At 34.2% G+C, this 72,089-nt stretch overlaps 4 protein-coding genes across 9 annotated transcripts; 2 read left to right on the top strand and 2 right to left on the bottom strand.

The window, feature by feature from the left end:
• The first annotated feature begins 24,483 nt into the window (after positions 1-24,483).
• Positions 24,484-29,857, top strand: LOC107847764 (3-methyl-2-oxobutanoate hydroxymethyltransferase 1, mitochondrial). Its single transcript, XM_016692242.2, has 5 exons — positions 24,484-25,053; positions 27,960-28,166; positions 28,252-28,398; positions 29,021-29,074; positions 29,185-29,857. Exons 1-5 carry the CDS (start codon positions 24,628-24,630, stop codon positions 29,413-29,415), a joined length of 1,065 nt encoding a protein of 354 aa, XP_016547728.1. The 5' UTR covers positions 24,484-24,627; the 3' UTR covers positions 29,416-29,857.
• Positions 28,520-35,795, bottom strand: LOC107847763 (TATA box-binding protein-associated factor RNA polymerase I subunit B). Of its 6 annotated transcripts, none has more exons than XM_047399238.1 (6): positions 35,639-35,795; positions 33,828-34,424; positions 32,049-32,843; positions 31,767-31,903; positions 30,445-30,656; positions 28,520-28,931 (listed from the first exon to the last, which is right to left on the bottom strand). In XM_047399238.1, exons 2-6 carry the CDS (start codon positions 34,387-34,389, stop codon positions 28,922-28,924), a joined length of 1,716 nt encoding a protein of 571 aa, XP_047255194.1. In that variant the 5' UTR covers positions 34,390-34,424; positions 35,639-35,795; the 3' UTR covers positions 28,520-28,921. The 6 variants fall into 6 exon arrangements, with proteins under 6 accessions (XP_047255194.1, XP_047255195.1, XP_016547723.1 ...); XM_047399239.1 differs by having other exon boundaries at positions 31,767-31,900; XM_016692237.2 differs by lacking the exon at positions 28,520-28,931 and having other exon boundaries at positions 30,114-30,656.
• Positions 35,796-43,941: 8,146 nt separating this feature from the next.
• LOC107848086 (LRR receptor-like serine/threonine-protein kinase GHR1) lies at positions 43,942-48,899 on the top strand. Its single transcript, XM_016692760.2, has 4 exons — positions 43,942-45,752; positions 46,034-46,948; positions 47,022-47,540; positions 47,975-48,899. Exons 1-4 carry the CDS (start codon positions 44,846-44,848, stop codon positions 48,565-48,567), a joined length of 2,934 nt encoding a protein of 977 aa, XP_016548246.1. The 5' UTR covers positions 43,942-44,845; the 3' UTR covers positions 48,568-48,899.
• A 791-nt stretch (positions 48,900-49,690) lies between these two features.
• LOC107847702 (protein ROLLING AND ERECT LEAF 2) lies at positions 49,691-60,657 on the bottom strand. Its single transcript, XM_016692115.2, has 6 exons — positions 60,461-60,657; positions 56,929-58,223; positions 56,389-56,460; positions 53,282-53,490; positions 51,429-51,652; positions 49,691-50,903 (listed from the first exon to the last, which is right to left on the bottom strand). Exons 2-6 carry the CDS (start codon positions 58,154-58,156, stop codon positions 50,234-50,236), a joined length of 2,403 nt encoding a protein of 800 aa, XP_016547601.2. The 5' UTR covers positions 58,157-58,223; positions 60,461-60,657; the 3' UTR covers positions 49,691-50,233.
• Between the last annotated feature and the right edge of the window lie 11,432 nt (positions 60,658-72,089).

Below are 72,089 nucleotides of genomic sequence, written 5' to 3'. Positions count from 1 at the left end.
TTCACATTGTTAATTATATATGATTTTTATTATCTTGTATTCCCAACTTAATTTGCTGATTTTGTATCATTCATAATTGTTGATTCCTGTAATCTCTGATTAATTAGGGAAGATTATTTAATTTCGTATATCCTCTAATTAATTCGGGAAGTGCTTGTTTAATCCTGAGGAAACATTTCACTTTGCAGAAATAGTTTCTTAGGACAGTTCCTAGCACGACTCAAGTATTTTATATGTTACTTAAAATATTCTAGTAATTTTTATTTTTATTTTTTACTATTATTATTATTATCATCATCATCATTATCATTACTATTATTATTGTTGTTGTTGTTATTATTGTAACTTGTTGATACTATAATATAAGAAATATTATTATTTTGCGGTTTATTTATTTTCACAATTAATAGTGAAATCTATTATTGTTTCCCAACAAACTAAACTAAAAAGCATAATATTATTTATGATTTGATCAATTGACCTACATATAAAACTTAATATTAAAAAGCATAAAAACTAATGAGAGATCCTTAACAAAACTCTTAAACAACTACATTGTGGATGTTATTGTGTTATCATATGAGAAGAGAGTTCTTCTATTTATAGAGGTCCAAAACTTTTTCTCTTAAAAAGATGTTAGACAAATATGAAAGAGTTTTATATTTTTCTTTTAGAAAAAATGAAAGTAATTATAATACTATTTTTATTTTCTTCAATGGAAAACTAATACTCAAATTTGGTAAGAAAATTAGAGCAAAACCGTAACAGCTTAAAGGGCATTGGGTACATTTGACATAAATTTTATTTAAGTTCATAAAATTCAAAAATCTTCTTTATTTTCTTAAATTTTATGTCAAATCAAAATAAGTCATTTTTTTAAAATGAAAAAAATATATCAAATATGAATAAATAAAAGTAAAGGGAGGAATTATATATAAATCTCGAGATTCTCACAATCTTTTGAAAAGGAAAGTAGAAGCCAAACTCACGTGAGTATGCTCAATCTCCATAAATAGATATGAAAACAACATTATCACTAGGAAATAGCAATTTAAGCTTTAAAAATCCCAACTTGTCCAAAATTTTGGGTCATCTTTGGTTAGCCCAAACAAAAAGGTTTCGATTATTTTCTCCGTTTTAAAATAGATAATTTTTGTTTAAAATATTTTATCAAACTAAATTTATTAGTTATATTTTAAAAATATAAGTGTGAGTATATTAATTTTATATAGTCATTTAATGATAGAGGTAATATTGAAAAAATATGATAAAGTTCTCTTGATTTTATAAATGGGACAAAAAATTAAAACAAATATTTTTAACAAGATTACTAACTAAAACGAAACGAGGGAGTAATTTTTTTTCCATATATTCTGATCCTTTCATCTATTTTTACTTATCTATTATTTTCTTCATCTCATTTTTGTTGTTTACTTTTCCTTTTATGCACATATTAAGAAATTATAAATAAGAATATAGTTTTACTAATTAATCCTTTAAAAAACTTTTTAAAACTTTACAAATAAGTGTTCATACTTTAAAAAAGAATTAATTGTAATGATAAGATGAGAAAAAATAATTAATTTTGTCTTATTTATTAAGGTGAACAACTCATATGAGATAATTATTTTTAGTGAAGTGGACAATTAAAATGGAATGGAGTGAGTATTGACTTGACACTCACCTGAAAAATAATAAATAATACGAATACTTTTACCGTATCACCTTTTTGAATATAATAAATTCAATGCTTTGAAAAATACATTGGATACTGAATTGTATTTAAACATACTAAGAGCAATATAAATATAAATGGATAAATTATTTATTTATTTTTTAAAATTAAATAAGTATTGTTAGACATGTATTTTTAATAACATTGAATAAATAAAGATAGTGTGAGAAAATAGTAGTACTCAAAATGACCTCATTTTCTCTAAATTATGAAAAGTGGACCTTTTTGGTTAAAGTAGTGATGGAAGGGTCATTTGTTTGGTCTCTACTCTTACTTTTCTTTCTTCTATTTTTAAATTTTGAAACTTTTTTGTATTTTTTTTGGTAAGTATATTATACTACTAAATTAATATAAGAACTAGTGACAATTTTATTTGTCTTAATTTGATTGTTGTGTAAAATAATGTCGATAGATTGTTTATACATATGATCTGTTTCGGAGGTTTAATGAGCATTATGTCGAATTCTTTTACTATTTTCTTCTCTTTAACAATATGAGTTCACCTAGTACTAGCAGTTTTATCGACAAACTTCTCATCTTAGTAGGAGATTTCCAAATAAATAGTTTAATAGCCACATTAGCATGCAGCGCTTGGGATGTTTTTAGGACGGCCTATTCCCTTATGCTATAATCATAATAAACTATTAATACAATATAGAATACATTACATGCCAATGTATAAATATCGTATAATGATACATATGAATGAATATATATCTCTCATACATAGTTATACATCATATGCATAATTATTATATACTATTTATATAGTATACATACATTACATATACATGCGACTATTTAGCTGATTTTTTTGGTTGTGCGATACATTTATGTAAGAAACCCTGTTTATACTCTCTCTTTCGTTTTTAGATAAATGGCATTTTTAGTTTTAACACACTCCTTAAAACACTATCAACTTCTAAGAAATATATATATTTACAAATTTACCCTTCATAAATAACTTAATAAAATAAAACTTTTTAGTAGTACCTGTTACATAAAACTTTTTTCCATTTAACTTAATAAAATAAAACTTTTTAGTAGTACCTTTTTACATTAAAATTTTTCTATTTAAATGAATGATGAAATCAGACGCTCATTGCTTATTATGCTAATCCAAAACCTACACTCATTATACAAAATGGTTTTTTTTCCTTCAATTTCAAGATCCATTTCATCTTCATTGAAAAAAACTACACATTCCCATAATACAAAACGTAGGTTCTTGAGCAATTTACCAGAGAACACAGTATATGGTGGACCAAAAGTCCAAAACTCAAATCAAAGAGTGACACTGACAATGCTACAAAAAAAGTACAAGAAAGGTGAAGCTATAACAATGGTGGCAGGTTATGATTATGCATCAGGTGTACATATTGATATGGCTGGAATTGATATATGTCTTGTGGGTGATTCAGCATCTATGGTTGTTCATGGACATGATACCACTTTGCCTATTACTATTGATGAAATGCTTGTTCATTGTAGAGCTGCTGCTAGAGGTGCTAAAAGGCCTCTTCTTGTTGGTGATTTGCCTTTTGGTACTTATGAGTCTAGTACTACACAGGTATTAGCTAAACACTTAGTCTGTTTCAATTTGTTTGTCTGGTTTTAACTTGCGTGATAGTTGTGAAGGACGTATATTACGTAGAAGGTTAGTACGTGTAGCTTCTAGTAGTTCTAGTATTGCTCCGATAATTTCTTGTTCTTTGTTTTTCGCTAGTATTTGTTGTTGCTTGATGAACGGGACTCTTAGTGTAACTGGTAAAAACGCAAAGTTGTTGTCATGTGATCAAGAGGTCACGCATTCAAGCATTGAAAATAGCCTCTGGCTGAAATACAAGGCAAGGTTGCATATAATAGACCCTTAGGTCGGGCCCTTCCCCAAACCTGCACATAGCGGGCAGGGATGGAGCCAACTTTAGCTTAGGACCCAGGGGTTCATCCGAACCCCTTTTGATGAAAAATTATACTCCCTCCGTTTAAAAAAGAATGACCTATTTTCTTTTTTAGTTTGTTTAAAAAAGAATGACCTCTTTTTATTTTTAATAACTTTTAAATTTTAACTTTCTATATGACATGTTTAAGACCACAAAATTAAAGGGTATTTTGGTACATTTGACATATCTTTAATTTAGCACCACAAGATTCAAAAGACTTCTTTATTTTCTTAAACTTCGTGCCAAGTCAAACTAGGTCATTCTTTTTTAAACGGAGGAAATACTATTTATGCATGGTTAAAATTATCTTTTATGTATATATATAGTTGATGTTGAACCCCCTTCGGCTAGTTCGTATGTTTAATTCTGAACTCCCTTAGTGGAAACCCTGACTCCACCACCGATAGCAGAAGTTTTAGTGCACCAAATTGCCCTTTTATTTATTGTTGCTTGATGAGATGCTTGTTCATTGTAGTAGAGTTGCTGCTAGAGGTGCTAAAAGACCACTTCTTGTTGGTGATCTGCCTTTTGGTACTTATGAGTCTAGTACTACACAGGTAATAGTTAAACATTTAGTCTGTTTCAATTTGTTTGTCTGGTTCTAATTTGCATAATAGTTGTGAAGGCCGTATATTAGGTAGAAGGTTAGTACGTGTAGCTTCTAGTAGTTCTAGTATTGCTCCGATAATTTTTTGTTCATTGTTTTCCGTTATTATTTGTTGTTGCTTGATGAAGGGGAGTCTTAGTGTAACAGATAAAGTTGTTGTCATATGATCAGGAGGTCACAGATTCAAGCATTGAAAATAGCCTCTGGCAGAAATGCAAGGTAAGGTTGCATACCTTTGTGTCTGGTCCTTCCTCGAATTTGCACATAGCAAAAACTTTAGTGCACCGAATGATCCTTTTGTTTGTTGTTGCTTGTTCATTTTAGTAGAGTTGTTGCTAAGATGCTAAAAGGCCTCTTCTTGTTGGTGATCTACCTTTTGGTACTTATTAGTCTAGTACTATACTGGTAATAGTTAAACACTTCGTCCGTTTTGATTTCTTTGTCTAATTTATTTAAACTTGACATGATAGTTGTAAAGGAGTATATTAGGTAGAAGGTTAGTACGTGTAGTTTCTAGTAGTTCTAGTATTGCTTCGATAATTTCTTGTTCTTTGTTTTGCGCTATTATTTCTTGTTGCTTGATAAAGGGGCTGGATGATACCAAACGGTATCTAAATGAGCACAAAACAGCCCACAATCTTCGCAATACAGTCCACTCGACAAGGCACCAAAGGTAAATAACAAACACAAACTTTAAACGAAAAAGAAGATAGGTAACTTGACACAAAGAGAACACATAATGTAGCAACTAAAGAGTATATTAAACTCTAAAACCTCTACAAAATACGTTAACAAGCACCAAGTTTTTACGATGACCGCCAAGGGAATCAACTCACCTCAAGATTCATCATTTTCAAGCAAAGAACAATATTGGTTTTTCCAAGCCCTAAGCTACAATGGCTAGTCCAAGCCCTAACTTAGAACTACACTAAGGTGATCTACTCTCAAGAGAGAGGATTTTCAATATCTCATAATTTTATCTTTTAATAACTAAAGAGAAAAAACCTAATAAGAGATTATATATAGCCTAACTTATTGCATAGTATAATGGACCAAAATACCCTTAATGAAAGGGGAGGTCATGGGTTGTTTCTTTAACATGTGCAAACCCCAAAATACCCTTAATGAAGTGTGCTTCTTCAATGATCCACAACCATGGTGTCACACTTCAAAACTTGTAGTCTCGAATTGGCATCAAATGTAATCCCCCATGTAATCTTCCACACAAGGGTTTGTTTAATGGCATGCTCAAAACGGGTCCTCCATGTATGTTCTCGTATCCTTGAGGTGACCAAGTCTTGAGCCTCTATGTGTTGGCCTCTAAAGATGTCATCAAAAGATAAGATGACCATTTGTCCCGTATCATCGGAGCCTTCTTGAAAAGGATTCGACCTCTAATTCAAACCTTGCAAAATCGAAGAGAGGACAAACAAATACAAACTCCTCATGGCATGAGGGTTAGGGTTAGCACAACAAATCATCTCAACATGCCAAGGTTGAACATATTTTTAATATAACCAAGGATCCTTTGAATGAAATATTAAAAATTCAATGAAAGATGTACGAAGGATTTGGTTATGGGATTCACCAAGAGTGACACTTTGCTTTTTATGTAGACCAAGCAACAAGTTGGGTGCACCAACATCACCATTTCCATATTTAGCACCGAGGTCAAACGGGAAGAGTGGCCATAGACACGGGTCTAGACAACACTCTCCTTTCCCGTGGTCTCCACCCAAACTAAATGACATACTCTCTACAATAGCATACATATCATCGATAGAAAATAGAGAGTATAGAAAAGTATCACTCAAGTCGACTTCTACTAAGGTGCCCTTATGTGTGTACTCACTACTAGTTTCCCGATCATCACCATGAGTAGTCTCAATAATAAAGTCATACAAAGTAGAAGGAGTAACTTCCAAGATTACACATTCCTTACCCTTAAGAGTACTCTCATTTTTCAGGATGAGATTTTCATCTTTAGGAGGAATGTTGTCACACCATAGTGGGTTAACATATGCTATAGCCTCCAAGGTAAGCTATACCATCTTTTTCACCACTGGGCTCATTAGGAGTGTTTATATCATTTTCAAACAAAACATTATACCTAAAGAGTGCATGATCCAACCCACGGGCAGATTTGAAACAAGCAAGTTCCTTACTCTCTAAGAGTCAATATCAAGTTTCAAAGCGGTTTCAAGCACAAGATTGTCCCAAGAATAGCTCTCGGGTTCACTCCTCTTTTGTTGACCAACTTTTTCAAATACTTCACTCACTTGAGTTTGATTAATCACATCACACACATACTCAAGTGGTGGATAATTTTCACAAATAGGTTAATCAACACCAATTACACAAGACGATGTACTTTCGTTCAACATATAGGCTTCAATACTAGGTAGACATAAATTGATCTTACAAGAAGAATCAATTTGGTCATCAATAGGATCAACTAGTGTATTCACACTCACAACATGTATATCATCAACAAAAGTCAAAGAATCATTAGACTCACAAGTAAGTAAGCTACTACTCACACTCAATGGACTACTAGCCACATAATTATTATTCACATGCACAAAAGTGTAAGAATTAGCTATTTTACCTTAAAGTTCTTGAGTCGACTCTCTTGTGATGTATTGTGAAGGTCCTTCACAATCTTGGGCAGAAACTTCACTTCGGCATTGCTCTCCTTCACTTTCCATGTCGGTACCTACACAAATGTCCTTATAAATAGAAGGACAAATAATGTTAGCTCGGTTTGGTGGCAATCCCCTCACTTCGCTCCACACAACCTCTCTTTTTTCCACTCTCGGATTACCATCTTTCACACCCTTACTCTTATCAATCTTTTATATCTCATAAGCATTTGGATTGGAGTAAGTACTCACTTTTCTTTGCGGCTTGGGCAGCATGTATGTCACAAGGTGATTTCCTCATCGTTCTCTTACAACATTAGGCTAATTTTGCGCATTTGGAACTCTATGTTGTGCAAACCAACCGGCACCTAAGCAAACATGACTGTATGTCAATGGAAGAATATCGCACCACACCTCCTCATGGTATTTAAATTGGTAAAAGACAACTTTGACCCTTTCAGTAACCTTAAACCCATCCAACAAATATAGAACAAGTAAAGGCTTGCGAAACAACCCCAAGTAGTCAACATGGATGGAAGGATGTAGTTTCTATAGTACCTATTATTTAACACAACGAGGCAACCCGGTATCCCACAAATGGTCACCTTTCCAGAGTGTACACTTCTTCTCGGATCAACATTATAAGGCACACGAGTACCTCCTGATTTTGGAGATGCATACCCTTTTCTTCATGTTGGACAGCCTCCACTAGAGCTAGCATAACCATTCACACTATATCGACCTTGATAAGAAGTACTACAAGGTGGAGGATCTGAATCTTCACACTCCTCACGTGTACTTTCATCATAGCTCTCATAAGCTTTGCGAATGAAAGGGTTATACCTAGCACCAAATCTAGGTTCAGAGTGAGAAGTGTAAGACTCCTCACATTCCTCAATGTCATCATAATATCCATCACGAGGTCCTACAGCATATCCAAGTTCACCATAAGCACTAGGCACTTCATTCACCTCATTTTCTCCCTCAAAATCGTAACTCTCAAATCTGCCCAAATTTTAATCATGGCTATTTTCATAGCCTCCACAATCTCCCTCAACTTCATAGCCATAAAACCCCTCAATACAATCATAGTCTCTTATGTTGTAGTCACAATAATCCCCGTCTATCGAAGACATGTTCCCCTTATATCACCTTTGTACCTACACAATGAACAAATAAGATTAGAAGTAAAAGCTCCTCACCAACAATCATATACACCCACTTTTATGATTCTCACAATTGGAGCGGCAAATATTGAAAGTTGCTTATACTCCGGACTCAATAGGATGTCAATAAATAAATTATTGTTTGATCGACTCAAGACACAAAAACAAAATTTACTTATGAACTTGAAATAAAGAAGTTACTACGAGTTAAAAATAAGAAAAACACACAAATAACGAAGACACAAAAGAAACAGATTCAACAATTAATCTACAACTAAGTAGGTGATTACTAGTTGTGAATTAATTCTAGAATCAAGATATGAAACTAATGAATCAATAAAATGAAACTAAGAATCTAAAATTTTTTAGCTTAAGCACTTTCGGTGATGATGTGGCAGCCTCTCATTGGTTGTTGAAAATTGTCGAAAGTTTTGAGAAATTTTTTTTCTTGTTTTTAATTTGTATTGATCAATGTTCAATTGGAAGAGTGTATTTTCGATTTTGGGAGGGAAACAACAAAACTTAGAGGCTTTCAATGTTAAAAAAAAAAGGCTTGAATTTTCTTTCACCCTTTTGGAAAAACACCTTTTGAAGCCTTTATCCCCCTTTCCTCTTTTGTAGGTCTTGGGAAGACCACTTTATCTCTTTTGGTAATAAGACCTTTTGAAAGTCTTTTAGCCCCCTTTCTTCTTTTATAATAGTCTTGGAATGTGTTTCAAGACTAACAAGACCACACCTTCTTTCTTCTTTGATTTTAGATCAAACAAACCACTTCTCTTCAACAAGATATGAAGATGTTGAAGAACACCAAGAACACAACTTTGAATCTTGGAGTTCTAAGGTTAACGTTAGACCTCCCAAACATTAACAACACATATTCAAGCTCTAATCTTCAACAACAACATCAAAAAAACATTTTTTCAGCCACCAATCTTCAATAACAACATCAACAAAATATTTTTCCAGCCACCAATCTTCAACAACAATATCAACAACCTTCCAACATTCAAGAACCACTTGGATTTAGCTCAAAATTTAGATGTAGACTCTATTAGTGCTAGTGAAGAAGGGACTAACACTAGAAACAACAAAACACACAAAAACACACAAGAAAACCAAGACTCAAATCTCTGCCCAAACACAAAAACGGGACAGATTACTTTTTTTTTGCGTTTTTCCAACACTATTTTTGTGATTTTTCAAGATTGCAAGCCCAAGATTGATCTTGTAGGAACGAAATCAACCTGACTCTGATACCAAATGATACCAAACGGTATCTAAATGAGCAAAAAATACCCCACAATCTTTGCAATACAATCCACATGACAAGACACCAAACGGAAAAAACAAACACAAACTTTAACGAAAAAAGAAGATAGGTAACTTGACACAAAGAGAACACATAATGGAGCAACTAAAGAGTATATTAAACTCTAAAACCTCTACAAAATATGTTAACAAGCACCAAGTTCTTACGGTGACCTCCAAGGGAATCAACTCACCTCAATATCCACTGTTTTCAAGCAAAGAACAATATTGATTTTTCCAAGCCCTAAGCTACAATGGCTAGTCCAATCCCTAACTAAAAATTACATTAAGGTGGTCTACTCTCAAGAGAGAGGATTTTCAATGTCTCATATTTTCATCATTCAATAACTAAAGAGAAAAGATCTAATAAGAAACTATATATAGCCTAGCTTATTACATAGTATAATGGATCAAAATACCCTTAATGAAAGGGGAGGTCATGGGTTGTTTATTTAACATGTACAAACCCCAAAATACCCTTAATGAAGGGTGTTTCTTCAATGCTCCACAACCATGGGGTCACACTTCAAAACTTGTAGTCTCGAATTGGCATCAAATGTAAGCCCCCACACAATCTTCCACACACAGGTTTGTTTAATGGCATGCTCAAAACGGGTCCTCCATACATGTTCTCGTATCTTCGAGGTGACCAAGTCTTGATCCTCTATGTGTTGGCCTCTAAAGATATCATCAAAAGAAAATATGACCATTTGTCCCGTATCATCGGAGCCTTAGTGTAACTGGTAAAGCCGTAAAGTTGTTGTCATGTGACCAGGAGGTCACGCATTCAAGCCTTGGAAATAACTTCTGGCTAAAATGCAAGATAAGATTGCATACAATAGACCCTTGTGTCGGTCCCTTCCCCAAACCTGCACATAGCAGGAACTATAGTGCACTGAATTGCCCTTTTATTTGTTGTTGCTTGATGAGATGCTTGTTCATTGTAGAGGTGCTAAAAGGCCTCTCCTTGTTGGTGATTTACCTTTTGGTACTTATGAACCTAGTATTACTAATTAAATAGGTAATAGTTCAATACTATCTGTCTGTTTACAATAGTTATTTTATGCAAAGTTTTTTTTTTTTTTTTAATGTAAATTTCAATTTACTATGTGGAGAAGTTTAAATAACTATGGAGTTTAAGAAAATAATAACGTATTTTAAGTATGATTTCCTAACATTTGTGTGGCAGTTAGCCTTTTGAAATTTGAGGTATTAAATATTTCATAATATTTGGCAGTTGATATGGAGGTGAGTTATGCAAAAATATTTAATTGTATATAAATAATATCATGTTTGGTTGGTGGTTAGTATGTAAATTATTCATGTATAAAATTATAATACAGTGTTTGACTTGCAGTTTAGAAATTCATATAACTAATACATATATAAATTATACGAGAAATTTATATATTATTAAGGATATAAGATGGAATAACTAATAAATAAACACCTAAATCCTATATAACTACATAATTTTTCTCATAACTACTTCAATAATAAAAATCGTATAACTCTAATCAACTATCAAACTACCCCTTAATATTAAATAAAAATTGTATAACTCTAATCAACTATCAAACTACCCCTTAATATTGAATGTAATATCCGCATAAATCTAATCAGCTTCCAAATGATCTTTTAGCATTGCCTATCTTATGCAAATTTTCTTATAAGGTCCATCAAGTAAGGGACAATAGTCGAAATTTATTTATTAGTATTATGTCCATTTTACAAAAACTTGTCATCTATTAATCATCTTTGTATAAAGTATTTTACGAGGAGAGTGATATATTTTGGGAATACAAAAAATATCTAACGTAAAATAATTAAAAGTTTGTCTTTCCCTTTTATCAAGTTCTGTAATAGTTTGGGAATTCTTCAGAAAAATATAGGATCATATTTCTGGCGGCAACATGTCTGGTCTTGTTTAGGATCGAACCAATATGCTCTAAGAAGATCCATTTCAGTTATTATTTCGCATCGTTTCATATATGAGCCTCTCCGAATCGAATATTAGGTCAATTTCATATAACTTCTCTTTCACAATTCTTTTTAAATTCAGTGAGTTTTCTTGAAAGTTCATATTCTATATCATAAAGAATGTTGTAATAATATGGTGCAAAAGAGATATGTGTAAACATAAAATACTAAAATATTTATGATATCATCATTCATATCACGCAAATAGTAAATTTCAACGATGAATATCCAAAAGAAAAAAATGTATTTTTTTAATAGTTTTCATCATGCATCAGTTATTATGGTCATAACTTCGCTAGGAAAGATTACATATGTTTGCATTTTTACCTTCATACCGTGGGGTCCATCCATAAATGCAAGCATTGAAAACTTTTCCTTTTGGTTTGCTTTCTTCAACCTTTGCAGAGAAATGATGTCAAAAGAGATTATGTAGTTGACAATTGCTACACTTTTATGTCATCAGTGACATATACACACTCCTTTTTTTTACTATAAATAGGAGAGCTTTCAGCTCATTTTAAACACACCAACTAAAGAGTGAAAGAAAAACAGAGTGAGGCATCACAGAGAGTTTAATCTGTGAGAAAAAAATAGAAAGTGTGAGCGAAATTATAGTGAGGTAGAAAAATCAAAAGAGAGATTTCTTTTGAGTGTGTAGTAGTCACTTTGAGTATTGTACTTGTGACTAATGTGTAAAATTTCTTACTATAGAGATATCAGTTGCTCCTCTTGGCCCGTGATTTTTCCCTCATTGGGTTTTCACGTAAAAAATCTTGGTGACATTATCGCTCTTCTTGTTTTTGTTGACTAACCGTATTACTGTTGTCATAATTATTGCTTTTTATTACCACAATATCATTATTGTGGCGGGATTTATTCTCAATAACTGGTATCAGAGCTCAGGTTCTACGCATTCGCGAAAATAATATTTTGCAGTTGATGGTACTATACTCGATAAAAATAAAATGTCCAGAGTAAAGTACGAGGTAGCAAAATTCAACGGTGATAGTAGTTTCTCAACATGGCAGAGGAGAATAAGGGATCTACTCATCCAATAAGAATTACACAAAGCACTAAGTGGCAAATTCAAAAAGTCCGAATCCATGAAACTAGAAGATTGGGAAGAAATGGATGAAAAGACCGCTAGTGTAATCAAGTTGCACTTAACAGATGATGTGGTCAATAATATCATCGACGAAGATAGATAGGACATGTGGTATTTGGACAAAGTTAGAAAATCTCTAAATGTTCAAAACGCTGACAAATAAATTGTAGCTGAAGAAGCAGTTGTACGCCCTACATATGGGTGAAGGTACAAATTTTTTGTCACGTTTAAATGTGCTTAATGGACTGATCACGCAGTTGGCTAACCTCAGAGTAAAGATCGAGGAGGAAGATAAAGCCATCATACTCTTGAACTCATTTAAATCTTCTTATGATACTTTGGCAACAACCATTTTACATAGTAAGGACTCTATTGAGCTAAAAGATGTCACATCAGTTCTTCTACTCAATGAGAAGATAAGAAAGAAGCTTGAAAATCATGGACAGGCTCTCATCACAGAAAGTAGAGTCAGAAATCACCAAATAAGTTCAAGTAGCTATGGTAGAACCGAAGGTCGTGGAAAGTCCAAGGTCCGATCCAAATCAAGAGCCAAAAATTGCTATAATTGTAATCAACCAGGTTACTTCAAAAGAGATTGTCCAAATCTAAAAAGGGGCAAAGGTGAAAGTAGTGGCCAAAAGAATGACGACAACACTGCTGCCACGGTACAAAACAATGATGATGTTGTTCTCTTCATAAATGAGGAAGAGGAGTGTATACACTTGGCAGGGACGGAGTAAGAATAAGTGGTTGACACAGCAGTATCTTACCATGCTACACCAGTAAGGGATCTTTTCTGCAAGTATAAAGCAGGTGATTTCGGTACTGTGAAAATGGGAGACTCAAGTTATTCAAAGATCATGGGGATCGAAGACATTAGTATTAAGACTAATGTCGGATGTACATTGGTTCTAAAAGATGTGCGTCATGTACCCGATTTGCGGTTGAACTTGATCTTTGGAATTGCTTTGGATCGAGATGGATACGAGAGCTATTTTACAAATAAAAAATAGAGACTCACCAAAGGGCATTGGTGATTGCAAAAGGAGTTGCTCGTGGCATGTTTTACAAGACAAATACAGAAATTTACCAAGGTGAATTGAATGCAGTTCGAGAAGAGATTTCTGCAGATTTGTAGCACAAAAGAATATGTCATATAAGCGAGAAAGGATTAGAGATTCTCGTTAGGAAATCACTCATCTCTTTTTCCAAAGGTACGGCGGCAAAATCATATGACTGCTTCTTATTCGATAAGCAGCATAGAGTCTCATTTCAGACATCGTTTAAAAGAAAATTGAATATACTTGATTTTATATATTCTAATGTTTGTGGTCTGATTGAGGAAGAATCGATGGGTGGTAACAAATACTTTGTTACTTTTATTGATGATGTTTCACAGAAATTGTGGGTTTATATCTTGAAAATCAAAGATCAGGTATTTCAAGTATTTCAGAAATTTCATGCTCGGTGGAAAGGGAGTCGGGTCGAAACCTAAAGCGTCTCTACACTGACAATGGAGGTGAGTACACTTAAAGAGAATTTGAAGACTATTGTTCAACTCATGGAATCAGACATGAGAAGACAGTTCCTAGAACCCAACAACACCATGGTATAGCTTAGCGAATGAATCGCATTATTATTGAGAAGGTGAGAAGCATGCTCAGAATGGCTAAACTGCCGAAGTCATTCTGGGGTGAAGCAGTTCAGACGGCCTGTTACCTGATCAATCGTAGTCCATCAGTTCCATTGGAGTTTGAAATCCCAGAGAAAGTTTGGACAAATAAAGAGGTGTCCTACTCTCATATGAAGGTGTTTGGTTGCAGAGCTTTTGCACATGTACCGAAGGAGCAGAGAACAAAACTAGATGATAAATCAGTTCCCTGCATATTCATCAGATATAGAGATGAAGAGTTTGGGTATAAATTATGGGATCCTGTAAAGTAGAAGGTCATCAGAAGCAGGGATGGAGTCTTTCGAGAAAGTGAAGTTAGAATTGTTAATGATGTATTAGAGAAGGTCAAGAAACAGAATGGTGTAGTCCCTAATGTTATTATCATTCCTTCTACTTCTAACCATCCTAGAAGTGCAGAAAATATAACCGATGATGTTGTCGAGCAGGGGAAGCAACCTAATGATTATGTTGAGCAGCTGGAGTACCATACTCAGGAAGAAGAACAACAATCTCAACCTTTGAGGAGGTCAAAAAGGCAAAGGGTAGAGTCATTCAAGTACCCTTCCTCAAAGTATGTCCTCATCAATAATGACGGAGAGCCAAAAAATCTAAAGGAGGTGTTGGTCCATACAGAAAAGAATAAGTGGATGAAAGCCATGCAAGAAGAGATGGAATCTTTGTAGAAAAATGGCACATACAAGTTGGTTAAACTTCCAAAAGGTAAAAGACTGCTTAAGTGCAAGTGGTTTTTTAAACTTAAGAAAGATGGAAATGGAAAGTAGGTTAGATATAAAGCTCAATTGGTGGTAAAAGACTTCAAACAGAAGAAAGGTATTAATTTTGATGAAATCTTCTCACCCGTTGTCAAAATGACTTCTATTCAAACCATTTTGAGGTTAGCAGCTAGCCTAAATATTGAAGTGGAGCAGTTGGATATCAAAACTGTATTTCTTCATGGAGATTTGGAAGAAGAGATCTATATGGACCAGCCAGAAGGATTTGATGTAGTTGGAAAGAAACACATCGTCTGTAAACTGAAAACCAAGGTAGTGGTACAAGAATTTTGACTCATTCATGCAAAGTCAAACCTACAAAAAGACTTATTCTGATCCATGTATATACTTCAAAATATTTTCAAATAACAAATTTATTATTCTGTTGTTGTATATGGATATATGTTAATTGTAGGACAAGATAAGGAGCTGATTGCCAAGTTGAAGAAAGATTTGTCCAAGTCATTTGACATGAAGGACTTGGGCCCAGCACAACAAATTCTGGGGATGAAGATTGTTCGAGAATGAACAAGCAAAAATTTATGGCTATCTCAGAAGAAGTACATTGAAGGTGTACTTGAATGCTTCAACATGAAGAGTAGCACACCTCTTGTTGGTTATCTGAAGTTAAGCAAGAAAATGTGTCCTACAATAATAAAAGAGAAAAGAAATATGGCTAATTTTCTTTATTCTTCAGCAGTCGGGAGTTTGATGTATGCAATGGTGTGTATCAGATCAGATATTGTTCATGCAGTTGGTATCAGTAGTAGGTTCTTTGAAAATCCTGGAAAAGAACACTGGGAAGCAGTCAAGTGGATACTCAAGTATTTGAGAGGTACCACAGGAGATTGCTTGTGTTTTGGAGGATGTGATCCAATCTTGAAGGGCTATACAGATGTTGATATGACGGGTGATCTTGATAACAAAAAATCTACTACTGATTTTTGTTTACATTTTCAGGGGGAGTTATATCATGGCAGTCGAAGTTGCATAAGTCTGTCGCACTCTCTACAATTGAAGCAGAGTACATTGCAGCTACTGAAGTTGGCAAGGAGATGATATGGCTCAAGCGGTTCCTTCATGTACCATGCAAGAACAAAACACATTGATGTGAGGTACTATCGAATTCGTGAACAATTGGAGAACGAATCATTCCATGTTAACAAGATTCACACCAGTGAAAATCCCGCGGATATACTGACAAAGATGGTATCAAAAGACAAGTTCGAATTGTGCAAAGAACTTGTCGGCATGAGCCTTCTCTAAGAAGATAGAGATACTCCTTCAGATGCATGGGACTGGAGAGGGAGATTTGTGGGGTCCGTCCCATAAATGAAAGCATTGAAAACTTTCTCTTTTGGTTTGCTTTCTTCAACCTTTGCAGAGAAAGGATATCAAAAGAGATTATGTAGTTGACAATTGCTACACTTTTATGTCATCAGTGACATATGCACGCTCCTTCTTTTTACTATAAATAAGAGAGCTTTCAGCTCATTTTAAACACACCAACAAAAGAGTGAAAGAAAAATAGAGAGAGGCATCACAGAGAGTTTAATCTGTGAGGAAAAATAGAGAGTGTGAGCGATATTGTAGTGAAGTGAAAAACTCAAAAGAGAGATTTCTTTTGAGTGTGTATTAGTCACTTTGAGTATTGTACTTATGACTACGGTGTAAAATTCCTTACTATAGAGATATCAGTTGCTCCTCTTGACCCATGATTTTTCTCTCATTGAGTTTCCACGTAAAAAAATTTTGGTGTCATTATCGCTCTTCTTGTTCTTGTTGACTAACAGTATTACTGTTGTCATAATTATTGCTTTTTATTACCTCAATATTATTTTCGTGACGGGGTTTATTGCCAACAGATACTCTTTTTATTTGGGGTTAAATTGATGAACAAATACATTTCTTTTTCTTGGTAAACAGAATCAGTAAACTTTTTTTTATTACATACTTTGATTTATAACAACTAAATGAGATTTAGATGACAAATATCAGTTTACATATATAACAATATTTTACCGTATCATGCATAAAAATTTCAAATAAATGTTTACCACTATAATGAGTTTTGATTGTGCATAAACAATTACTCTTTTTGTCCATCTTTACTTATCCATTTTTCTATTTTGGGATGTCTAACAATACTTTTATAGTTTATAAAATCAATGGATAATTACTTAGTTTTAATCATTTTATCCTTGATATTAAATACAAAACATCACTCATTATATTTTTCATAACAAAAAATTTATTATATTCAAAAAGTGATATAGTATAATCACTCATCTATTTATTCTTTCTTAAGATATGTATAAAGTTAAAAGAAGACAAATGAGTATTTACGAACTGAGGGAGTAACTTATATTCCCTTCATCTTAAATTATTCGTCATGTTTTTCAGATGCAAATTGCAATGGAAAGAATATTGTCTTAAACTTTTAAATTAATAACTACTCTCTTCATTTTAAAAAGAATAATTTTTTTTAATCTAAAAAAGGATAATTTTGTTTTGACAATATTTTAATTGCAATTTTTCACATGACATACTTAAGATCACGAGATTAAAGAACATTTTGATATATTTGATATAATTTTAATTTAGAAATTAGGATCACAAAATTAAAAATAATTTTTATTTTTAAAAATTTATGTCAAGTCAAACTTGATCATTTTTTAAAAATAAAAATAATATTTTATTTAAGATATTTATTATGAGAAAGTACAATAAATAATTTTAAACGGAAGAACTAATTGCTCTTTGAGCAATTAGTAAAGTGTACCAAAAAGGGAAGAAAACAGTCGTTATCTTAAAATAAGTCATTTTCAAAAATATCCTCCCAATTTCCAAAAGTACGTGTTTTTTCCTTTTTTGGTATGTACACCTTTGTAATCTTCTTATCCTATCCAAAATAAAAAGAAAAAACAAAAATAAATCTTGAAATTCTCAAATTTTTCGATAAATAAAATAATTTTTTTAAAATTTATAGCATATTTGGCTAAATTTTTTAAAAGGGATAATACTCACAAAAATACCTGAACTTTGATCGAATTTCCAGTTGAACATACTGAACTTTGCGGGGATTCTATTACCCCGTAGACTTCTTCTTTTTTGTATTTTAATGACATATATCTGCTCACTTGGACATGTGTAAATATGAGGTTGGCGCGTGTAATACACACGCCAACACACATGTAAAAACGTGATTTGCGCGTGTATTACATCGTCAGCCGTCGAAACTGGGTATAGAGTTTTGGGGGGAAATTAAATTCACTTTAAAAAGTCTAGGGGGTAATAGGACCCCCACAAAGTTCAGTATGCTCAACTGAAAATTCGATCAAAGTTTAGATATTTTTGTGAGTATTATCCTCTTTTAAAATTAGCTTATTTTAAAAAGTAATTTTTTCAGAAATGTTTTTCAAAAATACTTTTGGTAAGAAGCAATTTCTGTTAACAATAAATTTAAAGGCACTTTTGAGCAACAATTAATATTTGATCAATTTTTTTAAAAGTGTATTTAAAAAAAAAAATGCTTTTCAAAGAAGTGCTTCTCGGAAAAAAAAAACTACTTTTCTAGCTTATAAAAAAATATTTTTTTTACTCCCAAAAATACTTATTTTCTTTCAAAAGTTTGGCCAAAGACCCAATTTCTTAAAAACATAAGAAATTTTGCGAAAAATAAGTATTTTTGAAAAAATATAAAATTGTTCAGACGAGAAAAAATAAGTATTTTTAAAAAAATATAAATTTGATCAAACAAGCTATTATTCTCTCAGTTTAATATTCATTGGTCATCTTAATTAAATATTACCTTCCTATTGATTTTTTAAAAAAGTATTTACACTTATTTGTAAAGTTCGAAAGAAGTTTTTTAAGAGGTCAATTAGTTAGAATTACCTTTTTATTTATAATTTCTGAATATGCGTGTAAAAAAATATGACCAACTAATATAAGACAATGGAAGGATAATTTTTTTTACGTGAAATCTTAACAATTAGTCCAGTAATCGATTAATACGTATTAACAATTTTTTAATAGTTTAGCGCGTGTTTGCACTAAAACTCTCACTATACATAAAGTCTAGGAAAATATCGAATCACAAAGATCTGTTTCTATCTTTTATTTTTGTCAAAAGCTGATTTCACAATTTGAACCTATCACCTCTTACTCACACGAGGGAAACTTTACCGACTCCACTTTTAACACTTTGTCATGTGTGCGTACCAAAATATAGTGACAGACTCATAATTTAGAAGTTGTGGGTATCCGAAAATTCAAATACATATATTGACATTTAAAATTTTAAAATTTCGCATGAAAATTAAAGCATTTGGCTATCTTTTTGATTTTACAAGTGCTTTTTTCATCTTATACCACTTTTTATGTATTTCTTATATAATTATACTCTCTCCGTTTCAAAATAATTGAATTTTCGCCTAATTTTTTAGTATTCTAAATAATTGATTTGTTCATTATTTAAGATAGATGTTGCGATCTTTTTTCAATTTTATCCTTCATTAATTAAATTTCAACCAAAAGTTTCAATGATCATTACTAATGTTTTGGAGTTCAAAAAAGACAAAAATAAAAAAACATGATCATGTTTTTTTTTTGTTTCCCAAGATATCCCCACAGCCGGCAGCCGTGAGACTAATCCTCCGTTCCTCTGTCAGCGCACTAAGCGGTAGGGAACTGGCCACAAAGTTTGCTCCATTCGCCAGAGGCGGGGATCGAACCCTCGACCTCTTTCTTAAGGGACATGATGCTGAACCACCATGCCAACTTTAGTGGTTAAGCATGATCATATTATAAAACAAGAAAGAATAAAGAATAGAGAGTAATTAGTTATTTCTCTTGAGGGATCTCTTAGATTCTTGAGGATTGAGAATATAATGAACAAAACCTCTCTATTTATAGGAGAAAATACTTCTAGTTTCTGACTAAAAGACAGATACTTCAAATCCTGATAGATATCAACTAGATCTTATTAGATCTTGATAGACATTCACTATAATATAAATACATTTATAACACTCCCCCTTGAATGTCTAGATAGATAATGTGCCTCGTTAAAACCTTACTAGAAAAAAACTCAGTGGGAAAAAAATCTAGTGAAGGGGAAAAGAATACACATCTATAATAATACGCATATCGGCTGCCTCATTAAAAATCTTATAAGGAAAACCCAGTGGGATAAACCCTCATAAGAAAAAAAGAGTACAACACGTATTAACTCCCCCTAATGAGAACATCATTGAACCTCTGCATCTCGAACTTGTGCACCATCTTTTTGAAAGTTGCAATTAGAGGAGACTTGGTGAATAAAGCAGTCATATTATCACTCGAGCGAATCTGTTGCACGTTGATATCACTATTCTTTTGTAGCTCATGTATGTAGAAAAGTTTTGATGAAATGTGCTTCGTTCTATCTCCTTTTATGAATCCTCCATTAAGATGTGCTATGCATGATGCATTATCTCTGTATAAAATTATGGGTAGATTGTCATATTTCACACCATATTTTTCTCGAATGAGATGTATCATGGACCTCAACCATACATATTCTAGGCTTGCTTCATGAATAGCTATTTTCTCAGCATGATTCGATGAAGTGGCTACGATAGACTGCTTTGTATATCTCTAAGATATTACAGTACTACCACATATGAACACATAGCCTATTTGAGATCGAACTTTATGTAGGTCAGATAAGTACCCAACATCAATATGACCAATAAGATCAGGACTGCAAACTTGCTAACAAATTAACTAAAAAATGCTATATCGGGCCTTGTAGTATTTGTAAGATACATTAGTGCATCAATTACACTAAGATATGATACTTCACGACCAAGGAGCTCCTCATTCTTTTCTTGAGGTCAGAATCAGTGTTATAAAAGGCGAGCGCCTCGTCGCCAATGGCGAATAGCGAAGCGAGGTGAGCCTATGTCTTCTCTTTAGTCCATGGCGAGGCAAAAATCAAAAGGCGACGCCTTTGCGAGAAAGGCAACGTGGCGAGGCGAGGCGAGGGGGCAAGAAAGACGACGCCTTTTAATTGTGTTTTAAAAAATTAGGGTTTTAGGTATATAAGCTAATTTTATGATTTTTTTTACACAGTTTAACACTACCAACTTACAAATTGGTGAGTGCGGCTGCTACCATTCACCTCAGAAGTTTGATTTCGGCGATCGGCGATGAACTCCGGCGACTTTCGAAACTCCGATAAGCAGTGATTTCTATTTTTTTTCTTCTTTCTTCTTCTTCTTCTTAATCCAGCGACTGAATATGTCTTTTGGTACTGTTATTTTTTTTCTTCCTCTTTTTATCTTCTTTTTCTTTTATTTTTCGACGGCCGGCAACTCTGTAATAGTGAACTAGTAACAGTGAAATTTTTCTTCTATTTTGGTACTGTTATTACTAGTTTTACTGTTATAACCAGTGGGATTATTAATATACTTATTATGTAATTTTTTAATATACTTATTATATTAATATACTTAACTAGTGATAATATTAATATACTTCTTCTTTTTCTTATAACATTATGTAATTTATTTTAATAACTTACGTAGATTGTAGAATTAACATAGCATAATGGTATATTAATATACTAATTAAATTATTTGATCATTAACAGTTTTCAATTTCAATTGTTGAGTCATTTAAGTTCTACACTTTTAATATCTATATACTATATATTTTTAATTCTTGACTTGAAATATTTCCTAATATATTAATGCTATTGAAATTTTGATCATATATATGTTATTTTAATTTTTTATATTAATTTTCACCGCACATTCAAAAGGTGTTCGCCTCGCCGCTGGCCTCGCCGCATGGCGAGACAGAGCCTTATCGCCTTTCGCCGTCTAAAACACTGGTCAGAATGGATCCTTATTCAATTTTGCATGTTTCTCATTTAAGCAAATATTTTATTGCTTTTGAAAGCTCTCCAAGAGTTTCAATGATACTCAAATCATCAAATTATCTCTTATGAGAATAATAAAAAGTTTTCCAGAAACTTTATATGCTTCGGGAATTTTGAATCCTTTAGGAATTTTCATATGGATTTTTGTCAAGTAACAATATCCAACATGTTAAGTGTGACATCTTCAAGTGTCTGGAATGCAAATCAAATAAGTTGTACGCTTACCAAAATGCATCCTTTAAGGTCACTTGATAAATGTTTCTACGTCAGCATACTTAAATATACGTAGAATTCAGATCCTCGTAATCTTTTACAATATTGCACCAATATTGTATCAAAGGTATTGTCGATGGTTTCTCTTTTTTTTTGGTTCGTAATGTTACATAACATTTTGAGATCTCATCACTTCATTATTTTTAGGTACCTAAACCTCTCATAAGGTTTCATGAAGTGTTATGTCGTAGGCTCTTCAAGAGCACATTGCCTTCTTATCATGATTATTTGCTCCTTATTCTTTTCAAGGATTATTTCATTTGAAACTGATTGGTCTACCATGCTTCATGCATGCGTAGACTTTGTCCTTTATAAATACAAAATAGGAGCGTCTGTAGCTTAAATATGAGATGCGTTTGGCATTCGACTTGAATTATCTTTTGAATGAGGATCTGATGATAATTCCTAACATATTTCATAGCTGCTTATAATCTCCCCCTTATGTTAGAAAAACTATTATACATCCTCCATCTTTGTCCATCATGGTATATTTATTAATCGTATACCGTACATCAAAATTATTAAATGAAATAGTTGGTTCCTGACCTATAACTAATTAAGAGCTAAGAAATAATCAAAAATTATTGGTCTAATGCATACAAGTGTTATTGTATGCAACATATCATATTTCAGACCAACACATGAAGCTTTGTTCTCATTAGTAATGGTTTAGCTATTTATTGAAGGCATTCAATGCTAAACCATCATCATCAAGATGAATTATCTTGATTACACAATCTAAAAATTGTGCTCAATTTATATTGAACAAGTAACTTTATGAATGTCAAACGTAGGTGACCATGAATGCAGATATGATCATTTTATTGATACATCTTTTCAACATATCACATGATAGGTGAACGGGCCCTTATTCACCTTTTATTTTTTTCAAATTTTGAGGGATCCAATCCCAAAATTAGTTGGTCCAACCAACTTATCATGAGAACAAGCAACATTAAAGTTCATGAAGAATTTTCTAATCCTTCAATATATGTTCAATACTCAGTATGCACATGCTCAAAATTTCGCAATCGTTCATGTCAACTTATGAACTTTTAATCTAGTAAACTCAAAGTTTACCATGATATGTGTTTTTGCTTTAGTAAATTTCAATTTACTATTGCATGAATAAATTTCAGATTTACTACTTTAGAAGTAGATTTCAAAATAACTCTTCTTGGTTATTCTACCTCTTTCGGAGGTGAGTTGTGATACCATCACAATCACGTACACGTTTGTATTGATAAGCTTTACTAAATATCATCACATTCACCCAGGAAATGAATCTATGCTTATAATAATTAAAATTCTCATTCCCATGAATGAAATATAATCGTGTCTTAAGCCTATCAAATTGATAGCTTATAACCTTTTTTATGATATTGCTACTGCAGGAGCAAATCGAGGCATACATATGATCTAGATAATTTTTCTCTCTAACATATCTTATGATCATAATGTGCGTGTGAAAATATCACCACTTTTAATGAACATTATCATATTGTCTCTCCACGCGTATATTCATGCATTCAATCACTTGTCTTTTTTCAGACATTTTATGTACTGCTATCACATACACTTCAAGAATAAAGTAAGTTGTCATATTTCATACTTATCATATATTACTACCACATTCACTTCATGAAATGAAGCATATTCAATGGGACATATTTCATGACTTTTTATCAAAAACACATTATTTTACCTTAGTCATCATAATATCATTAATATGGTGCATTGAGATTCAAATCCAACGTCTTACCCATATAAAGGCGTCTTAGGCATAAATCAATAGGACATGAATCCAACATATTATCATGATCTCTTTTGATAATATTGTTCTTGAGAAATAAATTTAAAACATAATGGTTTCAAACCAATTATTTTTCCTCAAATCCAACAATAATTATATTATTATAGCAAAAGACAAATAACATAAGAAATTACTAACCTTGAAATTCTTTAGGTTTATAATCTCACCTATTTAGCAAAGTTTCGTGCTAATAACGTGTTATAAAATAAGAAAGAATAGAAAAAAGGTAGAATAGAGAATAGAGAGTAGTTTGTTATTTCTCGTAGGGATCTCTTGGATTTGGATATTCTTGAGGATTGAGAATACATTGAACAAAATCCCTCTATTTTTGACTAAAAGACAGATACTTCAAATCCAGATAGATATCAATTAGATCTTATTAGATTTTGATAGACATTTATTATAATGTAAATACATTTATAACAGATAAATTTATATCTCTGTCTTTTTTGTTAAGATAGGTAGCATATTTCAATAATTTAATTATTTTAAAATAAAAAAAAGTACCTATTTATATTGCATTTGTGGAGAGACCTAAGAACTTGTCTCGAAATTTCCGAAATTCTCAGTCATTTTGATTGGCGCAAAGACGGCGGCTTTAGTATTTTATTTTTATTTTTTTCATATATATTTACACACACACCATCATTCTTGATTATCTGAAACATACCCTTTATTCAAAATGGTATATTTTCCATCAATTTCAAGAATCATTTCATCTTCTTTAAGAAAAACTCCAAATACCCATTATAGCAAATTGAGGTTCTTGAGCAATGTACCAGAGAACACAGTATATGGTGGACCAAAACCCCAGAACCCAAATCAAAGAGTAACACTAACAACGCTAAGGCAAAAGTATAAGAAAGGTGAACCAATAACAATGGTGACAGGTTATGATTATCCATCTGCTGTACATATTGATATGGCTGGAATTGATATATGTCTTGTGGGTGATTCAGCATCTATGGTTGTTCATGGACATGATACTACTTTGCCTATTACTATTGATGAAATGCTTGTTCATTGTAGAGCTGTTGCTAGAGGTGCTAAGAGACCTCTTCTTGTTGGTGATTTGCCTTTTGGTACTTATGAGTCTAGTACTAAACAGGTAACAGTTTGATACCCCGTTTGTTTTAATTTGTTTGTCTGGTTTTGACTTGGCACGGAGTTTAAAAAAGTAAAAAAGATTTTGGAATCTTGTGGTTTTAAACTAAATATATGTAGCATCTATCAAAATATTGGTTAATCTTGTGGTCTTAAATATGTCTGTTTAAATTTGTTTGTATGATTTTAAATTGGCACAGTAGTTGTGGAGGACGCGGATTAGGGTAAAAGGTTAGTATGTAGCTTCTGGTAGTTGTAGTATTGCTATGGCTGTTTCTTGTCCTTCATTTTCTGGTATTTTTTGTTGTTGCTTGTACATTGACTACCATATTTTGTATGTATCTATAACATGATGAGGTGTGTGTGTCATATTTTTTATGTATCTATAACATGATATGGTGTGTGTGTCATTTTTTATGTATCTTTAACATGATGAGGTGTCTGTGTATACATATATGTATGTCGATCGATCCATTGCTCGTCTGAAACATACCCTTTATTCAAAATGGTGTCTTTTCCTTCAATTCCAAGCGCGATTTCATCTTCATTGTGAAAAACTACGCATACTCAACAACAACAACAACAACAACAAACCCAGTGTATTCCCACCAAGTGGGGTCTGGGGAGGATAAAATGTACGCAAACTATACCACTACCTCCGAAGAAGTAGAGAGGTTGTTTCCGATAGACCCTGGCTCAAGATAAAACTACGCATACCCATTATACAAAATTGTGTTTCTTGAGCAATGTTCTGTAGAACACAGTATATGGTGGACCAAAACCCCAGAACCCAAATCAAAGGGTGATATTAACAACGCTAAGGCAAAAGTATATGAAAGGTGAACCAATAACAATGGTGACAGGTTATGATTATCCATCAGCTGTACATATTGATATGGCTGGGATTGATAGATGTCTTGTGGGTGACTCAGCATCTATGGTTGTTCATGGACATGATACTACTTTGCCTATTTTTATTGATGAAATGCTTGTTCATTGTAGAGCTGTTGCTAGAGGTGCTAAAAGACCTCTTCTTGTTGGTGATTTATTTGCCTGTTGGCACTTACGTCTAGTATTAAGCAGGTAACAGTTCAGTAAGTAGTAATTTTCTGTGCAAGTCTTGATCCGTTAAGATTTTGATCCTCCGTGTATTAACTTTTGATGTAGTAATCAAATTGATGAGCGATTTGTTTTTATGGAAACTAGACTTGTAGACCTTTAATATGATAGGTAGTTTGAACGTTAATTTATCATATATTAGGGATGTACCATTTATAATCTTAAAATTGTAAGCTTTGACCCACTCTGTCCTGCCCAATTAGACCTTTGCCCTGCCCCACCCTTGCCTCAATTTCCATCCCCAGGTGGAGCTGATATGGCGGGGGTTAATCTAAATCTCCTTCATCGAAAAATGTTGCGCTGCATAAATAATGGCAAAAATGCGCATTTATCTACCCTGCATTACATAGGGGTAAGGCTAGAGTACATCCTAATCTACCCAGACCCCACTATGGAATTACACCGGATATGTTGTTGTTGTTGTATATTGTATGATGAGGATATAAAATGAGCTTAAATGAAGAGGTGAAGATTCAAATAGCCACCATTAACTTGTTTTGAACTGGGATGTAGTTTGTTGTTGTATAGTAGATGCTGAATTCTCTTGTCTTCATATATGTATTTCTTTATATTTTGATTAACCTTAGTGAAAATCCTGGCCCCGCTGTTATGGCTACAATCATAGATAGTGTGCTAGTATTCATAGCAAAACCTTATATGGCGACATGAAACAGAGTAAATAATCTGATTTCATAGATTAAACTGCAAGTATAATGTGAAATTTAGGTGGTCAATGTATATTTGAGTTAAATTCAACAAGGAATCATTTGTTGTTCAATTTTAAATGAGAATTGTTGCTAGACTGCTTTTTATGCTTTTATGGTATCATTGTGGTTTGTTTGAAGTGGTGAGGAATAGGATAAAGAACAAAGAAAATAAGGAGAAAACGAGTTCTTTCAGTTGTTAGGTGTTGAGTTCTAATTAAGTGATGATTTGTTGCTCAATGTTCCATGAATTGAAATTTTGGTTGAGCTTTACTATGCCGTTGTTATTTGTGTTGGAGTATAATGTAATTTCTCGCGTCTGTGATTTACGCTGTTACTTATTGGGAGTGGTGAGAAATTGGATAAAGAACGAAAAAATGGAGAATGAATATGATTCTTTTGGCTATAATGAATCTTGTGCTTATTAGGTGATCATTTCCAGCTAAATTGTTCCAGAATTGATGTTTTTATTGATTTTTATGCCTTTATCATCTGTGATGTAATTCAGTTGGTTTAATGTGATAATCCAGTGAATAAACGGGAACCTGAAAACAGTTCTTTTGAACTTCTGATTATAGTGTTCAAAGTATTCATTTGTAGCTCAATTCAATTATGTTCTTGTTTAGTCTTTTTGTCAGTTGCTTCTTGAGGAAGTGAAATTGCTAGTTTTTGAATCCAAAATTCTGCTAGTAGGATTATTCACTGGCTCTAATTGCATTGAAGGAACATTGATACTTCTTGAATGATTCATTCTTCGTTTAACTGCTGTTGACAAAATTTTGCTTTGTGGAACATATCACTAGAAATTAAAGCAAAGCAGATTATATGTTAAAAGATGAAACTTTAAGTACTTCTATTTAGGAGGTGAAGGATTTGTCTAAGTTGAGAAACTGCATGAAAACACAGCCGCTGAAAATGAACTTTTGAAGGTAGTGCTTTATCCGCCTTATTCAAATGTCTGAGGACATTGCTAATTGGTCTTACATCAATCAATTATATGTTGCCTCTTCATATTCGGGTAAGGGGCTCTTTTATTGACAAGTTTCAACGGAATGTGAATGAGTTGGTGATGTTGTATAATGAGCAGGCAGTTGATACAGCTGTAAGAGTTCTAAAGGAAGGAGGAATGGACGCGATTAAGTTGGAAGGTGGGGCGCCATCAAGAATTACGGCAGCTAAAGCTATTGTTGAAGCAGGTATTGCTGTAATAGGGCATGTGGGATTAACTCCTCAGGCCATCAGTGTTCTTGGTGGATTTAGGCCTCAAGGCAGAAACATTGATAGTGCAGTCAAGGTATACCTTATAAAAGCTGATACGGTACACATCACTCATACGATTAAGGCATGCATTTTATACTTGTTTTTTATGAATTTCGCAGGTTGTGGAAACTGCTATGGCCTTGCAGGAAGCAGGGTGTTTTTCTGTTGTTTTGGAATGTGTGCCTGCACCTGTGGCTGCAGCAGCAACGTCTGCTCTTCAGATCCCCACTATTGGAATTGGCGCTGGACCTTTCTGCAGTGGTCAGGTTGGTCGAAGTTTTATTATATTTATATGAAAATGTAGCAAGAGCGTAGATAAAGTTATTTTATGGTATAATTTGGACTTTTTTCAAGTGAAAAGGCAAGTTCCGCAGCACTCTTTCTATATTGAAAAAGAAACTAATTATCAAGAATTTTAAATATTGAAGTAGTACTGAAGTTCCCTTCTAGGAAAGTATACCAATTTTGGGACAACTCAAAATAGATTCGTGGACAGTAGTAGTACACGACACCTAGTGAAACGGTTCCTCACTAAGTAAAACCAAAGTTCTAGTACAACGAAAGGAAAGAGATCTTTGCAAAACCATTTAGTTTATATCACAAAGCTGTTGGATAAATTGTCTGGTGGACCACTGGAAGTAGTTGTGCTATACCTGTTTGTCTCACTTGCGGTGATGAGTGATCTACCGAGAATGACATTGCTTCTTCATTTCATCTCTCATAACAATAGTATGATTCTTCAACTCATGTGGTCATAATTAGAAGCCACTTATGGATAGGATGACATTCCTACTTTGTCCTGTCAATGATATTAGCATGCTTTTGTCAGTGTCGTTTACTTTCCAGCAGTACAACAATCATTTGTGATGATTGACAGTAATAATGCAGGTGCTAGTTTATCACGATCTTCTTGGGATGATGCAACACCCCCACCATGCCAAGGTTAGTACAACTAAGTCTACTCCGAAGTGAATTCTTTCGTACTCTTGTAGTGCTATCTGTTAGAACTATATTCGATGAACCAATCAAGAACTGCCTAAACCTTTTCACAGGTTACTCCTAAGTTCTGTAAGCAGTTTGGAAATGTTGGAGATGTTATCAACAAAGCTCTTTTGGAATACAAGGAAGAAGTAACTAATGGTTCATTTCCCGGCGCTGCTCACAGCCCATATAAGATTGGTGCAGCCGATATGGATGGTTTCTTAAACGAGTTACAGAAGTTGGGCTTCAGCGATGCAGCTTTAGCAGCAGCTGCTGCCGCTGAAAAGATTCAGACAAGCTAATTTGCCCGCCTGATCGAGAAGACCAGCAAATTTTCCACATGCTTGGAGCCAACAAGTGCTATTTTTAGTATACCTTCTGAATTATAGTACGCTATGCCTAGCCACCTCGCGCAAGTGGGAAGAGGAGAGTTAAGGTGTTTCCGTGCCAAGAGAAGAGACATTCGTTTTATCGATTAAAATTATAAATGCAAAATTAGAAATAAGATTATAAAGAGTTCCTTGTAGTGTAGGCCAAAAGAAGTTGGTGATGGTAGCAACACAATTTCTATATTTATCTTAGGAAGAAACTTCAAAAAAAAGGTGCTTTATAGTATGCAATTTTGCAAGAGCAGTCAGTCTGGAGTGTATTTGAGGTGGAATGTGTAAATCCATTTGACAAATTTTATTTTGAGGTGAAATGTCTTGGTTATAATGCTGTTAATAGATGATTACATTATACAAATTATTTCTTTGTAGTAGATACTGGATTTTCTACTACTTTTTTGCTTGCCTCCAAAAGTCGGTACTTACATTGGAGCCTGATAGTGAAAAGGCCCACATTGGGAGATAAAGTGCTCCCTAAAGGCGACTTCATATTTAGAGCTCAGACCTGAGGATATTCTATTTGAGATGCTCTACTAGAGTGGCTCTCGTCCCACAGATGACATGCCTCAAGGATTTGGTCTAATGGTAAGAGCACAACGCGTGAGTTTACAATCTAAATAAAAGAAAATGCTTCTATAAAGATCTCCTGAGGGCAAATAACATCTGTAATGGACTACAAAACCAAATCTTCCGCGAAGACAGACAGCTAAATATGATGAATTTCTTTACTCATCGCGACAAAAGTCACAAAAATCATCAGGAATTCTCTTACCTAAGCAAAATTTTATTCTACTTTCTAGCATTTCCAATCTTTTCTCAAATGCCAATACTCCAACATGCATAGTTCTAACATCAACTTGTGCAACCTTAGCACAAGATCTAAGTAATATGTAATAATCAGCATGCACAGCGTAGTGATAAGCCCCGTCTTTCTTTCTAGCGTACCTGATGTAACCGTCTTTCTTCTTCACATTTTTCCTCGGTGGTATATAAACAAATCGATTCTCTCCCATATCTGCTTTCAGCTGTCCCAACGCTGTTTCCCCTAACACGCATTGCGAGTGATTAGCTGTGTTTGAACCACCATCATCCCTAAACTTCTTACCTTCTTTTGGTGTTCGGCCGCAGTCTGTTTTCCCATCTTCTGATGCTTTAGCCTTATGTCAAAAAGAAATATAATTCAGCTATTAGATATTAAACAAAGAGTAGAGTATAGGAACCCCCATGAAAAAAGAACTAAGAAAAGTAGGTGACAGCTCAACATAGCAGACGGTAGACGGGGAGAATGATAGTGATGCAGGCAGTGCTTTTTTAATAAAAGTACCAATTACAAATTATGTTACCTCAGCAAAACTCCATATTTAGGTTGCTTAGTGTTAACTCAATATCTCAGCATTGATTTCAATCTATTTGGGATTATGTAGGTGATGCCTGGAAAGGTAAAGGACACTTTAAAACAGCTGGTAACGCCAAAGTCACTAGGAGCAGGGAAAGACTTGTCGTAAAAATGGGTCAGTTGGCTGTTGACAAAAAAAAAGCATGGGAGAAAAGCCACAAAAAGAAAAGAATCGGCAACGTTCTAGAGGCATCTTCCTTATTCTTGCCAAAGAAGGTCGAGAAGGTTGGGACACAAGGTAGTTGTCGCTCAAGCACCTGTGGGAGCAGACTCCGTAAAAGAGTCATGTGCGTCAAAGAAATGGAATATCATTCCTTTGTGCATCTTTTGGACTGTTGGGCCTGAGAGAAACCATAGATGTTTTGAGGATAAAATACAATCCTTACCTTTTCTAGATGATCCTAAATTGTTAGTGAAACTCATTGACTCTCCCTATAGGCTCAGAGGGAGAATCTATGCACACTTCTAGATGGTCCCAGGTTGAGTCTTCAGTTTGGTAGGTTCTTTCTAAATAAGCAAATAATGAACCATCCTCCGCCAACAATCATAACATTCAAACTATTATGAGATGTAACATAGGACAGGACTAGAGCACAACAACATTTCAACTGTGAACAAGAAACAGCTGAGAAAAAATGGACTAGCTGTGAAAGCAAATAGTATATAGATTTCCACCTGGTTCTCCATGTTATCAAAGGTGTCCAACATAGTTGAATTAACTTCATCTAGGCAGACATACCAGTAACGTAAGACATGCTGATTTTTGAAGGTTGTTGATAGTTACAACCATCCTATCTCATATTGACGAGTTTTTACGGATGTGGGCACAAGATCATATAAATCAAATCTTATTCACGGGAAAGTAGAATACCTTATGGCTTTGATAGAAGTCCCATAGATCTTCTATTATCCTTTCTTCTTCAAGATCGTCATAAGCAGGTTCTAGTCCAGCGAAAACCACATCTTTGCAGTACAGAAGATATGATTGTAAATCTTTTGAAAAATCTGCTAAACAAGAAAGAAACATAACTCAAACAAGCAACAAGAAAAAGAAAGCATAAGTCAAAGTTCAAACAAGTCACAAGTGGTGCAACTTATTTAACCCCATGCTATCAACATGTATCCAAAAATCAATGTAATGCCTTGCAATTACCATATGTAACACTGAGCTCAGTGTATTTTTCTTCAAGAATCTTCAAGAGTTTCAAAGCATCAAAATTAGATTTACTCATATCTGATGTACTGCCATGAGAATCTGAATCACAAGAAGCAGAGTCGTCCTCAGCAATAGCACCGCATTCTCCAGCTCCCTTCTCAACAGCAGACTCTAAATTACTGGAACAAGATGAAATCAATTCCCACTTTCCGCCATTTAGGTCATAAAGAATCCTCATTGTCACAATCAGTATAGACATCACGCAAACACGAGAAGGCAGTCTGATGTCACTATCTGATAAATACAACTCCGGAGGCATAGACCACTCATACACTTGGAATGCCTGAGGAAGAATTTTCTCAACAGGAAGCGATAAATGCTTGAGATAACGGGAAGCTATAGCATGGAAGTTCACTGAAGGCAATTCCAAGCCTATTTTCCTGGCGATGAAGGCAGCAAGGGACTCTAACTTTTGCAAGGTGATAGTTCTGATAGGCCTGAACATACGACTGGTACTGATAGGGCAGGACCTTGGAGGAGGTCCCAGCTGCTTCTCTATTTCAAGGAAAGCAGCAAAATATGGGAGCTTTCCTTCTAACGCCCACTTCAATATGTCTGTTGGCAAGATTGCTTCCCTTGCCACGTGACAGACAAGAAAAGAGATAGCCAGAGAACAAGGTAATGGAATCATGTTGCTCAAAGATCTATGCCATATGGTTACTGCCCGTTTTCCAAGTAAATTATGAGGTTCTGTTTTATTGCTGCCAGTAGGCTGTGAAAGTTTAATTTCCCCTGACATAAATACCACAATTAGGGTTTTAAAAGGGAAAGGTGAGTACAGGAAGGAAATTCAACCTGTAGAATATTATAGAGTTTAACATCCAACTGATTTCTCTCGCTAAAGACATATAGGAAACTTAATGAGCCCACATAGCCACCTATCATGAACCGAAGACAAGAGAGGACAGAACATCTTGTTCCTCCATGCTATAGAAATTAAATCGAAAGCAAAGGACCAACACCCCAGAAGAACATTTCCTTCTCGTTACAAAAGATTACCCATTGAGAACCAGGTAGTTATTCTGAATTACTAGTCGCACTTTACAAGTTGTCCTTCAAAATAATGCAAGTGACAACAAGCATAAAGACTAATTAGTCAAACGTGCAACCTTAGGCTAAAATTAATTGATAATCTTCAGCTTTTATGATAAACTAATGATTGTTAACAAATCATAGAGAAACAAGAACAGGAAATTATCCTGATTCCAATCCTTGTGTATAAAGGTGATAAATCTAAGTTGCTCGGACTCGGGTGCGAGTGTCCGATACGGGTACGGATCTAGAGGTCGGATCCTTCACAGTCTCCATTTAAAGATTTGGGGATATGGATCTAGGGATGGATACGGGTGCGGGGATTCGGCAAAAAATAATTTAAATATCTAAAAACAGAGTTATAAAACAAAAATTATGAGATATCATATGAAAAACTTGAGGAGAAAATATTGTTGAAGAAAATCTTGGAAGGAGATAAAAAGAAAACCAATTACATAGAAATTTCTATATACAAGGTATTCCATTTTCTTCAGTTTCACCTTAGCTTTTGTTTTGATTACAAAATTTCTTAAATCCGTCCGGACTTTTCCAATCGATTTTGGTCAAAGTATCCAAAATCGATTGACCAGATCAGGTACGGATCCCACACCCACACCCATGTCGTGTCAACACGGGTGCGGCACCGAAAGTGAAGAGTCCGAGTAACTTAGATCAAAATGATACCTTGAGTTTGAGACTCTGATTCATTGATGGCATTGTCTGCCCACTCATCACTCAACACCTTTTCATGTGCCAAGAGTCTCAACCAAATTGGCCCGGCAAGCCCAACAATCAGAGGACTTACGTTAAATTTCTCCACCAGAGCCTTGCACTGCATTTGAATCATAACTTGTACTCCCATAACATACCTCAACCGGATCTCTGAATAATAGTCTGTATAAGTCAAAGAAATTTGAGATGATCCAAAATCACTAGGCTCAGCAGGCCCAACTCCATCATCTACATTACGCTCATCATAGTCATCGAAGGTTTTCAAAGTCTCTAAATGCTGGGAGAGTTGTACCTGAGATATGGTTTCAGGTTTAGGGACCTGACTATATTGACGACGCTGGCTAGCAGAATATATTCCCCCGTCTACATTGAATAGGTCATCATCATCAACACCGGTGTCAATGATGTCATTCGCTTGAGAACCGCAACGAGTGCAGTAGAAGAATCCATCACCCCCATCAACAAAGGATATATTGCCACAAACCTCGCAGCACCTTCGAATCTTCTCTGTCATTCTAATTAGTTGTATGGGTCATTGACAGAATCCCTCTGCACAAAATGCACCACAAATTTAGTCAAACAACACCAGGTCAAATCAAGGAGGTTAAAAATTTTTATTTTTTATTTTTTCGATAACCATGGTGTCCGGGCCAGCTTGCGCGCACCTAGACTAAATCCACGGAATACCTGCCACCTTCCCCAGCAACAGGTACCAGGTAACTTTGTCCACCAAGGCTAGAACAGATGGGAAGAAAACACCTAGTGTTTGTCTCTAAAATTTAATACATTAAAATTCGATCTTGCTTAAGACACGAGCACTCTCTGTCAAGGAAGTCAATTCTTACCCACGCTCCAATCATTTTTTTCTAAAAGACGACAGTTTGACCTACAACAACATACCCAACGTAATCCCACAAAGTGGTGTCTAGGGAGGGTAAAGTGTACACAGTCCATATCACTAACTCAAACACAGATGAAGTAGAGAGGTTGTTTCCGATAGACCCGCGGCTCACAATAAGACCAGAAAGAGACATTTAATATGCATTCTCAGTTCTGCTACCTCTATCTTTATTTTCCTTAATGAAGCTATATCATTGTTCACCATTGAGTTTCCAATGCCATACACCCATAACAGATGGAATACTTGGATTATCAACTTTACACTTCCAACAGCAAAGAAAAATAGAAAATTCCAAAAAATTGTAACCTAACTTCAACAATATTTTTCATACATTAAGGAGGATTAGACAAGAATATGATTTTAAACTAAAGATATGTAAAATGTAACAAAGGACCCTTTAATCCTATGGTCTTAAACATGTAACGTGGCCAGTTGAAACTAAAGAGTTGCCCAAGAAAGTAAAAAAGACATTCTTTTTAAACAGACCGAAAAGAAAAGTAAGACAGATAAATTGAAACAGACAGAGTATAAAGCAAATAACAACATGGGAATCCAGACCAAAACCTAGTTACAAACCAATTGTTACATTAAATTGACATTGTTCACATAAAAGCCTGACACATCCCGCGTTTAGCAAGGTGTAGGCAACCTACCCTAACGCAAGCATCCGTGTTGATTTCACAACTCGAACCATAGAGACAAATTTATGATTGCTCAAACTATGTTAATTTCACAAAAAGGCTACTTAGTTATAGAGGGTACACAGTGACAGGATCTTAAGTATAATAATCTATGCAATAGGAATACAGAATACTGCACAAATATAATAAAAATTACAGCAAAAACAACAACATACACATACCTTGTCCCAGCTCAACAAGAAAAAAAAAATACAAACACCAGGCGATTTGTCAGAGTGTTTGATCGGACAGAATTAACTGCTTATACCGTGGACTAATTTAGGCAGATAAGATAAAAGTTTGTACGAACACTATGATTATTAAAAAAAATAATAGTAATAATAATGATCAAATTACAAAAATTAAGATGATCGGCGAGCGAGCTGAATTGGGAAGTGGGCCGAGTGTGGAAGCAGAAGTAGACTATGGGCTGCAATTGTCACACTCGGGCCTCTTAGGAAAAATCAGGCCCATTGTTTCCGGGTAAACTACAAAAATGACTATAAGGTCAAATAGACCTGTGTCATTAGTTTAGTTATCAAAAATATCTCTCTTTTTAATATCTTTTCATTACGGCAAAGTAAAAGAGAAAATCTAAAAAAAGTTTAAAGCAAAAAGTTTAAAATGAAAAAGGAAAAAGAAATTCTGATGCTGAGCTGGCATGTCATGTGGCGTCCACCTGACTCAAATTTCACGTCATGTGGCTCTCACCTAGAACAAGTGTTAAAAAAGAAATATTTTTTTATAACTTTACTAATGACATGAATATATTTATTCTTATAGTATAACAACAAGGGTATAGTTGGCCTAATAGTAGAATGAGGGATAAATTTAGCCAATTTATCAATGTAGAGGGATATTTTTGACCCTTTTCCCAACTTTTTATTGCAACATTTTCTCGCCTTTTTGTCATCCCAGATTTTTGAAAAACAAATTTTGAGTGAATGATATATTAAAAGGCTCGAGACATCGAAAAAAACTCGTATTTAAAATTTGAGATTGTTTAGAGGAGATTTGAACTTGTCTAGGTAAAAAAAAAAATCAATTTGTTGAGAAAGATAAACTGCTTCAATATATAAATACAGTGTATATATGAGATTATACATTATTATTCAAATATCGATTTATTACATCACTATTTATTCGGAGTATGTTATCGTTTGTCGTATTACTTGGTGATAGTCTTATTTATGTTATTATTCGATGTGTTAATACTTATTGTTTCTTATTTCTTTACTAAAGGGGCGCAACCCGAGCACTAAAACTCTTGTTATGCGTATGATTTGAGGAAGGATCCGACCACAAGAATCTATTATTACATTTTTGTCAAAGATGTTTTCAAAGCTTAAACTCGAGACTTCCTTATCACACAACAATAATTTTACCAATTAGTCCAAGGTTTCACTTTGTTAGAGTTTGTGACCCAAATTCTGTTGATTTGGCCCTGAAAATTTCGTAGTGCAATCTATATTTGTGATTTTTCGTGATTTATTTGTACACACATATTATATAAGTTTGATTTAGTGGGTTGTTTTGGATGATTTTAATACATCATTGGGATTTTCGTCTCCTTATTGTACTCCTCTCTATTATAGTGAATTCCTCCGCCTTTGCTCATGGTTTTCCCGTCAAGGGTTTCCACTAAATCTGTGTATCTTCTTCTTATTTTCTTTTGCTTTGTGGTATTGCTTATTCTGTCCGAATATATAACAAACTGGTATCAGAGCGATTGTTTTCTCGGGGATGTCAACCATGAAGTATGATATTCCGTTATTGGACCGCACCACCAGATTTTTGTTATGGCAGGTCAAGATGCGGGTTGTGCTTGCGTGGATGGATTTAGACGATGATCTATTAGGGTTTTATAAGATGTCCTTATCGTGGACACAGGAGGATAAACAACGTAAGGATCGAAAAGCTCTAGCTCAGATCCACCTTCATTTATACAATCAGATTTTATGGGATGTTTTGAAGGAGACCACTGTCGTTGCATTGTGGTTAAAACTGAAATCATTGTGTATGACAAAGATCCTAACTAGTAGGTTGCATCTCGAACAACGAATTTATTCCCATCGCATGTCTGAGGGTGCGTCTTTGGAGGATCACCTAACTTTATTTAAGGAAATTGTTTTTGACTTAGAGACGTTGGAGGTTAAGTATGATGAGGAAGATCTAGGTTTGATTTTGCTGTGTTCGCTGCCTGCATCATATTCAACCTTTAGGAATATGATTTTGTATAGTCGTGATAACCTAACCCTAGATGAAATATATGATATGTTGTTCTATAAGGAGAAGATAAAACATCTTATGAATGGGTCGGTTACTCAAGGAGATGGTCTCATTGTTCGAAGAAGGACTCGTGAGAGAAAATCTGGAGGTGATGATAGGAATAGGTCAAAATCTAGAAACAAAAAAAACCTGTAAGGCCATATCAAATCTGAGTGTTATGAGTTACAGAATAAAAATAAAAAAAAAGCAGAAAACCAGAACGAAAAATAATCAGAGAAGCCCGGTGAAGCCAGTTTTGTTGAAGATGGTGGTAGTGATGGAGAACTCTTGGTAGTTTATGATGGTAACTCCAACCCCTGTAAGGATTGAATTCTTGATTCAGCTTGGACATTTCATATGTGTTGCAATCAGAATTGGTTTACAACATCTGAAACGATCTCTAAAGGTGTTGTGTTGATGTGAAATAACACACTTTGTAAGATAGATGGTATTGGAACAATCAGGATCAAGATATTTGATGGAGTTGTGAGGACACTTGGTGATGTGCGGTATGTCCCAGACCTGAAGAAAAATCTTATTTCCTTGAGTACCCTTGATTCGAATGGATATAAGTACACTGGTGAAGGTGGAGTCCTGAAGGTTAGTAAATGTGCTCTTGTTGTGATAAAGGTACAGAAAAAGAATGCTAATTTGTACGTCTTGCAAGGCTCTACGGTTACAGGTGATGTAGTTATTTCTGCTTCCTCTCTATCAGATAGTGATATTGCTAAATTTTGGCATATGCGTTTGGGATATATGAGTGAAAACGGGATGACCGAACTAAGTAGAAGAGAACTTCTTGATGGCCAAAGTATTATCAAATTGGAGTTTTATGAGCACTGCATTTTTGAGAAGCAAAAGAAAGTCAGATTCACTAAAGGCATCCACTGAACTAAAGGCATACTTGATTACATTTATTTTAATCTCTGGGGTCCTTCTAGAGTACCTTCTAGAGGAGGTGTTAATTACATGTTGACTATTATTAATGACTATTTCAAAAAAGTTTGGATGTTCTTCTTGAAGCAAAAGAATAACGTGTTGCCTACTTTTAACGAGTGGAAGACTATGATTAAAAAGCAAACAGAGAAATAGGTAAAACACCTTTAGACTGATAAAGGTTTAGAGTTTTGTTCTAATGAATTGTTTCTGTGCAAGTCAGAAGGAATCGTGAGGCACTTAACAGTTCGTCATACTTCGCAGTCAAATGGTGTAGCCGAACGAATGAATAGGACTCTAATAAAGAAGGTTCGTTGTATGCTCTCTAATTTCACAAATTGTCTTCTTATTAATCGCTCTTCTTCAATCGCAATTGATAAAAGGTCTCTACAAGAGGTATGGTCCGGTACTCCTACCAGTAACTCTGATTTGAAGATATTTGGATGTCCTGCTTATGCTCATGTTGATAATGGTAAGTTGAAACCTAGATCTGTCAAGTACTTATTTATGAGTTATAAGTCTGGTGTTAAAGGATATAAGCTTTGGTGTCCAGAAAACAAAAAAGTTGTAATTAGCAAGGATGTTATGTTTGATGAAACTGTCATGCTTCGTGCTTTCTCCTTTAAAGAATCTAGTGTTTCTCCCTCAAATGAGCCTAGTGACATGAATCAATAAAAGTCAAGCACCAGCATTGAATTGCAAATTTGAGCAGAGTCCACACCAGTGCCTACTTCTCAGTCTAGCCCAGAGATACAGAGTGATACAATTTTTGCTTCACTAGCAGTGGCGCCATAATATTCTAGTGCTAAAGACAAGCCTAGGAGATATATTAGACCTCCTCAGAAATATGGTGAAGCTGAATTGGTTGCTTATGCATTGAATGTAGGAGAAGGTATTGATTCTGGTGAAGAACCTTTTTCTTACTCAGAGACAAGGCAGTTAGTTGTGATCATTCTGCTCGATGGATGATTGCTATGCAAGAGGAAATGGAATCACTTCATAAGAATGACATATAAAATTTGGTGAGATTGCCTAAAGATAAGAAAGTTGTTTGTTGCAAGTAGGTATTTAAAAATAAAGAAGGAACATCGGGAGTTGAAGTTGCTAGGTACAAAACAAGACTAGTTACTAAAGGTTACAGTCAAGTTCCAGGTGTTGACTTCATAGATGTGTTTTCTCCAGCTGTAAAGAATAGTTCGATTCGAGACTTACTTGGTATTGTGGCCATGCACAATCTTGAGCTTGAACAGTTGGATGTCAAAACTGCATTCTTACATGTAGAAATTGAGGAGAACATCTATATGCAACAACCAGATGGTTTTGTAGTCTCGGGAAAGGAGGGTTATGTATGCTTGCTGAAAAATTCTCTTTATGGCTTCAAACGGTTGCCCAGATAGTGGTATAATAGGTTTGACTCTTTTATGACTTCTCATATATTTAGGATGAATAGTTATGATAGTTGTGTCTATTTCAACGAGGTAAGTAATGGTTTGTTCGTGTATCTTCTCTTATATGTTGATGATATTTTGATAGTTGCAAAGAATACGAGAGAGATAATAAAAGTCAAAGCCCAGCTCGGTAAGGAGTTTGAGATGAAGGATCTAGGAGCAGCAAAGAAGATCCTTGGCATGGAAATTCTTAGGGATAGAGAGAAGTGCAAGCTATACTTGAGTCAGAAAAAGTATATTGAGAAAGTGCTTCACAGGTTCAATATGCAAAATGCCAAACCTGTCAGCACTCCATTGACAGCTCATTTCAAACTTCGGCCACGTTATCTCCAAAGATAGATGATGAACGTGACTATATGTCTCGATTTTCACACTCTAGTATCGTTGGGTCTCTTATGTACGCGATGGTGTGTTCCCGACCAGATTTATTGTATGCAATCAGTGCAGTTAAAAGATACATGACAAATCCTAATAAAGAACATTGGAAAACAGTTCAGTGGATTTTCAGATACTTGCATGGATCTGCTGAATTTTATTAACAGTTTGAGCAAAATAGAGATAGAGTGATCGGGTATGTTGATTCTGATTTTGCAGGAGACCTTGATAAAAGGAGATCCCTTACAGGCTGTGTTTTCACTATTGGTGGTTGTGCTATCAGTTGGAAAACTACTTCACAGACTATAGTTGCTTTGACAATTATTGAGACATAGTACATGGCTATTATAGAGGTTTACAAGGAAGCTATTTAGTTGAAGGGTCTGTTTGGTGAACTTAGCAAAGACTTATAGATTACTACGATCTTTTGCGACAATCAGAGTGCTATCTTCCTTACAAAAGATCAGATGTTTCACAAGAGAACAAAGTACATCGATGTTCGATATTATTTTGTACGTGAAATTATTGCTCGTGGTGATATTGTGGTAAGCAAGGTTAGTACCTATGATAACCCCGCTGATATGATGATCAAGACACTACCAAGTGTCAAGTTTGAGCATTGCTTGGACTTGGTTGGTGTCAATAGTTAAGATGTGCCCTTAGGGGCTTTTGTAGAAATGGTAGAGAGTTTTCTCGAAATGGATTTGAGTTTTGAATTAGAATTCGTGTCGAGATGGAGATTGTTCGAGTTTGTGACCCAAATTCTATTGATCCGACCTTGAAAAGTTCGCGGTGCGATCCATGTTTGTGATTTTTTATAGGGTTTGTATGTTTTTGGGCCTAAAATTTATTTGTACGCACGTATTATATAAGTGTGATTTAGTGGGTTATTTTGGATGGTTTTAATACATCATTGAGACTTTCATCTCCTCATTGTACTCCTCTCCATTATAGTGAATTCCTGCGCCTCTGCCCATAGATTTTTTCGTCAAGAATTTTCACGTAAATTTATGTGTCTACTTCTTGTTTTCTTTTACTTTGTGGTATTGCTTATTCTGTCCGAACATAACACCCTTCATTTTTGTTCCTTTACTATTTCTTTTATAGTATGTTTTTATCTTGAATCAATCTATTTATCTCACCACTAAGATAGTATATGCAGTGGCGGAGCCAAAGCCAACGAAGGATGGTCAGATGAACACCCTTTGTCGGAATTTTTTTTCGAGTATATAGGTTATTTATGGTTATATACATGTTGTTGCACACCCTTGACAACCTCGAGAAGCATAGTCTAGTGGTCAAGAGTGTGCATTTCTACATCAACAACCCGGGTTCGCACCTTGGCAGGTGCAACAGTGCTTTATTTTCTTTGTTTTTTAAACAGTTCTTTGCCCAAGGAAAAATATGAACATCCTTAATCAAAAGTCTGGCTCCGCCATTGAGTATATGGATTACATATACTAATATTTTTCAAACCCACTTTATGAATATATATTGAATATATTATTATTATTATCGTACATTATTACTTATACGACGTTGATACGTTACATATATATTAAAGGAAAAAATACATAAAGTAGCATACTTAACTATTAAATACAAAAAATAGCAACACTTTTATCAAATTATAATTTGTAGCATATGTATTTGTATGTATTTGTATTTTTGTAGTAACAGTTTGTAAAAATACAAAATACATATCGATCATAAGTGCAGTAAAAATCATATCTATTTATATTTTTGTAGCAATAGTTTATAAAAATATAAAATACAACTTGTTATATTATATAATTATGAAACTGTTACTATAAAACTCATAATTAAGAGAATAAGTATGTTATTTCTGAATTTTACCCTATATTAAATAGGCATGCTATCAGTTTAGTCAAAAAAAATTTTGTCCTGTATACATATAGCTACATAGAATCCAATATATTTTCCTTTTCATTTTCTCAATGTCCAGTAACAAAAACCTCTGGGCCCTATTTCCATCCCTATACCCGACCGAGTGCAGTGACCATGAAAGCGAAACAAATAAGGTAAAAAGGTAAAAAATCACATGAAGATAAATGTGATATTTTTTTTATCTTAATTTATGTGATATAATTTAACTTGACATGAACTTCAAGAAAAAAATAAACTTTTTAAATTCGTGGTCTAAAATAAGTGTATGTTAATCAGTTCAATAAGGATAAGAAAAAAGGTAACACTAAAGCTCCAAGGATTTAAGGAAGGATCCCATCACGAGGGTGTATTGTATGCAATCTTACCTTACCTTATATTTCTGTTAGATGCTGTTTTCAAAGTTTGAATCTGTAACCTCCTGTTCACGTAATAACAATTTTATCAGTTACTTTGAGGCTCACATTAAGAATAAATTGACTATTTTAAAATTAAAATATTATTAAATACAAAATATTCTATTCTTTTGATACCGATTAAAAAGAAAAATATGTCATATAAAATAAAATAAGAGAAGTAAAAATATAAAATAAAATTGTGTGCAATAAAATTTTGTGATTCAAGTGTTCAAACATGAATGTATTCAACAGTAAAAAGTGAGTTAAGACGTTTTTATCGAATCCCATACATGCTTTATTGCAAGGATCTGTTCTTTTTCCGCGTGTGAATCAAGAGGAAGTAACCCCATTACGTCAAATTTGTCATTGTAGATAAATGGACTTTTTTACTTCAATTTTTATTTTTGGCAGTAACTGATCAATGACCCTCCATGGCTCTGCACATTTTCTTGCTTTGGGACCACAATTTATATTTTTTTTTAAGTATAATTAAGTCTTGTTTTTTTTTGTTTTCAAGATAGAAACCTCTTTCTTCTTGTCTTGATGTTGTAAAAGAGAATGAAGTCAAAAACTTTACCAGCTCACCTTTATTTGCACTGTTACATTTCCCTAAACTCCACCAATTGTTTATACAAATTCCATTTTATTTATCATTATTTCTACTCACTCCGTCTCAAATTTTTTAATTTAATTTCTCATTTTATTTATCTTTTTTTATTAATTAAGATGAAATAATTTTTTTTTTCATTATACCTTTAATAATTAATTACTTCTTATTACTAGTATTGAATTATCAAATCTTGAAAAATATTGCAAAGACATTAGTAATCCTATAATCTTACTTATTCATGCAAAAAGGGATAACACAATTGAACTAACAACATAACACAATTAATAGGAATAAAATGATAAATTTATATTATCAATCATTATTTTTTTAATAACTATGTTATCTCAATTTGGGATAAACAATTTGAAATGGAGGAAGTATAACATATTAAAAATAAATGTGTAATAATATTTGTTCAATTTGAAATATAAACGGATGGTTTATCATTTTATAATATATATGTGATAAGTTAATAACAAAATAACGAACAAAGTCAGTAGTGAAGATGAACTAGTAAGTAATATAGTAGTTACTGATGGTGTCTTTATTACTAGTATACTAGTGTTTGTCTTTTTCATTCACCTAACCCCTTTTGCTCTGATCTGTTTTTTGGTTTTCAAGAACTCAGCTTTTGCTACATTAAAAGTTTGGTTTTTTGTTTAAAGTTATGTCCTTTTCATCTTCCTGTTCACAGGACATTCCATTACTGTACTAACATGTAGTGTCATTCTTGAAAGTGTTTAGCCAAAATTGTGTGTAAAATGAGAGTTTTTTAGTGGTTTAATGTTTTTTCATTAATATGAGCAAATTGTGTTTTTGGGGTCTTGTTAATTCCCTTTGTACTTAGAATTGTGTTTATGGGGTCTTTTGGAAACAGCTTCTCTACCTCCACGAGGTAGTAGTAGGTCTACGTGTACTATAACCTCCCCGGACCTCATTTGTGGGATTTCACTTGGTATGTAGTAGTAGTTGTTGGGGCCTTGTTATTATTTTGTTAAAGTTGGTTTGACTAACTAAAAGCCCCTGTTGACTTGCTTATGGTATAGGGAAATGTAGGGTCTACTGTTTTTTATTTTGATGTTTTGGTTATTTGGTGAGTGAATTTAATGGTGGCAATTTGCATTTTGGGACATTATTGATGGTGTTGTTGAACTTCAATAATTTTTAGTGGTTGGTATTGTTGCTGCTTGTTCTTTTATCTTAGGTTCATATACTCTCTTATTTCACTTACATAATGGTTTAGTGATGATTGCGGTTGTGTTAAAGACTTTGCTAATTCATTTTCTGGGATTCTTGAAATGATTGTGCAATCCTAAGTCTTTCTACATGGTGGGGTTAGTCTACTTTCTTGGCGCATTCCGACTTCTTAGCTTGTCAAAATGCATTTTTTTCTCTTGTTAGCTATACTGTTACACTGATTTTTCATTGGGAGGAAAATAAGAGGAGGAAATGCAGTCTGTCATTTGTTTGGTGCTGCTATTTTTAGTTGAGTTAGTTAATGGAAGCTTAGATTTGGATGCTCTTTTGGAGCTTAAGAAGGGACTTTTGAAAGACCCTTCTGGGAAAGTCCTTTCTTCATGGGATTCTAAGTCACTGGGACCAAATGGTTGCCCCCAAAACTGGTACGGTATCGGTTGTAGTGATGGACATATCACTTCAATTGAACTAAATGATGTAGGTTTAGTTGGAGTTTTGGATTTTGCAGCTATTAGTGGCCTAAAAATGCTGACGAATTTGTCGATTGCAAACAACCAGTTAAGTGGGAATATTACTGAGGAAGTTGGGTTGATTATGTCATTGGAATTCTTGGATCTTTCCCAGAATATGTTTAGTGGCTCGATACCGTCTAAGTTGACTAGTTTAAAGAACTTGGTATCGCTTAATCTTTCTTTAAACAGCCTCGATGGAACAGTTCCCGCTGATTTTGCTAGTCTTGAGAAATTGAAGTCAATAGATTTGCACTCGAATGCATTTTCAAGTGATATTATGCTTCCGCTCACCTCATTGGGAGAAGTAGAGTATGTTGACCTCAGTAGCAACAAGTTTGTTGGATCACTTGACCTTCAAGTAGGAAATTCGAGTTTCGTCTCGTCAATTCAGTATTTGAACATTAGTCATAATAACCTGGCTGGAGAGCTGTTTCCTCGCGATGGAATGCCTTACTTTGACAGTTTAGAGGTGTTTGATGCAAGTAACAATCAGCTTACTGGTACCGTTCCGTCCTTTAATTTTGTAGTATCCCTTCGAATTCTTAGGCTCGGGAACAATCAGTTGTCTGGATCACTACCCGAAGCTCTTATAGAGGAAAGTTCGATGATCTTATCAGAATTGGACCTAAGCCAGAATCAGCTTGCAGGTGTGTTGAGCCTTTCGTCTTTAGTCAATTTGCTTGGTTGAAGTCAATCTTAGTAATTTATAGTTGATTACTACTATTAATTAATCGTTCTTCAGCCTATGGTCTGTGGTTGTTGTCAGATTGAAATGTTCTACGATTCTTTCTTTCTTTCTGGTTATGTATAATTATCATATCCATTGTTTTTTAAAACCTTCCCTAGCTTAGAGATAATTTTAAATTTAAGTCGTTTGTACGACAGGCCTAAACCAAGCTATTTCATGAAAGTATTTCTATTATGACAGGTCCTATTGGAAGTATAAGTGCCGTGAATATGAAGCTTGTAAATTTATCCTACAACCAGCTGTCTGGCCCCTTGCCTCTCAAGGTTGGGCGTTGTGCCATCATAGACCTGAGCAATAATCGGCTAACTGGAAATGTGTCCCGGATCCAAGGTTGGGGAAATTATGTTGAAGTTGTTGTGTTAAGCTCAAATGCATTGACAGGAACCTTGCCGAACCAAACTTCCCAGTTCTTGAGGCTTATTTCGTTAAAGATTTCAAACAACTCACTTGAAGGTGTGTTACCAACTATGTTAGGTACATACCTTGAACTTAAAACGATTGATCTTAGCATTAACCAACTTAGTGGTACACTCCTTCCCACCCTTTTCAACTCCACCAAATTGACTGATATTAATGTTTCGTTCAACAAATTTACCGGTACTGTACCTATCATGCCATTTAACTCAGAGAACCTAAGCTTGATTTCTCTGGATGTTTCACATAATGCATTATCTGGTCCGGTGCCTCCGGGACTGGACAAGTTCCCGGACATGGTAATTCTGGATCTCTCTAATAACGAATTTGAAGGTGACCTTCCTAATGATCTCCCAGACAAATTGGAATTTTTCAATGTGTCTAATAACAATCTTTCTGGACCTGTTCCACAAAATTTATGGAGGTTTCCTGACTCCTCATTCCATCCGGGGAATCCCTTGCTTGTACTTCCAAAGCACATCGAAGCTCCATCAGAGGGAAATTCAACTTTAAGTTTGAGAAGTCATGGCTCTCGCATGAAATCTACCATCAGGGCTGCCCTTATTGGTGGTCTAATCTGTAGTGTATCTATTATAGCTTTGTTGACGTTAATAGTCTACCGCAAGGCCCATCAACGAGATGGTGGGAAGGACGATATGAAAGGAACCAAGGAAAAGAAAGGTATGGAACTATTCTTCTCCTAATAAGACATTTATTTGGTCAGATCAACTGATACGCGTTTTCATTTCCTCAGGTTTTTCTTTATCTGATATAGAATGTGGACACGACACTAGAGATCATGCTGCGCCAGTATCAACGGTTCAAAATGAGCCGTTATCTTCTTCTATATCTGTCATGTCATCTGCCAAGCTCTCACCTTCGAAGGATCAAGATGAATCCAAAAGCCCCAACTCTCTCAGGGTTTCGTCTCCTGATAAACTGGCTGGAGATTTGCATCTATTAGATAACTCCTTGAAGTTCACCGCTGAAGAACTATCTTGCGCTCCTGCAGAAGCTGTTGGTAGAAGTTGTCATGGAACATTGTATAAAGCTACGCTTTGTTCAGGCGAAGTACTTGCTGTCAAATGGCTTAAGGAAGGAATAGTAAAAGGCAAGAAGGAATTCGCCAGAGAAGCGAAGAAACTGGGGATTATTCGACATCCTAATTTAGTTTCGCTTCAGGGTTACTACTGGGGCCCCAAGGAGCATGAGAGACTTCTCATATCGAATTACATGGATGCAACATGTTTAGCTCTCTATCTTCTTCGTAAAGGTGGGCTTCCCGTTATCTATCTATAGAGCATATCACCTGCATCTATTTGTGTAGCTTTTCTGATTTTCGTGTTTCAGTTTTACCAAAGATGTAAAAGGCATCTGTTTTATCATATACTCCTATCAAGCCTAATGGGGACCGGGAATACCCAACAGTAAATTTGTATATTGTTATTGTAGTCCTCAATAACGCTCATACCTGATATGCTGAAGTTTTATCACCATCTTGCCACTTGATATCGATTTTGGTGCATTAACTTTGGAACCTTCTTTGAATCGACTTCTAGCATCTAACAAGTCATGAACGTGTTTGAACCAACATGCAAATGATTACAGAACAAAAACTACTTTGAATTCCGCTTATTGCATATACTATACTTTGCTTTCTAGTTTTGAATGGTGATATGGATGTCTTTCATTCTTTGATGTATGCAGATGCAGATACCTGTAAGCTACATCCGTTGTCTCTAGATGATCGGCTCAAGATCTCTGTAGATGTTGCTCGTTGTCTAAACTATCTTCACCATGAAAGTGCCATACCTCATGGCAACCTGAAATCCACAAATGTACTTATAGACACGTCTAACATGAATGCCCTCCTTACTGATTATAGTCTTCATCGGTTGATGACATCGGCTGGAACAGCGGAACAGGTTCTAAATGCCGGTGCACTAGGTTATCGGCCACCTGAATTCGCGAGTACAAGTAAACCTTGCCCATCATTGAAAAGCGATGTCTATGCTTTTGGCGTTATCTTGTTGGAACTTTTGACTGGAAGAAGTTCTGCAGAAATTGTTCCTGGGAATTCAGAAGTGCTGGATTTAACCGAATGGGCGAGATTGTTGGCCATCCAAAACCGTTCAATCGAGTGCTTCGATCCATTTTTATTAGGAAAGCATAGCAACGACGAAAACATGCATATGATTCTTGATAGCATGCTTCAGGTTGCACTAAGGTGCATTTTGCCAGCTGATGAAAGGCCTGATATGAAATTGGTTTTCGAGCAACTTTGCTCGATAGCGCAATAACACAAGTTCAAAGAACATCCCGGTGCACTAAAGCTCCACAAACACGCGGGGTACGGTAAAGGACCGGACCACAAGTTGGAGAGGGTAAATTTGAATACTATGTTGTAGATTTGTATTTTAAAGTAGGTATTTCATTTTCATGTTCCATTTTGATTATTTAGAAACAAATTCATTTGTGAATTAGCACATTAAGTGATGAATGAAGTTCATGTATTTTCCACATATTGACAAGAAATAAATTTTTCTTGTTTGTCATTGTTACCTCTTGTAACTTGGTGGATGTAAGAGTTACATTCTTTTGAAAAGAGGATTCTTACTTTTTTGGTTTTCAATCCAATGTCCGTACTTACATTGGAGTCTAATTAATTTGAATTTGCGCTGCATAGGGTCTACTAAGGAAAAATGTCCAATTAATCTGAATTTGCGCTGCATAGGGTCTACTAAGGAAAAATGCTTTCGAAGCTGAAAAATAACAGGGGCATGTAAGAAACTTTATCCCTATCTTTGTGGGCTGGGATTATCTGCTTTTGCTATCTGTTAATAATGTACTATTTAGTAAATACTTATTTTATTTTATTTTATAAAATTTCTCTTGCAATTTATAGACCTTTGGATCCCTTTTGTCTATAAGCCGAGTTATTTTCATGGATAGTCGTCCATATTTTAAAATCTGCCTACAAATAATACTTGTATTTCACTTAGGACAAGAATGTCAACCAATTATCCTATTTTCCTCAAAAAAAAAAAAAAAAAAAAAAAAACTTTAGCGCCTCAAAAAATACTTCTGGCGTACCAATCATCCTCTAATAAAAGATCGATTTTAGGCCCACGCTCACTTTTTTTGAGCTGGTGGTGTATTGAAAACAACCTCACTTGTATTATCGCTTTCAGTACTACCAGAAGCAATTACTATGTTATTAACCAATCGATTTAGAATATGCTAGCTATCTCAGTATCGGTCTACCCCACAAAGATAAGATGTAAAATTTGCATACATCATACCCCTACCAGACCCCAATTGTGAAACTACACTGGCTATCTTCTTCGAAATTGATATAGTATATTCATGGTTTTATGCTGCTTTACTGAACCATTCTTGTATGCATACATATGGACACATTCCTTTGAAAAGAAGAAAAGTTGATTAAGTTTATTATCTCATTTGAAATGCAAAATATTTAATGAAATTGCAACTGAGTTCATCAAAATAATGTACATGTTGAATAGTACATATTTTTTGCTATCATATAAACAGCTCTCTTTTATGACTATATCTACACCCCTTTCCTTTTCCCATATTGCCCATTTTCACCTCCCAATATTGCATATATATCCACTATATAGAGCTCTTCTTTATTTTCAAGATTCACCAAATATATTTATATGTAAAGCTCCAAGAAATTGTCCTCTTATCTTTTTACCTCTTGTGTACATAACAAATTTTGTCCTTCCTTTGCTATATATGTTCACTGTTGTTTCTTCAGTATCGTTGCTGGTATTTCACATCATGCCACTTACTTCTTTCATCGGAACTATGTTGTTCAAACTCTTCAAAATGTTATCGCACCGGTTTCGCATCCTTCCAAAATGCACTATGTTTGGTGAATCTGACGTGCATGTTATGGCATTTTTGAAGAGTTCGAGCAATATAGGTGAGAATACCTTGTTATGATTGAGAATTCATGCGCAGCGCATGACCATGTTTGGCTTCTTGGATGGCCTTTTGAAGTTGAGTAAACATATTGACAGAAGACTCTGAGAAGTTGTTTAACTGGCCAAGAAAAAAGGTCAAGCTTGTACGAAAACCATCAAAGCCGGTTATCCAATCCTCATGAGAATCATCTCTCAATGGAGTTTTAAGACCAGGTTCAAGATCGGTTCCATGATGATGATTTCCGCCCTTCCCTTGGTGCTTCTCTTGCCGGGGTAGGAAGTGAGAGATTTCAGCAGCCAAACCCTTTATAGCGTCTGAAACTTCTTTAGTAGGCAAGGAATCGAACATCTCCAGCCAGACCGAACAGGTGGTATAAATAGGCGGGCCATGGTTTCTGAGTGGCACAGGCTGAGGCTTTCTTTTTCTCCTGGACGATTTCTCGCGGAGGAAAACAGACTTGTGAAGCCACTTATTTATAGCTTCCACGTATGCCTTCTGAGAGACGATCCACTTTGTAAAACTTGAAGAAAGAGAACTCAATTCATTTTCAAGATGGATTGCAATCTGTCGACGAGAATCTGATTGAATAAGGATCTTCATATTTCCGGGTGAATGAGCTATGGATATGATATGGAGCTGAAGCTTGTGACAGTCGAACATAGCTTCCCACATCTTCCTCAATCTGTGGTAGGAACAGATTAGCACATACAGACAAAATAAGAACAGAATTCCAACCATTAACCTTCTAAAGCATCTTCTTTCAAACTAGTACGTGTGTGTGTGAGAACGTTTTTTTTTTTTTTTGAGTGCTTCAGAAGGCCCTTTTATCTTCTGCACAGTTATAACTATTTATATCCAGAAAACCGGAACAAGTAAAACTACAAGGTCTGCTCATTTCAACTTAGTCATGATGGTCGTATGCATGTGTACAGGTCAGAGTAGTCTGTGCAAGCATGACCAAATTTTTTACTGAATTGAGTACCTCGTATGGAATGCAACAACAAAATTCCCAGTGTACTTCCACAAGTGGGGTCTGGGGAGGGTAGGGTGTACACAGACCTTACCCCCACCTTGGGAGGTAGAGAGGTTGTTTCCGATAGACCCGAGTGTATTGAATGCATTAAAGTGAATATCCCTGCAGATTTACTTCGCATTCAATGCTCACACTATTCCGATGCTGAATGAATGAGCAACAGTAATGACGTACCCCTCAATCAACTCTTCCAATTGAGGCTGAAGTTCATTGTCTCTTATTTCTTCAATCTTCCTGGAGATGGAATTAATTCTATGAATTGCAACTCCTATTCTTGAATGAAGATCCTTCACAACAGCACGCGTCTTGTCAATCCTCTGGGGAGATTCTACTTTAGATTCTAGCTGTCGGAGAAGCTTACGCTTAACATCATAATCACTTCGGATCATTTCACTAGCCTGAATTCCAAAGGTATTTATAGTTAGTTGTACATCGAAACTCAAAATATGAAATACAACAACAACAAACCCAGTGTATTCCCACATAGTGAGGTCTGGGGAGGGTAAGATGTACGCAGTCCATATCTCTACCTCTAAAGAAGTAGAAAGGTTGTTCCCGATAGACCCCCGGCTCGAGACACAGAATAATAAACAAATTAATAGTAAAGCATGGGACAAGATGAAATAACATAAATACGACACCCACAAGTAATAGTAAACAGAGAAAAGTAAACAGATTCGTAATAAAGCATGAAACAAGGTATCATAACAAGAATAATACCCCCACCAAGTAATGCTCTACACTAGCGACCCAAACTGACCCTAGCCTTCTGCCCTAATTCGCGTCCTCCAGATCTTCCTATCTAGGGTCATGTCCTCAGTGAGCTGTAACTGCTCCATGTCCGCCTAATCACCTCTCCCCAGTACTTCTTCGGTCTACCCCTACCCCGCCTAAAACCATCCAAAGCTAGCCTCACACACCTACGAACCGGGGGAACCATCTCAATCGGACTTCCCGCATCTTATTCTCCACTGAAGTCACACCAACCTTCTCCCTGATAGTCTCATTCCGAACTCTATCCCCCCTAGACGACTAATTATTCATAATAAGTAGCTCAAACACCATTAATATGATAAAAGAACCAGCAGATGCAATGTAATAAACTGAAGCTCTATTAATAAATTCAACTGTTCTTAAAAAGTTAAAAACAAAATGCAACCACAATCACTTTGGAAAATGTTGGTGCTTCCAATAATAATACGAGAAAGAACGTTGGTGCTTCCAATAATAATATGAGAAAGAACGTTGGTGCTTCCAAGAGGACTATAATAAAAGCAGGCATGAAACATCAACAGAAGACCACACCTTGGGTTTTGAGAAAAAAGAAATATGACCATCAGTACAAAGTCTGACAATATTTTGTTGACAAAAGCGATGTTTTTTTATAAGGTAAATAATTTTATTAACAATTGAGGGGAAAACCCCGTATACAAATGATACTAATAGAGAGAACCTACATCAAAACACGATTCTCAAAAAAGGAGACCATAGGGATGTAAATGCGGAAAGAGCTTGCTTCTTTTGACCAGTTACATCAAGAGATTAGTCAAGAATTTTGAAAGAGTAATAGCAGCAGAATATTCTTGCAAATTTCCATGCTTCCAGGGACCAAAGATTGACGCACTCTTAAGAAATTGACTTGATAGATAACTTTGAAACTTGAAGTTAGTTTGGTGCAATGATAACAATGGCTGAGCTTAAACAGAATAATGATAATTCATATAGCCGACCCCAACTTGTTTGGGACTGAGGGTCAATTGTTATTTTATTCAAAAGAATGTAAAAACATCATCAACATCAAGATTACCACATTCCACTATGATATTCTTTTCTGAGATACCTCATCAAATCTGGTACAAAACCTAGGGTACACCTTTTGCAGACAATATATAGAAGCAAACATCGAAGAGGTAAATTTTTCATCCATAGGAATGTTCTAGAACAGCAAGTCTTATCGGTTGTGTATATATAACTAACTAGTTCACTTATATGTATCCCATTCAATGCAAGCATAAGAAATATCTTACCTTGACTTCGTCATATAGCTTCTTTTCCCATGCAAACAGCCGATCTAATGTAGAGGCATGACTTCCCGAGACCATACAAAAGTTATCAAAGAGATTGTTGGAAACATCCTCAATACCATCTGCTGGGTGTACACCAAACTGATTTGGGGATGAAGCATGAGATGATGTGGAACGATGCCATGTCAGGTACTTCATATCTTGAGGTGGCTCTGAACAGAAAAATTAAGATGGTTGGATGAGCTTCATGGAGAGAGAAAAAAAACGATACGACAATACAAACCATAAGAAAACACAATGCAAATGAGTATCCAAAACGGGTGAATCACGATTACGTTAAAAGTTTCAAAACCTCCATTTGGCATACATGCATGGTCTTCAAATATTTAATGGAATACTAAGTGCACATTTAATATTGAATTTGTATCTTAAATTGTACTGGAACATGGCATACTACCAAGTACCAACTAACTAAATTTAGTGGTCGAAACCAGCTTTCTTTTTTGGTTATCTCTTTCCAAGTATAGTTTTTAGACGGAAAAAATGTATTTTTATTATTTCATGGAATAGCCCATTGTGACTCTATTGAAGAGTCTTACGGGTGACTTCAGTTGATTCTTTCTTTGACCACAGAAATCTAACAGGTTCTCGTCTCCAAGCCTGAACCATGTCTTAAGGAAGTCGCGCCTTTAGACCTAAACGTCTATAACCAAATTTGACTGCACGGGGAATAACTAAAGAAAGTCAAATATGATAGTGGAAGGATCAAAGATTAAGGCTGCATTTTTTTTTTTTTAAGATTCAGAGGTTCTGAATCTGAATGCACATCTGAATAATTAAGATGTTGTCTCTAGATCTGAAAATTGAATGATTAAGACTGTTTGTTTTTCAATATCTGAATGTTCAAAAAATTTTTATTTGTATATATAATAAAATAAAAAATACAATTTAAATAAAAAATTAATTATATATTAGAAAAGTATGTAATTTAATATAACAAAATTATTATTTGATTGAGAAAAAATATTTATGTTTGTTAGTGACAGTGGGATGGTTTATAATGGTGGTTGTGGTGACAATGATCGATGTTGGTGATTAATAATGTTGGTGGTGATAGTTGTGATGGTTGGTATTGTAGTGATTGTTACGATGGTGGTGGTGGTTGTGATGTGATGTTGCATGATGTTAGTAGTTTGAGGTGTTGATTGTGTTTGGCTGAAACATGAATACATGATGGCTGACGATGTGTTGGTGCTAGTTGGAGATGTTGTTTGTTGTGATGGTGGAGCTGGTTGTTAGTAGAGATAAATTGTAGCCATAGTAGTGGTTGAAGTGGTGGTAGAGGGGGCGTTACTAGTAACAATGGTGATGGCGGCCGAAGAATGTGCGGAGGTTGTGATGTATTAGTGGTAGTTAGTGGTGGTGCTAGTTGTGATAGATGAGTTGGTCGGTAGTAGGGATTGACCGGTAGTCGTTGATGATGGTGGTGGTGTTGACGGTGGTAATGGCGGTGAATATAATTAGAATAAAGAGGTAGTAGGGGTGGTAGCGGTTGTGATGGTGGAGGTGGTTGGTGGTAGTGGGTGGTGGTTGGCAATGGTGGCGGTGACAGAGGTGGTGACTGTTGATTATAAATAGAGTGGTGAATATTATCTAACACCAGAATATCTCTTCAGACCTATTAAGACTTGGTTCTAGATCTGAATGATTAAGACCTATTAAGAGCTAAAGTCTTAATAAAAAACAAATGCACTTAATGGTCTGAACTCTGAACCATTCAGATTCAGCTCTCCATTAAGTGCAAACAAATGAGGCCTTAAGTATTTAAAGATAAAAAGAAGGTACTACTATTCTATGTTAAATATTCCGCGTTTGAGATCTTGCTCACATTGTCGATACGAAACCCGAATAAAGGAGGGTAATTGTAGATTGACAGTCAGCTTAAAACTGGTCATTTTATTATAGATTTATGCAGCGACATGCTCACCTAGGCATGCATCACATCAGCGCTCTACTATGATGGAAAATGGTTCATCAGATGGCTACCTGGATGTGAGGGAAATCTAGGCTCGATGTACCAGCATAGATGAAAGTGTCACACGGAAAAACAAAAAGAGATGATTGAAATGGAGAAGTGCTATTGTGCTACTGAAGTTTGATGCAACAGGTCTACTTGCCAAAGTGAAAGGCAAGTTCTGTAGACCGGTTCTAAGGGCAGTAATGTCATAAAGGCAAGTTCTGTAGACCGGTTCTAAGGGCAGTAATGTCATATGGCCACGAATGTTAGGTCTCTAATATCCAGCACACTCACAAGAATAGAGTGTTACAAAAAATTAAGCAAGATTAGGAGAGAAGGTTGCTTAAAATTGGTTAGAGGGATATGCATAAATACAGCAGTTTCATCGGTATTTAGGAAACTATAATGGATGTGGACGAATTCCAATCAAATGAATGGGAAAACGTTTATCAATAAAGTGCCCTATAAAAAAGGACAACAGGAAGGAGATAAGAACACTACTTGGGCAGGACCAAGGCTGTGATAGCACAGAAATTCCTCCTCCAACTTTTTAATATGAGCGTAATGCTATTGGAAGTTGGTGGTTTTAGATGATAGTATTTTTTTCCTGGGTTAGAGCGTTCACCTCATTTCCTCCTCCTTCCATAACCTTCCCTAGACACCATCTCCTTAATTAAAATGAATAATTTTTTATTCATTAATTATTAATATTTTGGTCGATCATTGAATTAAAAAAAGTGCAAAACCCTAGAAAAAGGGGGAAAATGTAGAGTAGCATATGGAAAAGATGAAGATTTTTTCAAAAATTAATTAGTGTTTACTTGTAGATCATTGAGAATCAGAAAGTCGAATCTAAATAATAATCTTCACTCATCAAGGAAAGGAACCTTCCTTTTCTTGCTTGATTTCCCTTTTTCCATATCATAAACAATACAACATCTGGAGACAAGTGAAGTGGGGAGAACAGAAATAGAGAATGACTTTAATAGAACATTAACTCTGAACCACACAGGACTCGAAAAGCACTACCAACTATTAGACATGTAGAATCTAAAATATTTACCATAACAGTCTCCTACAGTAAGAGGCCTACCTTCAGGAATCTGGATTGGATCGTCCCCACAAGAGAAACAAGACTTCATTAATGTTCTGGTCATCGAACCGCCTGCCACAGATAAATCTGTCACTGATCAATTGAAAAATCCATGCAGAAAAGAAAACTATGCAAAAGAGTTAAAGAGAGCAACAGTTCATATCCCAACACTCGCTTCACTCTCTTGCCCACCCACGTATACATGAACTTGACTATATAGACTGACTGTTGATGTTCTGACTTTAACCTCAGGATGATTGTCCTTTCTTCCCATATGTCTCAGCCAGTTCAAAGACCACATAAAAATCAGAAAAGCATGCAGAATGCTAAGTAAGCACGATGAATTAAGCCCAGTGGAGAGAGCTAAGATACAAAGAACTTCTGGCTGATTTGCCAATGTCATGCAGGAAACATGTAGCTTGAAAAGAAAAAAACCTAGAAGCTAAAACAATTTAAGGAATACGTGTAAACAATGTAATTATTAAGATACATTTATGTGCATTTTCTATCTGATATGAGAGAGGAAGAGAGATGACCTACCTTCTTTCCCTTGAAAAATTGGACGGAAATGGAATTTGTTCGCCTCTAGCATGCGTGGAACTTCTCGTCCTGATTCAGATGCTTTTATGAAGAGATACTCAACATCTTTTATGCTAAAAAAGAAATCCTTGGGTGCAATCTTATTCTCAACATCATTTTCTTTTACTGATGAATCATTTTCTTTAACTGGAGTCTTCATGGCATTATCATCAGCAGGTATTGACGGTGCAGCTCTTAGTGGGGACAAATCAGGTGACTTGCTTTTCTCTCCATTCAAATACTTCCTCGCAGAGGTTATTTCAGGTGAGCCACTATTGCTAGCCTGATCAGGTGTTCTGTTGACATTTTGAGAACTTTGGAACAAATCAGGTGACTTGCTTTTCACTCCATTCAGATACTTGGCTTCTGACGCTACCGTCCTCCCAGAGGTTATGTCAGGTGAACCACTATTGCTAGCATGATCAGTTGTTCTGTTGACATTTTGAAAACTTCGGACCAGTGTTTCTGCGGAAGGCTCATCAAATTCATCATCTGAGACCTGTGACCCATCCCTGCCGGGTGAAGAATAATGTTCTTCTTCATCTTCTGATGCAGGAATTCCATCTTCATCTCCAAGATGTCTATTGTCATTTCTATTTTCCGCCCTTCCATTTTGTGAAGTCAAATGATTATCAATATCATGGCCAAGACCAAAGTAGTCCCAAGGTGAAGTTTCAGAAGGGGAAGGAGGAATATCAAAAGGTGAAACTTCAGGCCTCTCTGCGGAACGAGGCGTGGAGTTCTGAGGTGTAACTGGAGTAACTGAAACAGTTACTGGAACAGGTGGTTTTTCTTCAACTTTCCTAGAAAATGTACCTCTAAATTTCATGTGATTAGCATGGTATCTACTTGAGGTTGGCGGTGAAGGAGACGGCAGTATATTCTCAGATGCATCTACATGACGTGAGATGGATCGAGAAGAGAATGAAAAACGGGAAAGAGACTTTTCAGTTAATGCAAGTAGCTCAGGTGTTGCACTAGTTGAACTGTAGATTGAAGATTCAATTGGACCCTCAGGTTCAGCAAATCTCCTTAGAGCAGTTCCTGTAATTTTTAGAGACTCAATATAAGCAATATGAGTCGCGGCTAGATTACACCGGCCATCGAGAGCTTGCCTTACAAACTTCTTCCGTTCACGACAAAGCTGTAAGGCTTTAACTTCCTCTAATTTAGAGTTTGATGTCCCCATCAAATCATTCCAGCGCTAAAACTTGTTTCACTTCCCAGTAGTTACTTCAAGCTTTCAAGATGTCGCCCTGATTCAAAAACACGGAAGATTATTAATTTTGGAAAGAGATAATGCATGATCAAATTACACAAGGCCGATAATAACTAGGAAACTAACTCCAGCAATTGGCAACGGTTGGAAAGAAGTCACAAGGACATTTGGAAGCAAGATCAGTTATAAGCAACCCAAATCTCAAGATGCAATAAGGTAAATGCATTAACTGTTGACTGAGTACCTAATCTGGTTCTTCTAAATAGTACATCAGTATGCATGGGAATTTTGAGTTCAACGGTTTGGATTTGACGCATGGCCTTGTCAATTTAGATAAGGAAAAATAGTTTTTAACTGCATGGCTAATAAACAAGATGCTTCCATAATTTTCATTTTGAAGCAAAAATTTCAATTCTATGTAGAGTTTCCATTTCTAGAATAAATGCAAAAAAATACTCACGTTCTTTCTCCCCATTTAGAACAACTTCTTTTAGCACACATATAGACCAAAAGAGTATAAAAAATGAAAGTAGCTGACACCACAACCATAGATTCCACATGCTGCAAATATCAAAGCACGTTTAAGCATCCAAAGGGAATACGTTTGCCTGAACCAGCAACAAAGGATGCACAGACTTGAACTTTTGGACCACAGGGACATGAGGTAGGCTGCAGACACAAGCTAAACTCGATTGTTCCAAAGATAGTCTCAGAAAAAAAAAACAAAAAGGGGTTAACTATCTTCATTCGAGAAAGATCACGACTTCATCAGGAAGAGCCACAAGAATAAAATTTTAAACACTAACGAAGTACTCCCTCCATTTCAATTTGTTTATCTTACTTTCCTTTTTAGTCCGTTTCAAAAAGAATGTATCTTTCCTTTTTTGGCAACTCTTTCATTTTAATTTTCCACATGCATGTTTAAGATAACAAGATTAACGGGCATTTTGGTACATTCTACATATCTCTAGTTTAAGACCACAAGATTCAAAAGTCTTCTATACTTTCTTAAACTCGGTGCCAAGTCAAAACCAAATCCAGATGATTAAACATTTGAATCATCTGATGAATTTAACTCAGATGATTAAACATCACAAAACATAGACAAAAGGTCGAATTGATAAATAAATATAGTGCCCTATAACCGCAGATTCATCTTCACAGCAACCAATTCTAATTGAATTTAACACAAAATATCCAAACATAACCTAACTAAAAGAAGAACCAAAAACTTGCCTAACAAAATCACAGCAGTTAAAAACTTACCAAAACCAGATCATTAATCTCCAAAAGCAACAACTTAGCAAAAAGGAAAAAAAAGAACTCCAAAATCAGTGTTCTCCAAATTAATAAAAATTGACTCTCAAAGTAAGATCAGTACTTCACAACAATTGAAAACATTTCAATTCATCCCCAAATCAAATACAGACCCCTCCCCAGCCCCCCAGCCTCCCCCAAAACACACACACATACACACCCTCCCCCCCACCCCCACCCCCCATCAACACACACACAGAAAAAAAGCTAACCCATCACAACAACTAAACAAGCTCAAAACTTGATAAGAAATTCATCCTATAAAGAACACCCAAAAAGGAAAACTAAACAAAAATAAAGAAAATGAACAAATTCAATCACCAAAAGGGGTTGTGAGTCTTGAAGTTAGAACAGTACCACACAAGCCCCACTAAGCCATGGCAACAACTAAAAAAGGTCAAAGTTTGATGATAAATTTGATGATACAAGGAACATCCAAAAAGCAAAATCAAACAAAAATTGAGAAAAAGAACAAATTCAATCTAACAAATTAGGAAGCCATGACAACAACTAAAAAAGCTCAAAACTTGATAAGAAATTGGATGCTATGAACAACAACACCCAAAAATGAAAATCAAACAAATTCTAGTCAACAAAAGGCCAAAAGGGGTTGTGAGCGTTGAAGTTAGGAAGCCATGACAATTGACAAAAACTAAAAAAGATCAAAACTTGATTACAAATTTGATGCTATAAACAACAACCAATAACCAAAATCACACAAAAATTAAGAAAAAAACAACAAACTCAATCACTAAAAAGGCCAAAAGGGGTTGTGAGTGTTGAAGCTAGGAAGCCATGACAATTGACAACAACTAAAAAAGATCAAAAGTTGATTACAAATTTGATGCTATAAACAACAACCAATAAGAAAAACCACACAAAAATTAAGAAAAAAGCAACAAATTCAATCACTAAAAAGGCCAAAAGGGGTTGTGTATCTTGAAGTTAGGATAATACCTGTATGAGCAGACAAGTCAAAAACTCAAAATTGGTGAAATCTTGATAGAATTCAGAGAATTAGAATGAACTGGTGGAAACTGTGAAAGATGAAGAAATCTTTAGAGATTAGTGAAAGTGTATAAGAAGTGTCAGAACAAAGAGAGAGGTAGAGGGGAGAGAGAACAAGTACATCCATGCAGAATAAAGAAAGTAAAAAGACAAATTGGACTCACTGTGTGTGTGTGTGTGACTTTTGTGTGCTTAGCTGTCATCTCCAACTTTTCTTCTCAACAAAGGTTCTTTTTGTATGCAATTTTTCCTCAAAAAGAATCCTTTCTCATTTCATCTCTTTCATGTACTTTGTAGTCCTACAAGTCTTTTTTCTACTAATATTTTAAGCATATTAGATATTTAGAGTTTACTTTTTATTTCTATAGAGTGTATTAAAAAAATAATTTATATATTAAAATATAATATTATTTAATATATTATTTGATAATGATTTTGGAGCGATATATAACTAATACATATATTAATTATACACCCTCATGATATCATAAGGTGTATAACTAATACATGGAAATTTCATGTGATGGTATTAGTAATCCCATGTGATGGTACTGGTAGTCCATGAATTGTAATGCATATTATAAATATGAGGAAAGATAAAAGTGTTCTTAAATTTCTTCAAATTTTTTTCAATTTATTCAATGTGAGTTATTTCTTTTCAATTTAACAACAAATAATCTTAGCCATAAAAACAACTACTCCATTAACTTAAAAATACTTATATTTTAGTAAATTGATCAAAATTTAAAAATAAATTGCACAATTGCATATAACCTTTAATTTTGTAAATAGGATATATCATAAATAAAAATAAAATTTTGTTGTCTCATTCAAAAGTTATACGTACCTCCGTCCAATTTAAGAACACCATAAATCGAGAGCAATAAATAAATGATGAAATCGAGAGCAATAAATAAATGATGAATAAATAAATAAAAGATAACCAAAAAATAATTCCAAGTGAATGATTAAATCTTGAAATTCCAAAGTAAGTTATTAGTTATACTGTTGATTTTTTTTATTTAAAAAATAATAATAAAACTTTGTAAAGACAATACACAAAGTTATAGTATAACTGCTCCATATCATGCTTAATCACCTCTCTCCAATATTTCTTCGCCCCACCTTTACCCTGCCTAAAATCATCCATAGTCAATTTCTCACTCCTCCGCACTGGAGCATCAAAACCCTTCCTCATCACGTGCCCGAACCAACGTAACCTCACTTCCCGCATCTTGTCCTCCACAGAGGTCACTCTCACCTTCTCCCGAATAATCTCATTCCTCACCCTAATGACCACACATCCATCACAACATCCTCATCTTCGCCGCCTTTAATTTTTAGATGTGGGGGTTCTTAACTGGCCAGCACTCTGCTCTATACAATATAGCTGGTCGAACTGCATATAAGAATAATGATGAATATAATATATTAGTAATGTTGAAATTAAGGTTGTTAAACAAGCCAGGTCGAATTAATTTTTTCATAAATCAGATTATCCCACGTAAATGAGGGTGAATTGGGTTGGATTCATCATAAAACAACCTGTATAGTTTTAGTTGGGAATATCGATGGCCCGAACTTGATCTAATTTGATCGGGGCACGTCGCTCCTGAACCCGTTACCTGGACTAGTTCTGATCGGCCTGGCCTGATTCAAAGATCATTTTTTCATTTTAGATGTATTAAATACTTTTTTAAAAAATTAAATTTTAATTAGATCAAAAATATAATTTTAACATAAAACTGGAGCGAGCCATTAGAACTCGGCCCCACATGGGCCTAACTATGCCCGAACAAACCTAGCCCTATTGAAAAGTCGGTCCGATAGAATCCAACCCGCACAAACCTAACTATGCTCGAATAAATCCAGCTTGCTTGGAACCACCCCCAACTTGATCATCAATCCGAACTCCGAATCGCCCGAGTTGAATATTTCCTGCATCAAATCGGTCCAGCCCGACCCCTTAACATCCTTGGCTGAAATTAGTAATTCGAAGATTCATTATGTCAGCATTATTTCTTATTTAATGTTTGGTTTGATGTAGTAAAATAAGTAAGACATGTGTAAAGAAGAAAATATTAAAAGTCCCTAAATTCATCTTTCAATTTCTCATGTTTTAAGTTTACAAGAATTTTAACTTTTCGGATTCTTTAATTTGTTGTCATTTACAAAATATGTTAAAGCTATATCTTCAACAAAATGTAATTAGTAGATTATTATTATTATTATTATTATTATTATTATTATAGTAAACTATAATAAATACATGTAATATGGAAGAGTATTATAGCAAAGTAATTTTATAAAAGGAATCATAATGATTGTTATTGATGTTATAAAGAGGTCCAAAACAATATAATACTGGAGTTTTAAGATTAAATTCAATCAAATTTGTATAAATTAATTTCATTTAAAACTATCTTGAATTATGATAACTCAATCTTGTAAAGTAAATAATTCAATCCCAATTTATTTCAAATTACTACAAAATTTATGCTAGTTATTATAACATTAAACCAATGGTGAAAAAAAACTTGAATTTTCCTCTTTTGTTTTTAGTATTATTTTCATATTTTCTCATATTGCTATTTGTTGTTATTAGTGTAGTAATGCGTTACTTGTACGCAATTGAAGTAGAATAAATGAGGTGTAAATTTCATTCGACCAAAAAGAAAAGATTCTTAAAATAGTGTTGCAAATAGGATAATTTTAGGAATTTGGGGGTTATAAAAAAACAATTTAGATGAAAAAAAGCAAGGAAAATTGGGTTAAACAAATCTTATCAATGTCTCTCAATTAAAAAAACTAGAGAAAATATCTCATACCCCTCTTTACGGTTTGAATAGAATAAAATAATGTATATTAAAAATGATACTTATATTATCTAAAAATTTAGTTATATGGCCTTTTAAAAACAATTTTAGTGTTTGTGTGTTGTAGTAACTTCAACAGTCAATAATAGAGTTTGAGAAATTTAATTATTTTATCAATCAATATATGCAAAAGAGGTGTGTTATAGAGTTTAGTTATCTTGATGTATGGTTAAAATATCATACGCAATATAGTAGTAGTATTTTTTTCTCAATTAATTGGATTTGTACTTTATTATCCTCAGTATACAAGAAAATATCAATGCTTTTTCTTATGATTCTTTTTGGTGATTTTTGGTTTTACTTTACGAATTTTTAATTTTAAATATAAACTACAACTTTTATGTCCGCCTTTAGGAAATGAAAAGATACATTTAATCATAAACAAGGACAAAATTAAAAAGTTTAAGTCAAACAATCAAATGATGTTGTATTGAACATCATAATTTCACAGTTGAAAGGCTGTGAGGTTTGTTTCATCAATTATTTCAATTTTCAGTCTCTGAATCATTGTTAGCTTTATTGTCAAAATTCTTAGAAATTAAATTGAGTAAAAGACAAAATTAAAACTAGTTAAAAGTCCGTTTTGACTTCCAAAAGATTGCAACTTGTTCTGATACGTTTTAATTGTTATTGTGAAATATTATTAAAAGAACATATGATATATCATGAAAACTGTTTCAAAAAAAAAAAATTAATTGCTATAATAAAATATTTATTATACATGTATTTACATTATAGTGAATGTCTATATAAGGGTGTCAGCTGGATCGGGTCAACCCAGAACCGGCCCGTGAATGTTAGACAGGTTGTGGGCCGGTCCGAATTCGGGCCGGTCTGGTTTCGGAGCCAATAATAATTTTATTTTAAAACAACTCTGAACCGGCCCACTTAACCCAACCCGATCCAACCCACCTAAACCCGGTCAAAATCAGTTAAAAATCCGGTCAAAACCAGTCAAAAATCCAAAAAAATAAAAAAATCTCCAATATACACTATATATACCCACCTATATACATTTTAAATATGTTAAACAATGTGTATACGCTATATATATAGTATATACTACATTAGAATTTAAAAAATATATACACATATACACAATTACACATGTAATTGTGTATACGTTAGTTAAATATATATATTACTATAAATAAAACATATACTACAAGATATATACTACAATATAATGATATATATAATAATAATTTATAAAACATATACACATATATACGTTAAATATATACGTCTATAGAAGATATATACACATATATATGTACCATTCAATAAATACTTACTACTTTAAATAAAATATACTATAATATATATACTACAATATATACAGACACTATATATATAGTTATATACTAATTTATAAAACATATACACATATATACGTTAAATATATACATCTATAGAAGATATAGACACATATATACGTATCATTCAATATATATGTACTACTTTAAATAAAACATATACTGCAATATATATATACTACAATATACACACACTAAATATATAGTTATATACTAATTTCTAAAACATATACACATGTATACGTTAAATATATACTACATTAGAAGATACATACACATATATACGTACCATTCAATATATGCGTACTACTTTAAATAAAATATACTACAATATTTATACTACAATATATACACATACTAAAATATAGTTATATACTAATTTCTAAAATATATACACATGTATGCGTTAAATATATACTACTTTAGAAAATATACACACATATATACATACCATTCAATATATACATACTACTTTAAATAAAATATACTACAATATATTTACTACAATATATACACACAGTAAATATATAGTTACATACTAATTTATAAAACATATACACATGTATACGTTAAATATATACGTCTATAGAAGATATATACACATATATACGTACCATTCAATATATGTACTAATTTAAATAAAACATATACTACAATATATATATATATACTACAATATATACACACACAATATATATAGTTATATACTAATTTCTAAAACATATACACATGTATACGTTAAATATATACTACTTTGGAAAATATACACACATATATACGCACCATTCAATATATACGTAAACGTATAAAATATACGTACTTCTTTAAATAAAACATACGATACTTAATATAATAAATTAATAATACTTTATAGTAAACTAGTCCGTTTGTTAATTTTATTTTTTTTAAAAAAAATTAACCGGGCCTGTTCCGACCGGTTAACCGGCAGACCTGGACTGAACTTGGATCGGGCCGGGTTTACCGGGCCCAAAATCAAAAATAAATTGGCTCGAAACTCGATACCCTACAGTCCGTGGGCTGACCGGGCCGGGTTAAACCGGATCGGGTTGACTAAGTGGGTCGGGCCAGCCTGGCCCGTTTGACACCCTTATGTCTATCAAGATCTAATAAGATCTACATTGATATCTATCAGGATTTGAAGTATTTGTCTTTTAGTCAGAAACTAGTAGTATTTTTTCTTATAAATAGAGGGATTTTATTCATTGTATCTTCAATCTTATGATCTCTTATCTTTCAAGAGAAATAAAGAAGCCTCTATCTTCTCTCTCTATTTATTCTTGGTGTTCTTGCTTTATATTTCATAACACGATATCAGCACGAGACTGCCAAATAAGGTAAGATTATAAATCTAAAGGTCAAGGTTAGTAATTCTTTATGTTATTTGTATTTTTTTATTAATGATATAATTATTATTGGATTTGAGGAAAAATAATTAGTTTGGAACCATTTATATTTTAAATTCATTCCTCAAGTACAATATTATCAAAAAGGATGATAGCATGTTGATTTATGCCTAAGACGCCTTTATATGGATAAGACGTTGAGTTTGAATCTCAATGCACCACATTGATGATATTATGATGACTAAGACAAAATAATGAGTATTTGGTGAAACATGTCTCATTAAATATGCCCCATCCCTTGAATAAATGTGGTAGCAATAAATCATATGTATGCCTCAATTTGCTTTTGTAGTAGCTATCAGAATTTGATACTCTTAAGGCATGATTATATTCCATTCCTGGGGAATGAGAAGCTTATTAATGCAAACGTGCACTTGATTGTGATGGTATCACAACTCACCTCCGAAAGAGGCTGAATAATTGAGAAAAGTTATTTTGATATCTACTTCTGAAGTATTAAATCTGCAATTTATTCATGTAATAGTAAATCTGAAATTTACTAAAGAATAAAGGTACATGTCATGATAAACTTGAAGTTTACTAGTATAAAAGCTCATAAATTGATATGAATGATTGCGATATCCCAAAGATGTGCATACTGGGTACGTAGCATATATTGAAGAATTAGAAAATTCTTCGTTACTTTTAATGTTGTTTATTCTCATAATAAATTGGTTGAACCAACTAATATTGAGATTAGATCCCTTAAAATCTAAAAAGTATAAAAGGTGAATATGGGCCCGTTCACCAGTCATGTGATCTATTAAGATGCATGCATCAATATAAGATGATCACATACGCGTTTATTGTCAACAGCAATTTGGCATTCATAAAGTTGTTTGCTCAATAAAATTGAGTTAAGAACATAACTTTCAGATTGTGCAATCAAGATAATTCATTTTGATGATCATGGTTTAGCATCAAATGCCTTCAATAAAAAGTTAAACCATTGAGAACAAAAGTTTCATGTGTTGGTTTGAAATATTATATACAAAAGTACTTGTATGCATCAAACCAATAAATTATGATTAATTTTTCCTCAAAGTTGGTTCTAAGTCAGGAATCACACGTTGTCCATCTAATAGTTAATGTGCGGTATACGATTGATGAATACACCATGATGCGTAAAGATGGATCCCTCAAAGAAAAAGAAGGATGTATGTTAGTTTTTCTAACATAAGGGGGAGATTACAAGCAGCTAAAAAAATATGTTAGGAATTATCATCAAATCCTCATTCAAAAGACAATTCAAGTCAAATGCCGAAAGCATCTCATATTTAAGCTGCAAGTGCTCCTATTTTGTGTCCCCAAAGGACAAAATCTATGCATGCGTGAAACGTGGTGGATCAATCGATTCTAAGTGAAATAATCCTTGAAAAGTATAAGGAGCAAATAATCATACTAAGAAGGCAATGTGCTCTTAGAACCTACGACATAACACTTCATGAAACCTTATGAGAGGTTCAGGTACCTGAAAATAATGAAGTGATGATATCTCAAAATATTATGTCGCATTGTGAATCAATACAAAATAAAATATCATTAATATATTTGATACAATATTGGCGCAATATTGTGAAAGATTACGAGGATCTGAATTCTACGTTAATTTAAGCATGCTGACGTAGAAATATTTATCAAGTGACTTGAAAGGGTGCATCTTGGTAAGTGAAAACTTATTTGATTTGCACTCCACACACTTGAAGATGTCACACATGAAATGTTGAATATTTTCACTTGACAAAATATATCTTGCAAATACTACAAGGCCTGATATAGCTTTTTCGATTAATTTGTTAGCAAGGTATAGTTTTACTCCTACTAGGAGACATCGAAATGGGATCAAACGCATAATCTTATAATATTCTAAAGATTGCAGTATCAATCTTATTGATTATGCTGCTATTGGGTATTTATTTAACCCACATAAATCTCGGTCTCAAACATGCAATGTGTTTATATATGGGGATACTGTCATATCTTGGAGATATACAAAACAGTCTATCTAGCCACTTCATTGAACCATGATGAGATAATAGCTATTCATAAAGTTAGCCGAGAATGTGTATGGTTAAGGTTCACACTACATCTCATTCGAGAAAAATGTGATTTAAAATGTGACAATGTACCCACAATTTTATACAGAGATAATGCATCATACGTATCACATCTTAAAGGAGGATTCATAAAAGGAGATAAAACGAAATAAATTTTGCCAAAGCTTTTCTACATACATGAGCTATTATAGAATGATGATATTAACGTGCAACAGATTCGTTCAAGTGACAATGTGGCTGATTTATTCACCAAATCTTCTCCAATTGCAACTTTTAAGAAGATGTTTTACAAGATTAGAATGCAAAGGTTCAAGGATGTTCTCATTAGGAGGAGTTGATACACGTTGTACTCTTTTTTCCTTACGGGGGTTTTGTCCCACTGAGTTTTACTTGTAAGGTTTTTAATGAGGTAACTTATATGCACATTGTTAGAGATGTGTACTCCTTTTCCTTCACTAGATTATTTTTCCCAATAGATTTTTTCTAGTAAGGTTTTAACGAGGCATATTTTCTATCTAGATATTCAAGGGGGAGTGTTATAAATGTATTTACATTATAGTGAATGTCTATCAAGGTCTAATAAGATCTAGTTGATATCTATCAGGATTTGAAGTATCTATCTTTTAGTCAGAAACTAGGAGTATTTTCTCCTATAAATAGAGGGTTTTTATTCATTGTATTCTTAATCTGAGAACCAATTAAGAGAATACTAACGAGAAATAAGAATTACTGTTTCTTCTCTCTATTCTTCTTCTACTTTGCTTTATATTTCATAAAAATATTATTATAAAAATAATTATTATAGAAAATCTGACTATAAATATGAGTTGAGTCTATTTTTCTTTTACTTGACCCTAGAATTTTTCGATTGATACTTTCATTATCATGATATTGGTTTTGTATAATCCTTTGATATTTACAGTGTACTCACACTATTGAATCTTTAATTAACTCAATAGTCATTGTTGATCTTAATGTTGGGATCGAAATAATCAGATGTCATGCGAAAATTAGCAAAACAAATCTCGAAAGACACCAAATAAAAAGATATGTGAGAAATACAACAAAAAAACATGATAATTTAATATAGTTTGATCCAATCGACCTAATCCATAAAAGGAGATGATCTGTACAAAATGTCAAGAGAGACAACATTGTGTGTACTACTAAACTAGAAGAAAGAAGTCTTTATTTACAGAGTCTATTTAATCTTTTTTCCTACAAAAATAAGGATTAGCCAAATATGGTGGTAAGAAAATCAGGGTAAATACCAACAATTCTCCCCATTGACTTGAATTTCTGACAAAATAAATTTGCTCTATCTTGTTCACGTAGTCTTCAATAAGTTCAATCTCCATCTCCAAAATCTCCTCCTTTTATGAATTAAGAATAACCATTAACTATAGGTAAAAGATATAGTCCGTCAATCAATTGATTCGTTCTAATTCATTGAATTGATCAGTTATAAAAATATCCAAAAAAAAAACGTTGCCCTTACAAATATAAATTGAATTTCTATACAGAGTAACACTCTGATAAGATTTCTCAAACGAAAATCTTCATTGTCGTAAAATAGGTTGCGATTAGAACTGAATTCGCCAAGATGAACATTCGTTTTTAATCCCTCTCTCTGATACCACTTGTTAGAACCGAAATAATCAGGTGTCATATGGAAGCTAGCAAGAAATTTCGAAAGACGCCAAATAAGAAAACAAACGAGAAATATATCAAAAGAGACACAATAATTTAACATGGTCCGCTTCAATCGACCTACATCCACAAAAGGAGATGATCAATCCACTATATAAAAGAGAGTACAGAATATCAAGAGAAACAACCTCACACAATTCACAAAATATAAAATTTGTGTCTCACAAATTCTCCACTCAAATAATACTCTCAAACTCCTAGTACTACATTATAAATGCTACTAAACTAGAAAAAAGAAACTTCTATTTATAGAATCTCTAACTTTTCTTACAAAAACAAGTATTAGCCAAATATGATGGTAAAAAAATTAGGCCAAATACCAATACTTAAGAACTAACCAGAAGAGGTGGAAAAATCTAATTCAATTCTCCCAACCCGATTAACTAAATTAATTGACTTGTCTATTTATTAGCTCAACACATTTCAATATCTATTTTATCCTACTAAAAATTGGGTTGATATATAACTCAAATTAATTTATAAAAAATCTCATCGAAATACTTTTTTTAAAATAATATATTTTAGTTTGATATGTGATATATATTTGTAATAATAAAAAATTATTAAACACTAAAAGTTTATAAAAAATAAAATAAAATTAGAACTTAGTAGGAATTGAACGGAGTGGGTTATAACCCACATATTAGCCCATTTCAGTCCAGAGTAGGTTTTCGCAGGTTGTTATTTACTCAATCTATTTTAAATTTTTAAATTCAGTTCAACCCGTCCACTTGACCCCCTTTTTTGGTTAATAAGGGATGCATTAATAATAAGTAACAAAAAAAAATGAGAGTAGCAAATTCCTGACTAGATCAGTCATGGTTAAGTACAAAAGATTTGGAGTTGTTAAAATAGAATTGTCTGGAGATGCTTCATCCGTCTAACAAAAAGATTTTCTACAATGTCTGTCCATAGAGGTTGTTGCGCACACATTGACGGAACTTTAAAAAAAGTAATTCCTAGCTGTGCTTCAGATTCAGCTCCCTTCTTTGCTAGGGCATCAACTAAGCCATTTTGTTCTCTAAAGCAGTGGGACACCACTGGACATCCTAATCTTCTTAGGCTTGATCTGCATTTGTCAATGATAGCATTGTAATGTAAGTTCCATTATTAAGCATTGAAATTACGTCCATGGAGTCAATGTTAATTTCCAAAGAAGAGAAGTGGTGGGATTCAGCTATTCTAAGTCCTTCCCTGAGAGTAAGGAGCTCCATATGGTTGTTGGTGGTATGTTTGAAACTCTTGGTGAAGCCAATCACCCAACCACCCATGGCCTTACGGATCAGACCTCCTATTCCCCCCTTACCAGAATTTTCAAGGCACGAGCCATCGATATTAAGTTTAAAGTAGCCCCGGGGGAGGGTTTTATACTCAATCGCTTCTGAATAGCTTTGGTTGAAGGAAGGTTTAACCCTTTTGTGGTCAAAGCAATTGGTTTCTCCAGATGTTCCAGAAAACAGAAAGGGATAAGATCTTGCCAATCAAGGAGGTTGTTGAACTTTAAATGTTTCAATTTGGTCCAAGTAATGGACCATTTGGTAGGGTGGAGATCTGGGAGGGTAATAGAAGGCATGTTAGGGCCTTTGGTGAAAAGTTCATGCCAGAGATCAAGAGTAGTAGGGCATTCAAAGAAGAGGTGGGAAATGTCTTCTAAGGAGTAGCTACAAATAGGGATGCTTATCAGTTGGATCGGTTGGATAATTATGCTTAATGGTTCGCCTTATTGGTTATTAGTTTTTAAATATACTAATTCGCTAGCCACCCAAAGATAACGGTTGGTTCGGTATCGAATTAGCAATTAACGGACGATTATCGAATGGTGTAACGGATAAATTCAAGAGAGAATGAAATATCAAGCGATTATTGGTAGTTCCTCCGTTTCTTCACCGACTAAGTTGTTTGTATACTATGATTGATCTATTTATCAATCTTTTAGGCTTCTTGAGTTTTGTTCGTGTAGTTATTTAATAGGTTAAAATATCGAATCAAATAAATTTTTTCTTTTAGACCTAAAATGTATGTAGAAATATTTTTAATTACTGGATTGACAGAAAAAAATTAACTTTAATATTATTTGAATTTTTTTGTTTTAAATCAAATTTTGTGAAGGACACATTTGAGTTGTTTCATTTTTATTGTGATCCTTTGTGTTGTCAAGAATGATTTATGTTTTAGTTTAAGAATTAATTTCAAAT

Source organism: Capsicum annuum, chromosome 11, assembly GCF_002878395.1.
Source record: "Capsicum annuum cultivar UCD-10X-F1 chromosome 11, UCD10Xv1.1, whole genome shotgun sequence".
In the NCBI taxonomy this organism is placed as follows: Eukaryota; Viridiplantae; Streptophyta; class Magnoliopsida; order Solanales; family Solanaceae; genus Capsicum; species Capsicum annuum.
This window is presented reverse-complemented; position numbering and strand designations above follow the sequence as displayed.

Bases quoted from the DNA above. Each gene is read 5' to 3' on its own strand.
- LOC107847764 (XM_016692242.2), top strand. From the start codon at position 24,628: ATGGTATATTTTCCATCAATTTCAAGAATCATTTCATCTTCTTTAAGA. The intron at 25,054-27,959 runs GTAACAGTTTGA...TATAATGAGCAG, and splicing joins ATGAGTCTAGTACTAAACAG to GCAGTTGATACAGCTGTAAG. The intron at 29,075-29,184 runs GTTAGTACAACT...ACCTTTTCACAG, and splicing joins AACACCCCCACCATGCCAAG to GTTACTCCTAAGTTCTGTAA.
- LOC107847763 (XM_016692237.2), bottom strand. From the start codon at position 34,389: ATGACAGAGAAGATTCGAAGGTGCTGCGAGGTTTGTGGCAATATATCC. The intron at 31,904-32,048 runs GTAATTGCAAGG...TTTCTTGTTTAG, and splicing joins TGAGCTCAGTGTTACATATG to CAGATTTTTCAAAAGATTTA. The intron at 30,657-31,766 runs GTATTCTACTTT...TTTTGACATAAG, and splicing joins ACTTCTATCAAAGCCATAAG to GCTAAAGCATCAGAAGATGG.
- LOC107848086 (XM_016692760.2), top strand. From the start codon at position 44,846: ATGCAGTCTGTCATTTGTTTGGTGCTGCTATTTTTAGTTGAGTTAGTT. The intron at 46,949-47,021 runs GTATGGAACTAT...TCATTTCCTCAG, and splicing joins AGGAACCAAGGAAAAGAAAG to GTTTTTCTTTATCTGATATA. The intron at 47,541-47,974 runs GTGGGCTTCCCG...TGATGTATGCAG, and splicing joins TCTCTATCTTCTTCGTAAAG to ATGCAGATACCTGTAAGCTA.
- LOC107847702 (XM_016692115.2), bottom strand. From the start codon at position 58,156: ATGGGGACATCAAACTCTAAATTAGAGGAAGTTAAAGCCTTACAGCTT. The intron at 53,491-56,388 runs GTAGGCCTCTTA...TTTTCTGTTCAG, and splicing joins TCCAATCCAGATTCCTGAAG to AGCCACCTCAAGATATGAAG. The intron at 50,904-51,428 runs GTACGTCATTAC...TTCCTACCACAG, and splicing joins TTGGAAGAGTTGATTGAGGG to ATTGAGGAAGATGTGGGAAG.